General features: G+C 32.0%; 3 protein-coding genes across 3 annotated transcripts; 1 reads left to right on the top strand and 2 right to left on the bottom strand.

Moving 5' to 3' along the window:
- Positions 1-3,560: 3,560 nt before the first annotated feature.
- Positions 3,561-17,487, bottom strand: LOC139520668 (TM2 domain-containing protein 2-like). The gene is made up of 6 exons (XM_071313522.1): positions 17,250-17,487; positions 12,030-12,117; positions 11,595-11,710; positions 10,004-10,092; positions 5,900-7,231; positions 3,561-3,591 (listed from the first exon to the last, which is right to left on the bottom strand). Exons 1-5 carry the CDS (start codon positions 17,384-17,386, stop codon positions 7,107-7,109), a joined length of 555 nt encoding a protein of 184 aa, XP_071169623.1. The 5' UTR covers positions 17,387-17,487; the 3' UTR covers positions 3,561-3,591; positions 5,900-7,106.
- Positions 17,488-17,512: 25 nt separating this feature from the next.
- On the top strand, positions 17,513-34,223 carry LOC139520667 (syntaxin-18-like). The gene is made up of 11 exons (XM_071313521.1): positions 17,513-17,946; positions 19,102-19,169; positions 21,121-21,236; positions 22,178-22,255; positions 23,021-23,087; positions 23,453-23,544; positions 25,790-25,878; positions 26,177-26,235; positions 27,706-27,775; positions 33,341-33,421; positions 34,001-34,223. The coding sequence occupies exons 1-11, from the start codon at positions 17,797-17,799 to the stop codon at positions 34,094-34,096; spliced, it is 966 nt and encodes a 321-aa protein (XP_071169622.1). The 5' UTR covers positions 17,513-17,796; the 3' UTR covers positions 34,097-34,223.
- A 3,568-nt stretch (positions 34,224-37,791) lies between these two features.
- LOC139520665 (uncharacterized) lies at positions 37,792-41,636 on the bottom strand. The gene is made up of 2 exons (XM_071313520.1): positions 41,475-41,636; positions 37,792-40,803 (listed from the first exon to the last, which is right to left on the bottom strand). The coding sequence occupies exons 1-2, from the start codon at positions 41,560-41,562 to the stop codon at positions 40,019-40,021; spliced, it is 873 nt and encodes a 290-aa protein (XP_071169621.1). The 5' UTR covers positions 41,563-41,636; the 3' UTR covers positions 37,792-40,018.
- Between the last annotated feature and the right edge of the window lie 21,886 nt (positions 41,637-63,522).

The following is a 63,522-nucleotide window of genomic DNA, read 5'->3' as shown; positions in this document are numbered from 1 at the left end:
ACTATGGTTCACTGATTACATTATGTTCCAAATTGTACTAGGGATATATTCTTTTACTACATAAATTTCAATATGAAAAAAACTCTTCTTTATAGGAGTAATAACTCTTATAATTTCAATGGTTTTTTTTAAAGATGAAGCTCACTTTTTATTAATTTATTGAATTAAAAACCATTTTAATGTTTAGATGTCCATGCAATTGCCACTATTAAACATTTAACATAAAATATCCTCCTGACCTCAAGTTTTAAGGTTGAATTTTGAAAAACGACAGCAGAAATCATGGATATTAGATGCTAGTTGAATATTGATGCACAAAGCAAATCCTGTTTGTATTTTTACTGTAATTTTAAGCCTTATCTGTGTGTAATTAAGTGGTTAATACATTTGTAAGTGTTGTTCCTCAAACAAAATACATATGGGAGGCACTTTTTAAGAACCAACCCACCCATAATATTAAAAATTTCCACTTTACTTACAATTCATTTCAAAATTTGAAGTATAATTAGGGCTATTCCAGAAAAAAATGTATGGGGGGGTTGGAAGGCACATTGTATTAATAATACATGGGTGATGGGTATCAGAGCAACTTTTCACACTAATATGCACTATAATTCTCAATTACAATTGTCTGGGTGGCGGATGCTGAGAAAAACTGCCTTCCAACCCCCCCCCCCCCCCCCCCCCCCCCCACCCCCCCCCCCCCCCCCTACATTTTTTTCTGGAATAGCCCTTACTAGTAATGAATTTGAAATTGACTCTATTCATTATTTTGTAACACGATCAAAATGCACACAGATCAACAAATCAACAGTGATCCTAGCTTAAAACAATATTTTCTCCTTGATAAATAAAAAAACCTAAAAGGCACATAAGCAAAGTAATGGTGATACTTGCTTAAAACACTTTCTTAATCTGCTCACCAAATGAAGTTAAGAAGAGACTATAGTGTTTTATGGGGTCATTTTTTTTACCATTAAAGTTAAGTTCTGAATTAAATGTCAAGATTTAAAAATACAAGTCACCATTATATGACCTTCAAATGGCAAAAATAGTAAAATTTATACCTTTCAAAAAAATTTCAACTTTTTTGATAAATGAACATGATATTATAATCTGGACACTAGTTCAGCTAGGTGTCATGTAGAATTTTACATATTTGATCTAAATGGTCAATGTATGCAGAGTTTTGGGTTTTTACATATGTGAGCAACAGCTTTATCAAAATACATATTTACACACATTAACATTTTTGTAAAATACATTTGTAGCAAATTATCTTTTGGGGTAAAGATGTTGATCATATTTAATATAAAAAGGCTATACATGCAGTTTTCACTGTTTTGCATTAAATGTACAAAGTTTATTGATCTTATGCCAATGTAAGATTGAATTCAAAAATGAAAATACTGGTGTCTGAGAGCCTTATGCTATTGACATCTAAAGGATATCATTTGAAAGATTTATAATGCTTTTTGATTTACAATTTTCCCCCTGAAACTGATAATCCAAAATTTAAACTATTTCAAAATAATTCTATAACGGTGTGGAAAATTCTATTCCTCTATTTAGGTTTCATGAAATGTTGCCTTTTTTTTTGTATTGATAGTAACAAAAATTGTGCCTTAATCTCAATTTTTTGTTAATTTTATAAAATTGTGCTAAAATTTTGTTAAATATGTGTAGGAATGAAAGTTTAGATATTTTCATAAATGTACAAGAATAAACAGATGAAAATATAAAGATTTGTATTTGTAATTTATGCCTTTAAATATCTCTCAACAAATATATCATACAATACATAATCTTGGTTCAAATAGTCTGAAGTTCCATATGATATTTTGTAAATTATATTCATTATCATGATGTCTTTTAAGATTTCACATTTTATCTCCTCTATGAAACCATTGTTCAGGGATTCTTATTTCAACTTGAACCAATGTTTGGGGTAACTATCCATAATCGCATTAGAACAAGTAAACTTGTGATGAGTATCTAGGGATCACCCTGTGACTGTCTGAACCAAATACTTGAATATGACAGAAGTCAGAAAACATGACTATCTGCATATAGGGAAGTATACTCCTTTAATCTTTGAAATTTAACCTTATTCTGAATTCACTTTCTTATTTAATTATTGGTATTTGCTTGAAACTTGGTATTTTTATAGATCCTACCATTAATAGAAATGAGAAGATGTGGTATTAGTGACAATGAAACAACACTCCATCCAAGTCACAATGTGTAAAAAGTAAACCATTATAGGTCAAAATACAGCCTTCAATTCAACACAGAGCCTTGATTCACACGTAACATCAAGCTAAAAAGGGCCCAAATTGACTAGTGTAAAAAAGTTCAAACAGGAAAACCAACAGTCAACCACTGAACAACTGATTCCAGACTTTGGACAGTTGCATATGTATATGTTAATGCATGTGATAGGGATGTTATACTCGATAGTATATCTATGGGTTAGTCAACAATGGAATTATTATTGTCTATCTTTGTATTCATACAATTTCGCTATATTGATTCTTTAATTCCCTCAAAACTTGATGTAGGCTAAGTGTTGGAACTACATTTATTGCGTTTTCTTTAAATTTCCACAAAACAATACCGGTTGACATTAAACTAAAGTTTGAGCAATACTTTCAAGTGGAGTGTATGTATGTGGAAAATGTATAGCCAGTTCCTGAGTAAATGTTCCAGTTCATCCCAAAAGGACAAGTCAGGATAAAGATTTCTAATTTGTTACTTTTTAACCGGATTTTTGTGACAAAAATGTCGGTTATTGATTTGGGGATGTACGGCGGGCGGCCGGCTGGCAACCAAATGTTGTCTGTGCATTTACGCATGAACTGTTCAACCAAAGCTTCCCAAATTTTAATATGTTGTTACTGATGACAAAATGGAGGTCAAGTTCAATAATGATTATTTTGACTTTTACCGTTCAGGAGTTATGGTTCTTGAAAGATTGAAAAATGGCTTTTTCAGTCGTGTTCGTGCATTTACACATGAACTGTCCAACCAAAGCTTTTCAAATTTTAATATGTTGTTACTGATGACAAAATGGAGGTCAAGTTCAATAATCAACAAAAGCTTTTCAAATTTTAATATGTTGATACTGATGACAAAATGGAGGTCAAATTTGATATTGACGATTTTCACTTTCACCGTTCATCAGTTATGGTTCTTGTGATATTGGCAGGATACAAATAAATATTAATAAATCTGGTTTGCTGTCATTGTGACATATGTTTATTTAGTTTTTTGTTGGTGTTAAATGCCACTTTCAGCGACCTTGGCTATAATGATATTATGATGGGCATCTGTTTTTATTGTTGATGAATCTGTAGTTCCTAGCGATAACAATAATCTTGGTCAGGAAACCTGGCAGTCCTTGTCAATAGAGATCAGCATACATGTCTGGTCAATACCGGGGATGGAAATAACAAACTCATAGTTGACAGGCAAGTGAACCCTCTAGATAATCTCTTTAGGCCACTCTGACCTCTGTACTTTTTTGTTAAAACCTTCAGGCAATGAAAACAAACAAATTATCAAAACGACAATTTTATTAAAATCAAAGAGCTGAAAGCTCTGAAGAAAAATGACGCCACTGTCTCTAATATTGGGATAGTTTTTATGCAAGTCTTGATTTTCACATACCGTAATTAGTTTAACAATGCAACATGTATCGTAAGCATATAATTGATATTCGTATATGTGTGTGTGTGTGAAGTGAAGGTGACAACTGGCTGGTTTTTTAAGACAAATGAATAGGTCAAGACTAGCTGAATTGTACAAATAAATACCGTAGAAAGGCTTGTATATTTCTCACTGGTACATAGTCTGAATCTGAGTCCGTTCGCTTCCATTCACGTTTGCGCCCACTCATTTTCACCCCTTTCACTTTCACACCCTACATATTCGCACCCAATCTTAATTGGTTTTGTGTTTAACAACTATGTAAGCAAGTGTTTTCTTATAAGTATAATTGTTGTCATTGTCTCAAAATAAAGTGAGACAGCAATTTTTTTTTTTTGTGTTGAATAAATCTTAATTATGTTTTGGATAAGGTATTGCTAAAAATAATAATAATCCTTTCTAAATAAAGTGGTATTTTGTCAACGTTTTATTTTGTGTTGAATAACTCTTAATCATGTTTTGGTTAGTGTATTGCTATAACTTGTTTCATTGACTTGTTTCAAAATGAAGTGAGATTCTGACTATCATGACTATGTTTGTTTCTGCGTGTTGAATAAATTTTATCATGTTTTGGTTATATTAGTGGATTGCTATATTTTGGTTTCTATGTTTTATTGTTTCGTTGTTTCAGATCAATGGGACCAAGCTGTTAAAAACAATTATCTTTTGTGTTTTTTCCTTTAAAATCTTCAATGTTTTACTCATACCAAGCTATAAATACATTCAGTATTTACACCCAAGCAATTTAAAACAACAACCATAATTTTCCAATTATTCAACTTGAATTTGAATTAAAATTGGGCGTGAATGAGTAGAGTGTGAATGTGCGAACGTGTAGGGTGCGAAAATGTATTGGGCACAAACAGACCTGATGCCACACAGTCTGAACCCCCTTCTCCCACAAAATATTAAGTAAATAATCTTTTTGTTACTGCTATCAAAGGTCTAATGAAACTCAGATAGTTTCAAACATTTATCAAAGAATTCTAGTCAAACTGGCACCTAGTTAAATTGGCACCTGAACGTCGTAGGAAGGCGTCCCAGAAAAATAATAAAATAGCCTTGCCAGACGTCATAATTATTTGGACTAATACATGAGATATTGTGTATTTTTCTGCATTATTTTAACCAGTTGAGCATTTTACAGGATTGTTGGTTTAATGCTGTTTAAACTTTACTGAAAAACAAACACCTTAAATTTGCTAATTATTTGGCATGAAAGTTTGATTTATTGAAAGGGACTCATAGTTTTCCATTTTATTTTAATAATTGACTTGTTTTTACAATTACACAAATTGTCTAATTGTTAAAACAACAGCTTTGGTAAGGGCTTCGTTGTTTACCTTTATACACTACATATTCACTTTCGTTTCGTGGTTTACCAAAATACACAACAACATATTCACTATGTACTTGGTAACAGTAATTAATTAATTGAATAGAAAATATTATATCAAATATTATTGGATGCCGAATTGACGTCGAATAGGTGCCGATTTGACTAGATGCCAATTTAACCAGGTGCCGACTTGACTTGTACGTTTCAATTCCTCTGCGATCGTTTGCGGTATTTTCTTGAGAAAACCTATTTTCCATCATCAAAGAGAAGAAGAAACTGCTTTAAAATGATCCTGGAACGCTTCATGATTGTTAAAATAAGTTTAATTCACTCAAAAACAATTTTAAAACTTGCGATTAAACAGGAAGTTTCCAAAGCACGTGTAAAAGAAGAAATTAACCGGTGAGAGTGGAAATCCGTATATGACAGATATCCCTATAGTACGACTTTGAAAGTAAAACAGTTCAATCCTTTTGTAAAACAATCTTTAATATACCTATCACATTAATGTTTGAATGGTCTTAAGCTTATTCAAACCATATAAGTCGGTATGAAACACCAAAACGGAATGAACAATAACCGATTACGTTTTGTAGTTTACAAATTCTAAAACTGGTTCCCGTCAAACTACAACACTTTGTTCGAGTGTAGTGGAATACAAGCAAAAACCAGTGTAAACTGGGTCCTGGCTGGTTTAATACTACACAATGATGCATAATGATAACACAAGCAGATACCAGTTTGTTTGGAAAATAGAAAATACGAAACCAAGCGCGGTAGGCAGAGCAATGTAATGAAGTTCAGGTCGGCAGTTATGGAACAATGACTGCGTCATTTTCCAAAAATAAATACACAGTACAATTTGAAATACGTTACATATTCGACATAATTTTTATACTCTTTTTTACATTGAATAATGTATTAAAGTGTATAAAAAAATTTGTACTCACTATAAAAGATAGTTTTCAAGTAAAGAACTGTTAAGACCCAGGCATACCTTTGATCGTTTTTTAAATCCAAAACATGTCTTGGTTTTGATATTGCTTGCCGATGTTACTTTTTTAATAGAAAAAAAAAATCCATCCCACTTTTGATTGAAAATTTTGGCCTTCACGATATATAAGTTACAACTGACAATTAAGTAACATGGGTGCAGTCATTGAAATGAAGATAAATCGTTATATTCAAAATTAAGTGTTTGAATAATCCCAATTGGTAGTTATATGTACCCAATTATTTATTATTATATAACACCTTGTGGACTTATCCATATACCAAAGGCAGAAAAATATAATTTATTTTTCCTCAAATGGATTGAGAAGTCTTTCTGAACTCTGGAAAGACAAGTAAATTGTGTATTTTTAAGCGAGGATTGATAGGCAAGGGAAATAAGTAATATAAATGTAAGAAAGTAACAGAAACCTATACTTTTGAGTCTAAAAATACAGGCCAAATAATTTTTTCTTGAATTGAAACAAGAATTTGTTTAAGAATGTTCTTTGAAAATATAACAATTGTCGCCTACAGGGTAATAATTGTATTTTGCAATCTACAGTACTGTAGTAAATTCATGAATTATCTCCCTTAAATCATTGTATATATTTTATGAAAAGTTATCACACAGTCTAATGGTAAAACAAAAATTGTGGTTTTTACTACAAAGTTAATACTCCATTATCTGATACAAATGTTATACTAGATTAAAAAAACTGATTTGATGAGTATGATTATCATGGAACATGATGTGGAGTGAAGATTTGAAGTTGTATGTATGAATATAATGTGCTCTCTAAAACATATAATATAAAGCTTTCAAAGTATTGAATGATTGAATCCTTTCACATTATCACTTATTGCTGTAGCCAACATTTAAATGTTATAAATTTTTTATTTTCTTACATGTATTCAAATTACTCTCTGAAATTGTGTTAGATCAGTTATTGCAGTTATTGTTAATCTGTCTGACAACTTGACAAGCAAATATTCTGACAGAATAAAAAGAACATTCAATACATTATTTATGTATAAAGCTGTTTCATCCTAATTTTAACAACTGTTCTTAATAGTAAGGCACCCAGTTACTGCCATCATTAGGTAATAGAATTCCGTTAACTAATAATACAATGTCCACTATCCACCATACACCTAATCCTCCAAGTGTTAACAGTTTACCTACAGCTGTACCTGAAATCATGGAAATATTGCATTTTATTATTTTATTATCAAAAAATTTTACAGTGTATTTTTTAATGCATTTGATAATTTTGTGTGTTCAATTAAGCCAAAATGAAATAATATCTGTATCTAGGTAGTTACTGCATCTTAGTGCCAAAAAAAAGAATGACAATACTAGTACTACTAATGGAATCTATATAAGACATTCCCAAAGTTCACTTCAAAAGTATAATCAAAGATCAGATTGCTCTGAGGGATACGATTGCCATTGTTTTCATTGACACATGTATATGTTCTGGACCATATGAGTATTTGGACCATACACGTATGGTCATGACCATATGGGTATATACTCATATGGTCGGGGTAATTAACACTCTGTTACAGTTAACTTTTAATACTTCGAAACTCTTCATTTGATATGGCCGTTCATTCAAAACACGCCATCATATATATAAGTAATTTTATTATTATATTACAATAAAAAGATAAGTTATATCATAATAAAAAGATAAGCTTTATTAAAATAAGAAGTTTCAGATAGTTAATTTTACTTAATTGTCAAATTTATAGTAAACACATTTTATACCGATGATTATTACCAATGGTCATTACCGATTTGTTATTACGAGTGAATGGCAATATGTCGACTAAAAAAATTCCAAAAAATTCTTAATGAACGGTTACACATGAAGTCACTAGAAAGTAACATAGTTTATTTAAGTTGTCTGGTGAATATGGTGTATTGCAGTCATTTTGCGATATTTGAGATTTTCTTAAAAACATTGTCATTGTAGACATCAGAATGGCCAAAGACCTTGGTATCACTGTACGCAGCTGCAAAAAGGGCTAGCTTTCCACTCGCAAACAAAAGGGTTGCTAAAAAGGATCCTGCACAAATTTCTTGCAAATGCAAAAAAGCTATGATACCGTTTGGAAGTGAATGTCACACCAAGCCTACATGCAAGAATGTAACTAGCGTATGAAATCAATACTTAATTTTAACGTAGTTTTTGGAATATAAAATTGATAAATTGTCATTTATAACCATCACTGTTTTTTTAAGATAACATGTTTGTATTATTGAAACGTTAATAATGTACATGTAATTTGAAAAAAAAAAAAACCACCTATATGGTCCAAATACTCATATGGTCAGGACGGTTAATAACCAAACGAGTATTATACTCATATGGTCCGACCATATGCGGACGGTCATGACTATATGCGTATGGTCTAAATACTCATATGGTCGGGAACATATACATGTAGCTGGATAATATTATTTTCAAAACTAATTCAACTGCACATGTAAAATGTAATTTACGTAATCTGAATAGTTACAAAATAGCCAATCCCGAATACAAGTGTATGAATAATGTACTTATTGTGTTTTATTTTTGTACTATCAATTCCAAGTTTACTTTCCACAGCAGTCACTGAGACTCAGAGTGAGAGAAGGTATTTCACTTCGTATCTTATCACCTATTTTCCTACGTTAATTCTAGGAGGAACCCCATTCCTAACTCTTTAAATATATAATTTCCTTTGGGTCAGTGGTCATGACTCCTTTCCGTCCACATTCCTCGGTTTAAATTGCGATTGTTTTTAATATAAAACGGCGTTTATCGACAAAACTAGTTAATTTTTCTCGAAGTGTTGTATTGTATTTTGATTCAGAATTGATGGAAGTCACTTCCGGAAAGAAGACAACTTGAATCGATAATATGGAAGACTCCATTTCGCCTGAAGGGGTGTTGTAGTTATGCATGGGCATAATTACCTAAACAAACCCTGGAGCAAGAACATATATTAAATGTTATTTAAACGACCTAGATGGTTCTCTATTTCTTTATGGAAGTACAATATCAAATATCAGTTTCATAATGGTGACATATAAGAAAAACTCCACTTCAGTTCTTATATGACAGAAATAGATAAATCGGAATTCAGAGAACTCTCGCATTTTTATCAAAACTGGGGAATTCCCTCCGACGTGTTTCTTAACTTATAAAAACACTAAATATAAATACTGCTTAATTCTGATTTTCTGTGTTGTTAAAAACATGCATATAAGTCAAGGGAAATATCAAACATGAAGATTATGAAAAGATCATTATAGGAAAGTTGTTTAAATTCAATCCCTTTGTTTGTTTTTACCTTTTAAAGCAAGACAATCATAAGAATCTGAGATGTTCCTTAATGTTTAGAATAAAACGGTTGACGTGAGGGCATGGCCCTGAGCCAATGGTATAAGTCTACAGTTTGCATTAAAGCAATCGTATCCCAAAACCCTTATTCTGTTGATATCAGTTTCTTTTGTATTAGAAATAATAATGTGTTAGGGGCAATAACCACTATGAAAAGCAACTTCAACAATGTTGTCAAGTAAACTTCTGTGTCATTTGGTCTCTTGTTGTCTTATTAGCAATCATTCCCCATCTTCTTATTTTTATATTATTACTAGTTTTTCTCTGAAGTCAGTACCTCATGCATGTATTTCATATCAAAATTATATCATGTACTTTTTTCTAGACAATAGTAATGTTATCCCACCTGAAAAAGCCTAACAAAAATCATAAGAAGTTTTGCACATTTTGCAGCTTAAAACCTACACTTTTTATCATAATTTTAGAAAAATGTGGTAATACCTTAGTCATAAAGTATATATTGTAAAGAATAAAGAAACAATCCTTACATACTTGTGTCTAATCAATCATTATATACGGGTACTGTAATCTTTTGTATAGTTTTATATGTCATGATTTAATTCTTATGTACCTGTTTGTCCTAAACAAAATCTGTCCATTCCCAAAAAACCAAGAAGTACAGAATATATTAAAGTTGTTAGGAAATAATGACCTGTGTATCTGTAAAAAAAGAAAAACAATAAACTAATATTATAATAAAAATTAAGCTGAAAAAAGTAGAAAATATTCATGCTCTGAGTATTGCATGTATTGTCAATACTTTCAATAGTGAAATCTCAAATACCTTTTTAAGTGACTAAAAAAACAAATTAGAAAGTTTTGCAGACATTAATAATTCGTTTGCATCAACTGCAAGTATATATACAAATATAACCATGGAATTGAGATGCACTTTATCTATAATAAACTAGGTAAAACTAGAAGTTTAAAGTAAACTTGTTTTCTAATGGAAAAACATACAGATAATAATATCTAGTGTCATAAGTATCCCAGGCCATGGGTAGCAAATGATTAATCAAAAAACAAATGTTTGTTCATTTTGTAAATGTATAACTTTCTCAAAACAATTGAAGTATTTTACATCTGATGTAAAGCCCTGTAGTTTAAAATTCTGCTATTGCATTCTACTACTTTAATTAAGAAATAATTCATGGAAGCCATAGATTGTTGGAAATTTACACATGGCCTGGGCCGTGATATTCGAATTTTATCCTGAGCGTTAGCGAGGGATAAAATTAACGAATATCACGGCCCAGGCCATGTGTAAATTTCCAACAATCTATGGCTTCCATGAATTATTTCGATTCTAATAGGACAAATACGGTCATTAAAGAACTGAAGCGATGGTAGGTATGCTGTGTGTGTGGCTGTTCTTTTTTTACTCCCGGTTCGAGCTCAAATATTCATAAAATCTGTAGCTTGCATGGATCGTTTAGTGAATAACCGCTAGAAAAAAAAAATCTGTTTAATTCTTTAAATTCACAAACCCAACATTTGCCATTTTTAATTTACATGTTTTTCTCGTAAGCTACCGTCAAATCCAAAGTTGACATTTTGTAACTAAGGAGCCGCCATGTTGACTTGCTGAAATCAGTAAATATGCGAAAAATGCAATAGAATAGAAAATAAAACAAAACCTACCTTACAAATCAATTTTAATACAATATTATACGAATTTCGATGGTTCACTTTTCAGAAAACGTTCAACTGTAGCGTTTTCATTTGTATGACGTCATGTTTTGAAATGCGTCAAAAACATTAAAAGACTTTCGCGGAATTTTATTTAAATTTTATTTTGTTGATTTCCCCGAGATCTTCAGACTTGTGCATTACTTCTTTTTATCATGCATCCGAATTAAAATAAGTTATTTTGTCTTTTTTAACTGCAATTTAAAAAAAAATAAAATCGGCAAATGGTTTACAAATAGGTTCCAATACATGTGGATTTACGTGGGAAGTATATTGTAACAGCCATTATTATGTATATCTCTGAGTCTGCGCTAAGTATAGATATATGGAGAATTTTATCACGGTGTTGTTTACAAAGCGAAAGAAGCACGTCATATTAGAATTCATATATAAAACATTCCCTTAATTCAAAGAACACCATTTAAAGACAAGCTAAAATTGTCAGATACAATTAACAAGGTTAAAAATCTTACTTGATACATGGAAAACCATCTTTGAGGAAATATCTGTCACCAAAACATTCTATCCCTGGTAAAACAGAACAGTTCACTTTGGTCTTCTGGACATCTTCATATCTTCTCCCACCATACTATAATTTAAAATGGACTTTGGCCATATAAACTGAATTTTTTTTAATTCATCTCTATACTATTCTTTCTGTACATCATTTACATGTATTTTTGATTAAAAATTCTTTAACAAGAATTGTCAAATTAAATATAAACTTTAAGTAAAGTAAAGCGAGAAGAATCAGAATTTTCAGACCAACAATTCTTATGAATTGTACAAGCAGGCAAAAAAATCAATAAAAGTCAAAAGTTCCTGTCAGTACTAAATATAACATGAGAAAATGAGAAAGATACAATGTGACATCTTTTCAGACCTAGCAATTTTGTAATCATACTGACCTTTGTACAACCATATCCTAATTCTTGACGTCTTGTTGCATTACCATTTAAATCTAATGGATCACTACAGTTCAGAAACTCTAATGGTCTGTAAAAAATATAAGTCATGAAAATAACCATTGTTAAATAGTAGGAAAAAAACCCAATAAGAATAGTAAACAAGAGGGAACATGGTGAAATGTGTCACCTTATTTGCTAATCATTGATATATTATGTTCATAGTCTCAAATTGACCTAATTGCTTATAGTATTAGAAAAAAGACCAAAACTCAAAAACTTAACTTAAACCACTAAAACCATGAAAATGAGGTCAAGGTGAGATGACACCTGGCAGTTGGACATGTACACCTTACAGTCCTTCCATACACAGAATATACTAGACCAGTCACCTATTGCATTTAGTATCTGAGATATGCACTCAACCACCAAAACTTAACATTGTTCACTTATCCATGAAATGAGGTTGAGGTCAACTGAAAACTATCTGACAGGCATGAGGACCTTGCAAGGTACGCACATACACGTACCAAATATAGTTATTCTATTACTCATAATACATGTAAGAGAACTTAACATTACAAAAAATCTTAACTTTTTTTTTCAAGTATTCACTGAACCATGAAAATGAGGTCAAGGACAATGGACATGTGACAGAAGGAAACTTCTTACCATGAGGCATCTATATACAAAGTACGAAGCATCTACAATGTAGGACTTCCACCTTCTAAAATATAAAGCTTTTAAGAATTTGGCTAAGGGTGCCGTTGACGGGTCACAATCCCAATGTGGAGCTTCATGCGACAAAATTCGCAGGCTCAACAAAAAAAAGATATGTATATATTTTAAAGTTAGTGCAGCATTTGAAAACAAAAGGATGCCAAAAGAAAAATTTCCATCAAAATACTATAAGGACACAAATAATTTAGTTTATTTTCTGACAATACAATTATATACAAAACATGCTTATACATGTTATACAACATTGTAAAAGTAAACAAGTAGAGGGTTAAGTTTATAAGTAATAAAATTGAGAATGGAATTCTTAATATAGTTTGTCCTTATCCAATTTTCTGTCATGAATCCATTCAAGGTCTAGGTACACATGTATATTGTTTAGATATGGATACATGTACCTCTTCTTGCTTACATTTTTTTTCTTAGACATTTGAGATGACAGATTTGCAAGTATATATAACATGTATAATAATGCAAAGCAATCACAAACAATAATCAAGAACATGCAAGGAAATCATTGATTGATTGCCTTTATTGTACACTTGTTGGCTTTCAATCCTGGTGGAAGTTCATGCTATTCATTAAAAATATCCATATATAAATATAGTTGAGTTTCTGAAAGACATTATCAAATGTCTTTTGTCTGAATGATGTCCACACTAATGAAAAGTAACCTTCAAGACATTAAAGCTACTGAGCACACTTGGCCTTACATTGACAGAACTGGCAGATTTGATACTTTAGTCCCAATGTTAACCAGCGCATACCCTTTTAAAGCACAGAGAAGAAAAAACATTGAGCAAAACACACGGTTGAGAAAACCTGCACATTGAGATAATTTTTTCCAACAGGCCTTAAGATTGAGGATTGACCTCCCAAGTATGTTGTACGTCAACCACAATACACATGTTGGACCAATCATTTGGATCATATTTCAGGAAAAGAATATCTCAAAATCTCTAGGGATAATATACACCTTATATATGCATGTTATGGCTATTACTGGCTGACCTGAGGATCGGTGCCACTTGAACTATAGACGTCATACATGTACAACAATCACTTTTCAATTGTGGTGTAACGGTAGTCACTTTGTTTTCTTGTTTATTCTATTTATTTGGGGAAATTGGTTAATATTAGTATTACTTATAGTTCCGTAACTCTTTCTCCCGAGACTGGCAATGTAATTATTCTTGTCAGGACTTCCTGCTTCTTGCACGTGCCTGACATTGGGCCCTGCCGGGCTTGTTGTCCCTAGGAACTATAAGTATGAAGTCACTCACCAGGTTTGTGGCAGTCTACACTTAGGATTTGAAATGAGCAGAAGCTCATACTGTTTTGGCTTTCAAATATGGAACTTTAAACATGTTAACATGGTTAAAAGGACAAGTAGACTAGCCACAACCGTATATTTTAGTATTTCTTGTATGTAACTTATAATTCAATCATATGTATGTCTTTAAATAAACATCTTGTTTATGTTAACATGTTTTACATACTTTGTCCAATATCCCAGCAGAACTTGGGTAGACAACAGGAAGACAGCGAAGCCTTCTTCTTCTTCTTCTTCTTCCATATACAGTTCATACCACCATCTGGTGTATTATCGAACTGATGCGTGGTGCAGACAAACCAATATTTACAGTGCAGTTAAAAAATAGTATGTACAGTTAAAAAATTCGCACAGTCCTTAATACATCTTGGTCTTCTGCAACTCACACTTGAATGTGTCAATTGAGTTGCAGGCTACAGTAGTTGGTGGTAGACTGTTCCATAATCTGATGGCGTCTGGGAAGAACGAGTACTGGTAAAGCTGCGTTCTTGCGAATGGAACAAGGAATCGTTGGTTGTGTCCTCTTAATGTTGCTGCTGTTGGGATTAAGCAGGATGTTGGTATTGCAACCAAGTGGTTAACTATGCGGTACATCATTATAACTTTATTCGTTGCTCTACGCTCTTGTAGGGTTGGCCATTGCAGCTGGTGTAATAGGTTTGTTACACTAGTGGTTCGGTGGTAGTCACCAGTAACAAATCTTGCTGCCCTACGTTGTACCATTTCCAGGTTGTGGATGTTGTTTGCTGTGTGTGGATCCCAAATGATGCTTGCATACTCCATCTGTGGTCTCACAAGGGTCTTGTAGCAGAGTTCCTTGGTCTTTCGTGGGCATTGTGATATATTTCTCTGTAGAAAAGCCCTGGTGTTGTTGGCTTTTCTTACTACTTGGTCTATGTGAGTAGTCCAGTTTAGTTTGTGGTGGATGTTGGCCCCCAGATATTTTGCACATTCTACTTCCTCTAAGACGTGACCATGGATGATATATGGCTGTCTGATTGGTTTCCTCTTGTTGGTAATCAGGGGCTAAAAAATTTTGTTACAGCTAGCTAGCCCAGGACTTATTGGCAGCAGGATTTTACTAGCCCTGTTGGAAGAACTGCTAGTCCATAAAAACTGACCTGCTAGCCCTAGTATGCCTTAAAAATTAAGAGTTTGCTGCACAATACAAAGTAGGTGCCCTTTGTTTTGAAGGAGACATTATACACTGTATTTAATATTTTTTGTTGATCTGTTATTATTCTTTTGGTGCTTAACCTAACTAAGTTGTTCCCACATTCAAAGCAGACTTTTTATTGGCTAGCTTGGGGCAACTAACGGCAATATTCACAGAGCATTGTCTGTTTTTTTCATCAGCAACAGCCAAGGTAATCATTGTGTCCCAGTTCTGCCAACTTTTCGGGAAGTGAATGCGTTTTTTGTTGGCCAAATTGTTAAGATCAAAGAGAAAAAACAACAGATCAAAGGAAAATGCCGCCAAATAAGCATGAACATGTGTGAGTCTCGCGCTAAAGACTTGACAGCCCTGCTGTCCTGGACGCTATTATTGTTTTTCCGCGGTTTAGCATTTTGGGGGGGATGAATTTTCAGCCTCGTTACTCCATTCATCTACCGTTTTTCGTTTAGAAACTGACAAAGTTCCTAGGGTTCCCGTACTAATATATTAAGAAATATTTTGTTGCATAGTTTCGTGCTCAAGAGCTGTGCAACAAGACATGTCAATACCAATCAATACATCATACCCTCAAATAACGTTAATCGAAAATCTCGGCACGATAAGCAATGTACAATACCTCAATCAATGGTATGAGAAATCGATATTTAAAGTACGAGAATCAACACATGATACCAGGCCACCCAGACATGCCAGAGTTATTTGTTCTATGTTTAAAATATGTACAACAGGACCTGTACAAACCAGTTCAAATTCTTGGATCCCGGATGACTTAATTGAATCGAAATGGCTAACATAGAATAGTGATGAAGGGATTTTTCACTTTCTATTTTGGAAACGTCAAGAATTTTTTGTTACTAGTCCGTCGGGCATATCGGATTACACATTTTAATTGCCCGAGGCGTAAATGATCTAGTCCCGGGCGTCGGGCTAGTGGATTTTTTAACCCCTGGTAATGTGAATGACTTGGCACTTTTTGGGATGAAATTCCATGAGCCAATCATTCTCCCATTCTTGTAGGGTTTCCAGATCTTGTTGAAGTAGTTCTGCATCTTTGGTGTTTTTTATTTCCCTGTACAAAAAAAAGCCAGTGGAAACTCCACCCCCGTTTCAGTGGCGTCAGATAATTTGTATTATGACGTCGAAATTTTACGGGAACCTGTGTGATTTCCAGTAATAGTAGTAGCAATAAGGTATATTTAATTAAGGGATGTATGTATGTTCCGTATCTCCCTCCTTTAGTAGGAGCACCACCATGGGTTATGGTGTAAAAAGGAAGACATTTAACACACTGTATCGATACAGATTTAATGTGAGCATTTGCCTATCCAGTTTCCCAGCCTGGCCGTGACGGGTCTTACTACCAGAAAGTTAACCTTCCCCAAAACAATAAGTACAATGTAATAAAGCATACGAACACACCCACTCACCTGACTCACTCATCCTCAAAAATATAAAAAATGCATATTATAAAAAAACATTATATACAAAATAAAGGATAAGGTCACCCCGGATGCCGCACAAATGCCTAGACAACGAACGGGAAACCGGAGAGGACATACTTGGAATCCAAACCGATACCGCTAAATGCCCAGCTGTATTCCTGGTAGAGGAAAGCCGAAAATCCTATGATAAAGGATCTCGGAAAGAAACTACCGATCCATTAGGGGAACAGCTAAAACCCTCAGACATCAAATAGATTGGTCTGATAGTTTCCCACATGGAAACTACTAATGGATCCCATCTGACTACATGTCTCAAACAAACCTGAAAATATCTGCAGAAATCTTTCTCAACAAAAAAAATATAATCCAAATCATAAAATATACGATGTAAGGATAATAATATTTATCCATGAAATCAATTTGACAAAACAATTTCAATGATGTTGAAGGATTGTCTCTGCAAAAATTTTCACGTCCGCTCTCATCGGCATGCTCGACAGGATGTTCCGATTATTAATTTTAAAACCACTTACAAATTTGTACAAAAAACAAGTGGTGCATGAGGGACGTAAAGCTCGTCACATTTGTCTTCATAACATTCTTCTATGTCAATACTTGAAACAGCACAGAGTAAAACTATAAAATGAAGGCAAATGTCCGTCTTAATCATTTTGGTTGCTAAACTTCTACATTTTCATTTTTTGTTTTTCTTCATTATTATTTCAAAGTCATTTATGTTCTTTTTAATCAAATAAAAATCGGTACTTATTTCAAACGCAAAATCGACATAGATGCACAAAATCTGAAGACCAAAATGTTGCTATAAGTTGCCAACATATTTTTATTTTATTTTCAATCATTGTAATAAGTATCTTGCATAAATAAGATAGTTAATGATATATTTTTTGCTGTAAGTGGCCACACAATTCACGTCATACTACCCAGTAATAATCAAGTAAAAATAAAAATAAGTTCGTCGTTGTTGACATATGAATCTGTGAACCGAAAAGTGCCAAGTTGGAAGCATATATATATGTAACCTGTCACACATATTGTTTACCTTTTTCTCATTTCAACACAATGTCAGATGTTACTAATTTATTTAAAGCGACAGTCAAAACTATAAAAAGTAGAAATAAGATTTCAAAGGAAAATGGAAAGAAAGAATTTACTAATATTTTCCCTGCCACAAAACAGAGGAGTGATTTTGAAAACACAGCAAAAGGATTGGTAAGTATAAGGGGTTTCACTTCTTATTGGTGACAAGAAGGCTAATTAAGTGTAGAAATGACAAAACAGATTTAATGTAAAACAAATAAAATTTTAATTATTTCAAATAAATAAATATAAACAGACAGTGCATTATAATTACAGCTCTCCAACATCTTCAATAGGCGCTCTATCTCTCGTCAAGTTAAAGCGAGAATTGGTAACTTTGTCGTAACCATACAGATATCACTGCAAGATGTTTAAAAAGACAATATACTGCTGATTTTTTAACGTTATTTATAAAAGCTTGTTCTGTTAAGGTTCATTGATCATTAAACAAATGGACAAATTTGACTGTTTTTTCACATCAAAAACTACTCTGTGTACAGACTTACCTGTGCTGTTTGGAAAGTTTTAAGGCCTAGCATCCACATGTATATAAAAGTTAAATGCATTTAGTGTTTAACCCTTTCCTCCATAATAACGCCTTTTGACGCCACCCCCTTTACTCCATAATCTTTTAATGACGCCTGTGTAGTACCTCAGTTGAAACGCTATGTCTCCAAAATGTCTGCATCAGACTTCAAAAAAATTTATCCAATATGAAAAGGAGATTCATGAGAATATCTGACTTGAATTTCATTGATCACTGAAATATTAGTTTTCACAATGCATTAACACTTTAAACCTGATGATTTTTTTTACTGAAAAAAGTCCTATGCGAAATCAAGTATTTAAAAAAAAATATCCATGGAGTAAAGGGTTAAGAGAGATAAAATCTTTCTTGGTTTTTGATGGGCATTTTTTTTCCTTTCTGTGAAAAAATTAAATTTTTCAATATCTTGATTTTTTATGTCAATTTTCACTGAACTAGTACACCAGTTGAGAACCACCTCTGGTTGCAGAATTTTCTTGTTGCGTTGAAGACCCATTGGTGGCTTGTCTGCTCTTTGGTCAAGTTGTTGTCTCTTTGACATATTCCTCATCATGCCCATTTCCATTCTCAATTTTATTTTGACTCTTATTGTTTAAAAAAAAGCAAATCTTTATCAATTTGTACTTTTAACATTTTAATGGTATTTCAAGATTGTGTAAAATAATTCTGATATTACCTGAAATGTTTTGATTTATAACCCACATTGAACAGTTATTTTATAGTTTCAATATTCTTCTTAGGTATCAACCATTACACAGTTGAAAGATTTTCTACTAAAGCACAGAAAGGATTATGTAAATGCAGGCAGGTAATTAGATATGACAAAATTATTTACCGCTACACATATACATTTGTAGAATTATGGAGATGTGGTCGAATTGCCAATGAGACGACTTTGCACCAAAGGTAAAAAAAAATGGATGTGAGCAATTATAGGCAACCATACTTATTTTAACAATGATGTCAAAAGGGATTGAAAAGTTTGCCAAGAGTGATCTATGAATTATCTTAAAAACATAGGCACACATACATAGAGATACACCATGTACACATACAATAGTTAAAATAAACAGAATACAATAATTTTTAGAATTAAGTAACACCAGTCTAAATTTGAACATAAATCTTTCCCATGGCTTTGAGAAATCATTGCACATTTGTTCCAGTAAACAATTTGTCTTAACTGGACCAGACTCTTTTTTTTTATAAGTCTTTTACACACATGAATCAAAACTACGGTAAACATTGGAAATTGTGTTGTTGTATGAACATTTCTTCAAATGAAATAGACAAAATGCCGACTGACCAATTACAATGTATATATATTTGAATTAATTAATGTGGATGATCATTAATGACCCATTCGATAAACAGATCTGTAACAACAGATTATGACACCTGTTGTAACTGTTGATTAACATGGGGTTGTAAACAAAGTCATAAACTTGTCGCCAGGTAAAATTTTGTAGAATTTTTTTTTTTTTTTTTTTTAACTTTTACCAATTAAAATGAAGATCAATATTGTCAAAAGAAATGAAAATTTTCACATGTTTTAAATGTTGGGGCCAGAAATATCGCCAGCAGCTGTTTTTGTCGCCCGATGAAATAAAACATCACAAATTGCGACATTGACGACGCACAGCGCAGTCCCTGCATGATTAGGTCAAAACTTAAATTTTACTTGCTATTTGGTTCAGTAATGCATATCTCTTTACTGGATCAGACTCATTTTTACTAAACTCTGCAATCTTGGGAATGACTGCTGTGTGTTAGTTAGATTGTGGTTCATATTCATATCACATTTACATGTTATGATCTTGAATGTAATCAACAGATTACTAACAGAACATTAAACATCAGTCAATTCAAAAATAAGCATCTTGCTATATTTAAACATTAAATACAGTTTGACATTCATAATCTCAATGTTGAGCAGACTGATAAAATATTTTGAGATAACCGTGAAAACATAATGTAAATCTGGCAAGTGTGTAAGACATTTTCCTTGAAATAACAGAAAGGAGTATGTTCAGTAAGACCCCTTTTTGGCCCCAAAATATAGCAGTTTTAGAAAATTGTGAAAATGTAATCCATAAGCTTTATTTTGGAAAGTAAAATGATTCTGCTACATAAATATGAGCTGTTTTTGACAATACAATGCACAAATATTGCGTACTGGTATCATAAAGTCATGCTAAATTACTGGAATCTTCCAAATTTTAGAATTTTGGTTAATTTTTAGACGGTTTCCGTCTAAAATGAAAGTGGCCGCATTCGTGTTCATTCATAATATTGAAATGTAAGTTGTATTTGATGATAATACAAATCATATATAAAGGTTGAGGATGAACACGGATGCAGCCACTTTCATTTTTGACAAAAAACATCTGAAAAGTGACGTTTTTTTTGGCATATTTGATAGATTTTTCATATATATAAGCTTGAATCAGAGCGTTTTTAATGATTAAATCAGTTAAAATCTTTCACACAAACTAATTGAATCAATTGAAATAGACACTTACCTGTTTAAAAAGTGTCCAAAAGCTTTCGTTAGTTGAACCTGAAATTTAAGTCAAAATCGGCCCTTACCGGACCTACTCCTTTTGAGTTGAGGGAAATTAACTTTAACTGTGTAAAAAACATAGTCATGGTTGTATACCCAAATATATATCCATTTATTTGCATTCTCTCAAATATGATGAATGTAACAAAACTTTTTGCTTTTAAATATATGAAACAAATAATTGTTTACTTTTCAGTTTCTTGTCGTCAGATGTATCATCACTTACAGACACAGAAAGAGATCAGATTGATACAGAAGCTCAAACTGTCATCAAGAAATGTCAACAGACCATTGTTATGTTTAAAAAAGATGGTAATAGAAGGAAATTATTGTCATAAATAATACATTTGTAATTGAAATGTACATGTACAACGTTATAAAGATATAACTGAAACATACTTTTTTTAGCAAATTTGAAAAGGTCAAAATAGATTCAATTCCATTTTTTTTAAATTTCTGAATAACTCTTTCTTCTGTTACCTATTCCAACATAGGACTCTGTCACTCTGACTTCCTTTTAACTGAGTTTTACTGTGCTTATTGATGTGTGTTTGTCTACATTGGTTAGAGGTATTGGGTAGTGTTGAGATCTCACAAAACATGTTCAACCCTTATTTCTGTTCTTTGGTCAGGTTAATGTCTCTTTGACACATTCCCCGTTTCCATTCTCAATTTTATTAATTGTTATTATTCCCCTACTGACAAAATCAAAGGGGACTCTAGGTTTGGCATCCATCCATCTGTCTGTCTGTTCATCTGTCAGTCTGGCAAATAATTTTTTTTTCATGCTTGAAGATATTAATTTAATATATTGTTTGATCATAACAAGTTCTAGATCGAATTTTAATTTTGTTCCAGTCTGATAATTTTTTGCAGAGTTGTGGTCTTTTGACTTAGAAAATTCACTCAAATAATCAGTTTTCGGAACTTTTTTTGTTATTCTTGAAGATATTGATTTGATAATTTGTATATAGTTTTATCATGAAAAGTTACAGATCAAGGTCAAATTTTGTTCCAGTCTAATGATTTTGTGCAGAGTCATGGTCCTTGGACTTCAAACATTCACTTAAATGATCAATTTCAACACTTGTTTGCGTCATGATTGAAGATATTGATTTGACATTTGTAAAGTTTACACAAGTTATATATCAAGTTAGAATTTTGTTCCAATACAATGAATTTTTAACAAGTAGGGGACTATGTATTGCCATGCAATATTCACAGAATGCTTGTTAATTTACATGTCCAAACAGCCCATCATCAGATTGTTCATCCTCAAGTGAAGGAACACAGAGATCACGTCATTAGAATTATAGAAGATTATCTTAAAGGTAAGCATTATTTATTTAATAAAAAAATGAGTGTTTAAATTGTTATTCCACTACTTCTATCAGCATATAGAGAGTGTCTTGCCTTATACATGTTTTAAGAATAAGGATATGTGGTATCGATGCTAATGAGAAAACTATCTACAAGAGGCAGATATCAAGTAATGTGGATGTAAACAACAAGAAGTCACTGTATAATTGCATTTTTTTTTTTATTTATGCCCACTTAGGGGCATTATATTTTTTGGTCTGTGTATTTGTTTGTTTGTCCGTTCATTCATTTGTTTGTTTGTCTGTCCATTTGTTTTTTTCATCTGTCCCTCCCACTTCAGGTTAGAGCTTTTGGTCAAGGTAGTTTTTGATGAAATTGAAGTACAATCAACTTGAAACTTAGTACACATAGAGTTTTTACATGTGGGGCATCCATGTTCTATGGACACATTCTTGTTTATTTCTATTTAAACATAGTAAATTAAAAGGTTGTAGTAGAATATCACAGTAAACATTACAACATCACTTTGTTTGCATCAGATTTATTGCTAAACCAGTAAAGAACATGACATTTGAATTCATTATGCTAACAAAAACCAGGGTGAAAGAATAATTTCTTTGCTTAATACTGGTTTCTGATAACTCAAAAGATATGGTCAATTAAAAAAATTGGAAAGCACCAAGAAAATGCATTATATTTTAATACGGATAATAAAAATAATAGATTTCATGTACATGTACCTTTTCAATGTATGACATAATAGTACACTTTTTCAGTTGTATGCAAGGTATACAGTGAGCAAAGAGCTGTGAGAGTTAAAAGAGTTGTTGATAAAAAACGAATGTAAGTATATTTTTTTCAACACTAATTTTTTAAGTCATACCTGTCCATTTGAAATAGTGAAAAAAATCAGGTAATGATGACTTACCAAAATTATTTAAATTTTTTTTTACAAATAAAGGTAATGTATCTTAGATTTAATTTGTTATAAAAATGTTTATACAGCTACTTCAGCATGAACATAAAACAAAATCAAATTAAGTACATTGTCTAAAAACAGTAACATCCATAGAACCAATTATTTAAAGGTTTGAAAAACGGATGTTACTAGTATCAGAAAGAGTGATATATTATTTTATTCATCTTGTAATTTTCACTTCTTACAAATTTAACAGATGTTGTTTATTTTATTTTATTCATTTTTGCAGATCTAAATTAGCACCAGAAAGAAAAGCAAAACAAAGAAAAATTAATACAAAAGCTGATTTAGAAGAGGGTGACAAATCTAACTCTTCTATAGGTAAATACATTTTTGTCTTTTTATCAAAAAATGAATTAAAGCTGTCAAATTCAACAAATTTATAATTTAATAAAAAGCTAGTTAAAAAGGACATTAAACTCAAGGTTATGAATATTAGCAATGATTGCAATATGTTTACTAGTTTTGATAAAGATTTTGTCTGTATTATTTCAAGTTTAAACTAAGAAAACTTTACAAAGATGCTGACAAGATATATCAATGATAGTTTAGTTTGTATAGATAAACTTGTTGCCCAAGTGGCTTTTTGTTTGTTTTTTATGCAGTTAAGCTGCATTATGCGAGCACCCTAGATTTGTGTTCTACCCAATAAATGCTGAAATACTTGCCATTGTTATTATCTAGCTCGCTACTATGTTATATATAACTAATTGAACACTTTTTTAATACTTTTTATTCTGGATTACAAAAAATATGACCAGAAAAACCTTAAATGATCGTCGATTTATCCAAAAGTTTTAAAGTTACACATAGGAAGTAGTGCTTATTAAGAATCCTTGCGTAGTTCATTATGACTTGTGCTTTTAGCTAAGATGTCAAAGAACAATTGTATGAAATATTTAATCGCAGAAAATCTCTTAAGACAAGTAGTTTAGATTTCCCAAATGACAAAAGTCGTAGGAATATTGTTTGTCATCCATACGTAGTACAACTACGTCGGTAGTCTATTATATAATAAGTTCAACTGTTCATGCTGTTGGCGGCAATTTCAAATTAGAAAAAGAAATTTTCGTAGCTTTTCAATTTGGAGGCAGGTGTGCAAATTAGCGGTGGTCCGAGGTCCGCGACCTTCCACTTTTGCAAGCGGAATTTCGAATATGATAGTTGGTTTCTAGCTACGACGTAGTCACCTTCCACCATGTTCACCAAAGTCTCCAATTAAACGAGCTAAAAACTTATTTTTATCATTATTAGTCGTGACAGCGATATTCATTTTGTTCAACCGCTAGCTTTATACAGAATATCGCCGACAAATATTGTATAAATTCGAGTAAAATCGTATCTGATTGACAAAAACAACATTGTAAACACATAACAATGGCGGCCGTGAAGACAAAATTTTACAATATCGGATCCGATTCCGGAAGCGGATAAGGGTAATTCCGGGTTTGGCGATCATTTACAAAATAAATCCAAGCAGGTGAAAAAATACATCTATGCATGGTAAATGAATATAAACACTAGAATTGTAAACCAAAAGATATATGTAAAAGAAAGAAAAAGCAGAAAAATATTTTATTCAGAAACTCAAAATTACTTTTTGACAAATTTAAATTTAAAAATCCAATACAAAGTGACAGCTGGGAACAGTATATCTAACAATATACGTGTTCATGGTCACAGTCTAAATTTTCTTTATAAATGATAAATGATGATAATGCATGCGAGATGCTTTTAAAGTGTAAACATACTACTGCAATTTCGAAGGGTTATTTGTTTTTCTCAATTTTGAAGGGTCAATTAAAGTAGCTGAAAGTTTCTTTCTTTATTTTCACAAATAATGCAACTATATTATATATACTTTAATGTAAGTAAATCATATGATATATAGGTGACATTCTTTGGGCCACTCTACCCCCTCCTGTTTGATAACTTGGAAACGGTTGAGCTCCCCACCCCTAAACCATATGAGGGGCAGATCCAGGATTTAAGGTTAGGAGGGGCGCAAACTTAAATTTTGCTGAGCAGAGCGAGGCTAAAAAAATTTGAGGTAAAATTATCGGAATATTCTTTATTAAGCTGAGAACGACCCATGCTTTGCAAATTTAAGGGGTGTGCAAGCCAGCAACCCTCCCCCGTCTGAACCAACCCCTGCATATATTCAAGTATAGGACAATATAATAAATAAAAAATGAAATATAGGGGGAGTCCCTGGAGTTACCCCACCCCCTCCTGTTTGAGAACTTGGAAACGGTCGAGATCCACACCCCTTTACCATATATATTCATGTTTGTGACAATATGAAAAATCAAATGAAATATAGAATAATATAGTTGAGGCAACATTGTCACAGTTTTCATAATTACGGTTGCCTTGGTTTTTGGTTAACTGCCTTCAGCGCTTACAGCGCTTTGATTTTACTTCAAAAACTATATTAATACAAACAACCAATACTTTTAACACCAAATTAACTAGTTTAAAGCAGAAGATGATAATAGGCTTTTCTCAAAATTTGATTTTATACTGAAATGTGTATAAAATTGTAATTCAAATTTTTTTTTTACAGATGCTGTTCCTGCTCGACCATCAAATATTGATATAGATCACACACCACCAGTCAAAGATGACAGTTTTTCACCGGAGGAAGCTCAAATGGTAGAATTTATTATTTTGTTAATTATGCACAGCCTAGGTCATAGAAGGCATTATTTTTTTCTGGCGATGTGTGCCCTTTATCAATCTGAAGTTTCATTGACGATAGTTAATCATGAAGTTGTTGTATCATCAACCCCAAAGTACGCATATTTATTATAATGGACTTGCTGGATTTATTTGAAAATTATTATTATTATTAAAAAATACCTGTTGTTTTAAGATATATTCAGATAGATAGACAGCAAGAAACAAGTTTTTAATTGAGTATGTATGAAGTTCTGGTTTTCTTTTTTTTTAGTTTGAGCAAGAGAATGCAGAGTTATTCAATGAATTAAACAGCTTGGTTAGTGAAGTAAGGTGAGTTGAAGCCATGATAACTACAACTGTCTTGCACATACACAAAGAAAGCTTTGGTTTGTTTAACTGGTTCTAGTTATGTCATATATATACAATTATGATCCAATATGTGTATATCTTATGTTTCTGGTACATTCCTTAAAAAGGTAGATCTAGCTCAGGGACATAATTCTTAAAAATTCTTGATATAACTCAGATATATAATCTGTGTCAACAATATTTATAAAATTCTTCCAATCTAAATAAAGAAACACAGATCATTTTACAACTATACCATACAAAAGATATTTTTACCTCTGTACCATACAAATGCTTAAAACGCATTTAGAAATCTGACAACTCTGACATATTTCCATGCAGGGGATATTTTTTCTTATAACATAATCTCATAAATGCGTGAAAGTATCCCTTTGTGAAATAGTTGAAGTATTTAAAGCAATATTTTCACTGTTAAGGGCAACTTTATCATTGACAAGCAAAGTTAAATAGTGTGAAAACTTAAAGCATCAAAATGGTGAAAATAGCTCCTATAAAAGTCCAGATGTACAGTATTATAAACCCATTGCTTATTTGAAGAGTTATCTCACTTTTTTTTTTACTAAAGTCTACACTGAGTAAAACTTTTGGCAATTTGTTATGAAGTGACTTCAGTGTACAGTTTATTAAAGGTGAGCAGGTATCTGTCTGAAACTCATATATATTCTTTTAATGCTAAAATGTTTTTATTTACAATATTAAAAAAATAGCCTTTTATAAGTTATGATTATGAATAGAAAATGTGCCATATACTTTATTTAGACAGCAACCTAATGGAAAAAAAACCAGAAGAAATAATTCATGGCAGCTGTAGATTTGTTTTCATTTAACCATGGGTTGGGCATTTATATTCAATTATTTTACCCTGAGCATTAGCCTGGTATTTACATTTGATTTTTTGTTTACGGAAACATATTTGTGACGTCACCTTGTTTCGTTGCCATGCCAAGACAATAACATTATTTGGTGGAATTTTCGTTTTATGAATTTTTTCCATGATAAATAAATTGAATTGGACTGATTTGTTTATTTTGCTGTAGAATAGAGATAACTATATTGTATCTGAATCTTGGCCTTTGTAAACTGGGGATTTTAATGTCGAAAATTAAGAATATCTGGCAGTATAAATAAGTTGGACGTAACGTGGAACAGCCGTTTTTGTGTGTTACTGCGTTTGTGCTAAAGGTAGATGTATTGCAATTATACTGGTTGACGATAATAGGTCGTCATATTAGAATCAACAATAATGAACTGAAACAATAAAAGATCTGCCATTATAACCTAATTCTCCAAATAAAAAAAATATTACATACTTCAACTAATGACGAGGTTATTGATATGGGACAAACACAAAAGTAAGGTTCTTTTCAAGGATGATGTTCATACCATAAATCATTTCTTATATTTTGTATTATATGTGTCTATCTTTTTCAGCCAAATAGAAGGAAAAGTTTTAGAAATAGCTAAATTACAGGAAATATTTGCTGAAAAAGTATTAGAGCAGGTAAATTTATTGTAAGGCCGTTTTTATTAAATAAGTTGGTTTACGGATCCGCCGACCCGAATTTTCGCTAATTCAAATAAAAATAAACGCACATTTGTCCTTAAAAATTATTTCCGCCGACCTCATATTTCTCGATTTACTAAGAAAATTTTAAACGGAATTTTTGTGTTTACATTTCGTATTCTGGTTCCTATTACTGCATTAAAAAATCGTTAACCAGTGCAACGGAAACGTGACTGGTAAGCTTTCCCCGACACCCAAAAGCGAAAACAAGTCGCCCTCTTCTTGACGATACTCGCTTTCAGTCGCTTCCGTCATCGGACATTTTCAATTTTTACCAAGTTGATGAAACATCATTTTTTTTATTGATAATTAAAGAAATTAAGACATAAACGGTTCATTATCTTAAGAAAAGAGGCTGAAGCATTGTATTTGCAGTGTGTAGCAGTTTATTTGATAAAAAATACAACTTTTTATCACCTCGAACATTTTTGCAAGTTCCGGTGCTTGTTACTCGAAAACGTACATCAACCTAAATTTCGGCGGTAAAATAAGTTTGTTACTTCATTTAAACGTGATAAAAGTTGCCTCTAGTAAATGTTTAATCCATTTATTGCATTAAAAACGTCATGTTCCTTTCCAAATAACTTGTCAAACATCGTTTATTTTTGTAAATTTTCTTGCATTCGTCCGCCATTTACCGATTCCTAAACTACGGATCTGAACCGGACCAGCTAAACCGAAATCCGTACTTTTACAATAATTATTACGGACGCACGGATGGAACAGCTGACAGACGAATATTGACCACAAAGGAAAAAATTACGTATTTCACATGCATTAAGAGACTTTTAGTTACATCTAATTGATTGGTGTATATAATTCCCTATATTTTTTATGTATTGAATTTGTTTCAAACTTTATTAAAGTTGCTTAACTCTGAGACTATTACACTAGCTAATATCAATATATTATGGCCCAGCTTAAATTATATATTTTTTGATGAGAGACACTGAATTTCATACTTAAGATAGTTTTGAATTAAATTGTAATTGATATATTATAATTTCTTTACATTTTTCAAAATAAAAAAAATTTTTTTTTAGTGCTAGATATTAAATATTTAGTTGGAAGTTTCTCACAAGAACCTAAGTAAAACTTTTAATTTGAAATGTTACTTTAATTGTATACTCAGATATGAATTGAACAATATAAAAAGAACATTATTTAACATATGACCCTTTATACTATAGTAAAATCCAAACATTGTAGGGCACCAAGCGAATGAGCACTTCTCTTTCAAATCTCACCACTTCTCCCTATCAGTTTCAAAAAGAAAAGTCACTTCTCCCTATAATTCTGAAAAAGTGTGAGCCCTGCTGATATCCGTAAACCAAGTAAAAAAAACAAAACTGGAAAGATCTAGTTTAAATTTATTTTTTTTCCCTCCTCCTACCCTAAGTTTTTTGGGCTGATGTCCGTAAACCAACTTATTAAATAAAAACGGCCTAATGATATAAAGAATATCATAACATGATAACATAATATTCTTGGAAAATTAAAAAGTGGTTTAAAAACTCTTTGAAAATGAACAAGTGGTTTAAATATTATTTGAAAGTGAACATAAAGAGATGTTCAATAAATGTCATTGAACAACATTATAACACCACACACACAAAATAAAAAATCAATCTACAGTCTCAAACTAAATTTGTTTGAAAAATTAAATGGCATGTGGTAAATGTAAATAAGACAGTGTATCAGACTTAAACATGTAATATTTTATGTCATTATACATTCATACATGTATATAAATATCATCTGAAAGTAACACAATAGTTATTACACTTATGTTAAACTGTCTTAAGATATTCTGTCTTTGTTGAAGGCTATAGGATTAATCACTAAAACATGGTGTCTGTCCTCTGTCATTCTGTAATTCAGGACATAAGTTTTTTTCTTTTTTTTTTATAGAAGGGAATCTAGATCTTCAAATTGAAGTTGCATATTGTATTAATTTGTTTTGAATTCTTGAACATTCTTAAAGAGCCCTATTGACAAAGTCTATTACTATTTATTCATTTTGTTTTAATGCAGATATTCCTCAGGAAAATATATATCTAAAATTGTCACTCTTAATTTGTAAACACTGTACAGAAAGTAAGCAGGAGGCTTGTCTACAGATTGAGAAATATTTGAACCTTTTGATATTTATTGATTGTTCTTCTGAATTGACAAACAACTGGTTTGAAAACTGCAACAAAGCTTGTAACAATGTATATTCATATAATCATCAGGGTTTTTCAGGGTTTTATTATTTGTCAAGCAGAATCCTGTTTAAATTATAAGAAACCTCAAATTTAAAAAAATGATGCATATGTTTTTTTATAACTCAATGGATAGTTTTCATTATAAAACTTATGTACATATACTTTTTCTGAAGAAAATTCTTTAATTTGTTCATATTTAGAAGAAGTTTACTTTATTTTGATTGCTTCCTTCCAGGAAGCATCCCCCCGACATATTTTCCGAATGCAAAGTGACCCCAGTGTGACCCATCATGTAAAAATCCGGTGATCGCAATACGCATGGATGTCCTAAAAATAAACTATTATCTGATTGTACATGTTAAACACGTGCTCAATATCCATGCTTTTTTTTGTTGATTGTTGACAAACAGTGATAGTCGTTAAACTTCGGCTTCAAAACACAAACTTTAATTACCTGTCATATTTTCACAACACTGACCAATTAAAAAAAAAAAGATGATTATATGAAATTTAGGCGAAAAAAATGATAAAATCGTGCACAGAACACTAAGTTTATGATGTTGGTATGCATTGGTTCAAGAATTGGAATAACATTATTTTTCACCGGTCACTCGTTTCATATGACTTAAAGTATGTATTTTTGTCAGAAAGTTATATATGAATGTTTTTTTTACTGGATTTATTTACAAAACTATACTGATATTGGTGATTGTATTTATATGAACTTTATTGTAATAATTTTATACCTTGTGGAAGATATCCTAGTAAGGGAGATTGGTGTTTCCAGTCTGTTTGTTTGTCCTCTTGTCTGTCACTTATCAAGGGCTTCAGAAATATTTTACCATGAAGTAGTCACATCAACTTGAAAATTAATACAGTTGTACATTTTGAAGTGAAATATTTAAAATACAATGTAGATTCATTCTAATTTGCAAGATAACAATATTGGTATTTGTGAACCAGGTATTTAAATGTTCAGCAAAGTACACAATTTTTACAGGTTTTAATACTGTGGCAAAGGGACAACAATCAAATAATTTATGAAAATTTATATCTACAAAAGTAAACAAATCCACATTACACTAGAATAGGATTTTGATCAAAATTGTGCAGTTCACTGGAAATGGGAATGTGATAATGCTACTAGGGGTGCTATAAACAGTTTCGTACTAAAAACTAGGGGTATTTCCCCAGTGAGATTTACATACTGATGGAATTCCCTGCTATTTATATACCACTAAATGAAAAGGTTGATTGTTTTTTATGTTCAATGTGAAAAACATATATTGAAGTTCAATTAAAATGCCACTTTTGTCAAGATTTAAAAAAAAAAAAATGTTTTTGTGACTTCCTACTATATGGGAGGCAACTCCATAAACAGCTGATTTTCACCTGTTGCAAAAAGCACTTTGATTTGTCAGGTAAGATAGCTCCTTTCGGAGCAGGCGAACGTAGGCTTAAACTACATTTTTTTAAATCAGACGGATAAGCTCTTCGAAATGCATATTATAAGAAATCTCAAATATATGCACAGGTTACTGATCCGTGTGTCCAAAGGTGGTCTGTTTTTAAGGTTTTTTAGGGGGAAAATGCCTAATTTCCAGCTGATAACTTGTACCAATTTGCATGTTTAAACAAGAGATGTTGGATTTTTTTTTATTTATTCAGAAAGTTCATAGAATTATCTTTCCATTGATGTATAGATATCTATATAACTATGAATATCTGACTTCTGCATGATGGGTCCACTATTACATGCCCTGTTACAGAATGACGTCACGTAAAAAACTGTTGATTGCACCCTTAAGGGACAAATATAAAATATAGTGATGTTTTAGCATAGAAATGTGTTAGCCAATGGAGTAAAATAATTCTGAAAAATATTGTACGGCATGTATACATTAATTTAAAAGCATCAGTTTGGTATATTTAATGCAAATATTACAGATTTGTACATAGCAACCAGATATAAGAAAACCAGACTCTGTGCGAATATTGAAGTTTTTTAATTTTTTGCGACGTCATGATATTTTTATTCAATCTCTCATATATTTGGAACCAAAAAGTTGCATATGAAAAGTGGAGATTTTTTCTACTTTGACCTTTACTCCTGATCAGTGTCACATAAATTTTTCTTCATTATAATATATATTTGGTACTTTTTATAGTCAAAAAGGTACACATGCTATTCCTAAGAAAAACACTATTTCAATATTTTCTCAACTCAGCTATAACTTAGTTCATATAGTACTAGGGACAAAATCTATTTAAAGTAACTTTATTCATGCCTATTTCATAGTTTTTATTCTATTTATTCAAAAGAAACCCTATTTTATGATTTATTTTCTTTGTAAAACTGATGAAAATGTGATACAGGAAATGTTTGGAATTTGCCAGTTAAACTGTTTGCCACTGGCCAATATGCCAATACTGCGCGACATAAAAAAAGAGCTGTAGTTTCACTATTCGTGGTCACAATCCTTAAAGTAAGACATCATTTTAATCGGTATAGTGTACAGATTCAGAAAAGCTGAGAATTTTTTATATATCGCATACAAGGTTTTGCTTAAGGGTGCTATAAACAGTTTCGTACTAAAAACTAGGGGTATTTCCCCAGTGAGATTTACATACTGATGGAATTCCCTGCTATTTATATACCACTAAATGAAAAGGTTGATTGTTTTTTATGTTCAATGTGAAAAACATATATTGAAGTTCAATTAAAATGCCACTTTTGTCAAGATTTTAAAAAAAAAAAATGTTTTTGTGACTTCCTACTATATGGGAGGCAACTCCATAAACAGCTGATTTTCACCTGTTGCAAAAAGCACTTTGATTTGTCAGGTAAGATAGCTCCTTTCGGAGCAGACGAACGTAGGCTTAAACTACATTTTTTTAAATCAGACGGATAAGCTCTTCGAAATGCATATTATAAGAAATCTCAAATATATGCACAGGTTACTGATCCGTGTGTCCAAAGGTGGTCTGTTTTTAAGGTTTTTTAGGGGGAAAATGCCTAATTTCCAGCTGATAACTTGTACCAATTTGCATGTTTAAACAAGAGATGTTGGATTTTTTTTTATTTATTCAGAAAGTTCATAGAATTATCTTTCCATTGATGTATAGATATCTATATAACTATGAATATCTGACTTCTGCATGATGGGTCCACTATTACATGCCCTGTTACAGAATGACGTCACGTAAAAAACTGTTGATTGCACCCTAGGGCAGGGTTTTCTATTAAAGGGTGTTTTAATTTAAAAAGTACTGATGTGAATATGTGTTCTTACAGGAAACTGACATAGAAAGTATTGAACAGACCACAGTGGGTACAACAGAGAATATAACGAAAGGAAATGAAGAAATACGAGAGGTAAGATAAGATATATATAATATTATTATACATGACATTTTCTGATTTTCTGAATTTGAATAATCTTGTAAATAAAGGCAACAGTACTATACCGCTGTTCAAAATTCATAATTTGATTGAGAAAAAATAAATCCGGGTTACAAACTAGAACAGAGGGAAACACATCAAATATAAGAGGAGAACAACGACACAACAGAACAACTAAAATGCAACCCAGAGAGAAACAAACTATAAGATAACAATAGCCATTTTCCTGACTTCTAACACTGAAAACTAAATTATTGTTTAATAGAGTAAATTTTTGTAATCCAAACCTATCAATTGTGCAAAATGTTAACTCAAGTTTCACAACAAATCTCAGCATGGCAACTAAAATTGACATTTATTAAGAGACTATACTTGAAAACATTAAATTTGCAAATACATGTACAGGCAACATGCCTTGAATAATTATTTGAACTCTCAGTACAATACAATGCTATAAAATTGTGTTTGCATTTAATTTATTTGATTGATTTGATTTCAGGTATAACATCTTGTTTCCTTCGGTTCTAAATTAAATTATATACATTTTTTCAGGCAATAAAAAACAGTGCTGGCTTTAGAGTGTGGATTTTATTTTTCCTGATAACATGCACTTTGTCATTACTATTTTTAGACTGGTATAATACATGAGTTACATATAGAGTACTTAAGTTTACATTGTTTTTTGTGCAATATTATTAATATTGGCTTTTAGTATGAATGATATAAAAGTTATTTGTTTGTTGAATGAAAGATATATTAAATCTTATGCTTATTGTTTTTTCCTTCTTAATATATCTGCCAATACAGTGATTGTGGATGAAGCAAGTGATATATTTATATGTAATTTTTCTGCCTTGTGGTCATTGCTGATCCCTACCCTGGTAACACTAAATGTGCGAGTCCTATCCCCACAAAGGCAGATGCATTCAACTCCAATCTTAATTGACTAGCAGTTTTCCAGCAAAAGGTTGTGGTGATCTCCAATACACCAAGTTTTTCACCAATAAAATATGGTTGCCATGATATTACCAATTAGTGGTGAAACAATCACACACTCAACTGCTTATTAAAAGTATTATATATACATTATAGTAACAACCAAATATAAGAAGTACCAATTACATTTGATATTTTCAGTGAGTATTCATTTGTACAGATATTTGCAGATAAATCAATTCTTAAATACATAAAATTAATCTTGCATTTGATTATAATCTAAAATTAATTCATTTATTGTAACCTTGTCAGAAAGTTATAAAGAATGTATTTGTTATAGAAAATCAACAGGAACTGTCATTAGTCTTTGGCTAAATCATTTTTCAAAACATCTGATAAACAACCTACTTTTATTTTACTGTGTAATCTTATTGTTACGAAACAAAACATGTACTTTTTCACAATATTTTGTAAAGTAGGACCAAAAGTTATCGAAGGTACTAGAATTATAATTTAATACGCTAGACGTGGGTTATGTCTACATAAGACTCATCAGTGACGCTCAGATCAAAACAGTTATAAAGCAAAACAAGTATAAAGTTGAAAAGCATTGAGGACCTGAAATTCAAAAAAAATGTGCCAAATACGGCTAAGGTAATGATAACTAATCGATTCCTGGGATAAGAAAATTCTGAGTTTTTCGAAAAAATTAAAAGTTTTGTCAACAGGAAATTTATTAAAACATCCACATAATTGATATTTATGTCAACACAGAAGTGCTGACTACTGGACTGGGGATACCCTCTGGGACGAAACGTCCACCAGTAGTGGCATCGACCCAGTGGTGAAAATAGTTATCAAAGGTACCAGGATTATAATTTACCACGCCAGACGCGCATTTCGTCTACATAATACTCATCAGTGACACCCAGATCAAAATAGTTATAAAGCCAAACAAGTACAAAGTTCAAGAGCAATAGGGACCTGAAATTCCAAAAGGTTGTGCAAATACGGCTAAAGTAATCTATTCCTGGGATAAGAAAATCCTTAGTTTTTCGAAAAATTAAAAGTTTTGTCAACAGGAAATTTATTAAAACGACCATATAATTGATATTCATGTCAACACTGAAGGGCTGACCATTATTTGACTCTGAAACTACAAAAAGGACACAAAAAATTCTCAACATCAGATCAATACAGTGTTCAGTCTATTACTTTGTAGAGTAGATTTTTTAAATGCAATAAAGCCATACATAGTATTTGAGGATATTGAAGAAATATCTAGTATTATATAACAGTTTAAGTTTCAAGTCAGGAATATGACCGTTGTTATCCATTTGTTTGATGTGTTTTAGCTTATGATTTTGCCATTTGATTAGGGGCGTTCCTGTTTTCTTTTTCCTCAGAGTTCGGTATTATTGTGATATAGTCCTAGGTATTATATTCAATACATAAAATATTACAATAACAAGTATGCATGTACATATGTTGTTTAAACTTCAGTTCTGTTTTTGTTTTGTAATCCATTGTCTACAAAGATGTAAGGAATCTTTTTTGTTCACATTAAATTTTATCAAAAAGTGTTTGTGAACCTGATATTTTTGAGTCAAATACATCACATATGAAATGTTTACTTCAATCAAAATCGGCATTTGCAAGTTTAAGCTCATTTTGCTCTTTGTTGAACTTAAAAGTCTCTTAAGGAATCCTCGTGGCAAAATCTCCAAAAGTCCAAAATTGAATACAAACGTTGAAGAGCTGAAGTAACTCATAAGAACCGAAAGTTAAACCACGTCCAGACAATAATCAGGACAGAGCACGAGGGAGATAATCATCATAGATACCAGGACTAAATTTTGTATATACGCCAGATGCGTGTTTAGTCTACAAAAGACTCATCAGTGACGCTCGAATCCAAAAAAGTTAAAAAGGCCAAATAAAGTACGAAGTTGAAGAACATTGATGAAACATTCTTTCATACCAGTACCAAAGTATACCCTTGGAAAATTACATCATGCTTTGACACAAAAAGGTGACAGCTGAGTTATAAAAGCATATAAGAGATGAAAGGTTGGTCTGACACAAGAATTTCAATTTCTTAATAAAATCTTTTATAGAGCAATTTTAATAATCGCCATCATTTTGCATAAGTTTTTTTTTATTAGCTTTTTATTAGGGCCAAGTGAGCTTTTCTCATCGTCGTCGTCGTCGCCCGTCGTTAGCTTTTACAAAAATCTTCTCCTCTGAAACTACTGGGCCAAATTTTACCAAACTTGTCCACAATCATCATTTGGGTATCTAGTTTAAAAAATGTGTCCGATGACCTGGCCAACCAACCAAGATGGCCGCCATGGCTAAAAATAGAACATAGGGGTAAAATGCAGTTTTTGGCTTATAACTCAAAAACCAAAGCAATTGTAGCAAATCTAACAGGGTTAAATCGTTCATCAGGTCAAGGTCTATCTGCCCTGAAATTTTCAGATGAATTGGACAATGCGTTGTTGGATTGCTGCCCCTGAATTGGTAATTTTATGGAAATTTTACTGTTCTTGGTTATTATCTTGAATATTATTATAGATAGAGATAAAATGTAAACAGCAATAATGTTCAGCTAAGTAAGATTTACAAATAAGTTGACCCCTTTAGGAGTTATTGCCCTTTATAGTCAATTTTGAACCATTTTTCGTAAATCTTAGTAATCTTTTACAAAAACCTTCTCCTCTGAAACTAATGGGCAAAATTAATCCAAACTTATCCAAAATCATCATTGGAGTATCTAGTTTAAAAAATGTGTCCGATGACCTGGCAAACCAACCAAGATGGCCGCCGTGGCTAAAAATAGAACATAGGGGTAAAATGCAGTTTTTGCCTTATAACTCAAAAACCAAAGCATTTGTAGCAAATCTAACATGGGTTAAATCGTTCATCAGGTCAAGGTCTATCTGCCCTGAAATTTTCAGATGAATCGGACAACGCGTTGTTGGGTTGCTGTCTCTGAATTGGTAATTTTATGGAAATTTTACTGTTCTTGGTTATTATCTTGAATATTATTATAGATAGAGATAAACTGTAAACAGCAATAATGTTCAGCAAAGTAAGATTTACAAATAAGTCAACATGACCGAAATAGTCAGTTGATCCCTTTAGGAGTTATTGCCCTTTATAGTCAATTTTAACCATTTTTCTTAAATCTTAGTAATCTTTTACAAAAATCTTCTCTGAAACTACTGGGCCAAATTAATCCAAACTTGTCCACAATCATCATTGGGGTATCTAGTTTGAAAAATGTGTCCGATGACCCGGCCATTTAACCAAGATGGCTGCCACAGCTAAAAATAGAACATAGGGGTAAAATGCAGTTTTTGGCTTATACCTCAAAAACCAAAGCATTTAGAGCAAAACTGACAAGGGGTAAAATTGTTTATCAGGTGAAGATCTATCTGGCTTTAAATTTTCAGATGAATCGGACAACCCGTTGTTGGGTTGCTGCCCCTAAATAGTAATTTTAAGGAAATTTTGCTGTTTTTGGTTATTATCTTGAATACTATTATAGATAGAGATAACCTGTAGAAAGCAATTATGTTCAGCAAAGTAAGATTTACAAATAAGTCAACATGACTGAAATGGTCAATTGACCCCATAAGGAGTTAATGTCCTTTATAGTAAATTTTTAACAATTTTCATTGGGCCAAGTTCATTATAGATAGAGATAATTGTAAGCAGCAAGAATATTCCGTAAAGTAAGATGTACAAACACATCACCATCACCAAAACACAATTTTGTCATGAATCCATCTGTTTCTTTTGTTTAATATTCACATATACCAAGGTGAGCGACACAGGCTCTTTAGAGCCTCTAGTTAAGTTTTCTTTATAGTTGTGCACTCGACGCATGTTTTTTCTTGTCCGTTCATGCATATGTCCTTAGGTTATAGTTTCTGTTCTATAACATTACTTGGCCACAACCAAATGTCCGGAAACACAATGCTTAAAACCACAAAACACAGATCAAGTTCAAATCATGGTGGCGTATCTTTCCCTTTTTTAGATTTCTGTCCATTCATGGAAAGAAAAATTATTAAGCTAACAGTTTCGTGTTTCCGCTCAAATCCCTAACTTTGTCTCTACCAATTGTTATGAAAAAAACATGCACAATGCGTAGTATCACCAAACACAGAATATGTTGGTTGTCGCAACTTTAACCGTTTTTGCACCACTCCATTACAGTTTATGAACGAACAAAGAGAGCACTCAAACCCCAGAACAATCCCTAAATGTAACATACAGAAACTAATGAACGTTGACTTATGCCCTTCAACTTCGTACTTTATTTGGCCTTTGACATTTTTTTATTCGAATGTCACCGATGAGTCTTTTGTAGACGAAACGCGCGTCTGGCGCAAATAATAAAATTGCAATTCTGGTATCTATGATGAGTTTATTTGCATAGTCACACACGCGGGCACCTATGTCTCAAGAGCACATTCTTTATTTATTTGTTCTACAATATTATATCTAATTCTGACCAATTCATTCGGAGTGCGAAGAAATTTAAGATTTTAAAAATGGTTACAGAATTTCATTAACTTTATGGAAAAGTCAGTTATAGGTGACTTTATAGGAACATTGCGCTGTGTGATCACTTAAGTTCATTGTGAAAAGAGAAGAATTTAGAAAATATAAAATCCGCCCCTCTCTTTTTTGAAAATTTCGACATTCTACAGTTCACTTGCAATAACATTATAAATATGGCTGTTTCTAGTGTAAACAAACTTTGTTTTTCGTCGTAAGTTGACTACACATAAATGATAAGTTTTGTTCATAGCATACAGCCCACTCAAATGGTTGTGATCATAACACAAACATACTTTTACTGCGGGATTTTGAGAGCTACTATACTAAAACCTCCATGAGTTGGCCGTATGATACGACGTGTCGGTATCTCAATTAATCAAATACATTTTTTTCGTATCATGAATCTGTAGATCGCAGGATAACCGTCTGATATGTTTATGTTATCAACTGGGTGCATTCGCTATTATGTCATTTTGACAGAGTTACAATGGCTGTGTCCAGTGTTTCCAAATTTCATGAAGCAGAAACCGCAAATATACGTTGAAATTCCAACAGATGTATGAGGAAAATACTAAAGAAACTCCTTCCAAACATCAATATTGAAAAAAAAAATAATGACCAGCGCATTGATTCGTGATAATTTGTATGATGAGCGAGATTATGATTTCAGTTTGACTACCTCATGGCAAGATACTAATCATGTTACATTACATAAATGATATTAGTTATCCTAAATATGTAACGTTTGTTCGAGATTTTTATTATGTAGCATCCTTTTAAACTTGTTATATATGTATATATAAGAGACATACATGATACATTTTTTTTACAAAATATAAACAGTGCAGATGTCATTTTCCCTGTCATTCCGAAGTCATCTGTTTCCATAACAGTACACCCTACTTTCGTTTAATGTGTTGATCAATGGCTTTCCACTTAAAATAGATCTTTTTAACACTCTTGCTGTAGGATAATCTCTTTGGTGCCTTCATATACTAGATTCTGCTATACAAGGATAGCACATAGACTTCACTTAGTCATATTTTTTAATGACTCTACCTATGTGTCATATTTTCTTATCGACATGCTATTTACATCAGCACGTTGATAGACGAGATTTAATCCTATGACACTGACCCAGATAGCATCGCTTTTCTGCAAGTTAAGATTTACACTAGCTGTCACGGACCTCTGCATGTGTGATGAAAGAACTTCAGGGATACAACGGTTTCCAGTGTCTCTGCTATTCAAAATACACACAGATACAGTGACTTGATCTTTATTTCGTCTGTTATCAAAATTCAATGTTACATCAATTGAATAGGATCCAGGTTGACGCACGTAAATCTTTGTGCCGTTCCCTTCTAATACAACGAATGTTACGTCGATGGGTCTCCATGGAATTTTTCCAGATGTAGTTTCAACACTATATAAATCAAAGTTGACATTCAGATTGACAAACGTCGATTCCCGTTTTGACATATGACTTGCACCATTTTGATTGCATATCAAGTAACATACTAGTCCAATTATGACTAGTTGTAAAATATGAGGATACACCTGTTTAAATTGTTTCAATATTTTCTGTTTCATCGTAGATTCTACATTTTTGTCTGTCTCCTTTTCAGGCTTGTCGATCAAACTTCTCTCTTCTGGCTGTATAGCAGATGCATTTTGGGATGTATCAACACTTATATGTACCTCTGCACAAGTTGAATTGGTGTGAGTCCTTGTGTTTTTAAAACGTTTTGCATTCGTTCCACTTGGTACAATTTCATCACACGATATGTGGGGTTCTTCTGATAATTGTTTGGAGTTTGTGAACAAGGTGTTGCGTTCACAGTCTGAAAAATATAATATTTAATTTTAGTTATGTCTTAAATTAACAATGATTAATTGAAACAAATACAACAATAATCTGTTTTGAGACGACCTTACAGGTGATCTACCAATCTTGCCATCAGGATCTAATTACAGGATTTAAAATAAGCTATTGATTATCTATGGATTAGAATCGAAAATGAAGAAAATGATACTTTTATATTTGGCCGAAAATCATTGTACAAGTTCATTCAACAAAAAATAAAAAAAATAAACATTATAAAAAATGCGGCCCTACAAAAATAATCAAAATAATAAATTAAGTTATATAAAATTATGTAAAAAAAATAATATTAATAATAATAAGTAGCTTGTACAATGATTAAACTATGGATGGGCGGGAATGTATATGAAGTACAATTTGATCTTGAATTTGCACTGAAATGCTTAAAATGCCAGATAAGAATTTTTTTCTTTCTAAGTGATGTTCTAGCTTGAGTCTTGGACATAACGTACAAGCGCAATATATCCATTGCCGATTCCAAATAGCGGCGACGAAAAACTTGTAAAGAATAACATGTTTTACACAAGATTTACGTAAATTATTCATATCAATTTCCTTAAAATACTTCTTACATATATTCCTCAGTCAACACTTTTTATATTGTGATTCAGCAAAAATACATAATCTTACCAGATTTGGTTTGTTTCTTACAGATTTGAGTAGTAAATGATGTAGTATGTCCATCTTTTATATTAGGAGAAAAGTCCATTTCAGCCATAATTTGAAACAATGTTCGTCGGCCTTTTTGCAATATTTAATATTATTTTTTAACAAAATCATGCAATATTTATACGCCTTAAGAGAAGGAAAACTTAGTGTGCTATTTATACATGTTATATATATAGAATGACCTATAAACTTAGATTTGAGGAAAATGAAAGAATTCTATATCATTTTTGGTGTGTTTATTTATATTTCCATTTTTATCTATTTTAGTACATGTGATGCAATTCAGTCTGTTGTTAAACTCTTCCTAATAAATTGTGACTAAATCTGTTAAGGTGTTTTGAAATCCAAACAATGAAATTAGGTTAACGTTAACAGTAACAATTAATATTTCATGAAGTATAAAGATTGTATTTCTTGTTTCATAAAGCGCAAATTGTCAACAGGAGTGTTAAAATTTTAAACTCAATACAATATGCATATAAGATTGACTGATAGAGGTACATAAACTTTGTTATTAAGAAATATACGTATTTACTACAGTTTAAAAGACTGTATATTTTACTTACTCACATATATCAGTGGTAGTTATGGAACAATGCATTATATGCATCAAAGATTAAATCGTCCGTCAAATTACGAGAAAAAGGAGTAAACAAAGCTAGTAGAGAAAGAAAGGATAAGATACTTTCTTCCGCATATTAACAGAATGTCCACCAGGAATGTAGAGAAATATATACAAACCAAACATAAATTACAAAAAGCAAGAGTCAGCAGAATATATTGAAGGAATCTATTACTGATGCTCCAATTCTACGCTCATAATCACATTTCAGTTATAAAGGTCATTGTTTATTTGCGAGAAAGAGTCACATAAAAGCAATTTAAAACGAAACGACTTTTTTCTGTCGGAACCGATGATATACAGAAGAGGATAGAACAAGTTTGTAATGACATCTGGAGTAATGACGAGTGGGCAGAGGAAGTGCGAGGAAGACTGATATGCATTAGTGAACTTCATGCTGCAGATATACCACCAAACCTGTAGTGGTATCTTTTAAACACGTAAGAAAGTCCCAAAGACATTTTTACTAGACACTCAAGAAAAGGAAAACAACACAAGCAAGACCAGCAGCTTATGGTGAAAAATTATTTATAATTGTAGATTATCTCAAATAACATGAGAGTGAACAGATACCAATTGCGCAGCTGGTAAATAAAATGAACGAGTTGTGGGGAGCACAAGCATACAATTCAGTTCATACCAAGAAAAACTCACAGAAATCATTTTTGATAAAAATATTTTTATAACAGATACTTGTTGGAAAATTAAAGTTGTTGCTTGGAGAGATGCAGTATTCTGTGATATTTTGTTTGGCCACAGACCAATATATGAAAATCCAGATGATGAAAAAAAGGTGCTGCAAAACTTACTAAAGGGACATACGAGCTTAAAAATGGACAAGGACAATTATATATTGGCATCAGATGTATCAGCACTACAATCAACTTTTGAATACTGACCTGAGATCTTTATCTATCAACGTTTTTTAGTACAGAGCAAGCAAATGATGAAGTATGAAAACAGTTTTCACAATCTTATCGCTATTTGTTCCTATCCGGAAAGGTGAACAAAATTACCCAACTCTTCAAATCAGTTGAAGCTGTCTGGGACCCTGTTTAAAAAGTGTATTGTGCATAAAAAATGTTAGAGAGTTCTGTTTGACAAAAAGTAAAATCACATAAATACTGAACTCCGAGAAAAATTCAAAACGGAAAGTCTCTAATCAAACGGCAAAATCAAATGATAAAACAAATCTAACGAATGGACAACTACCATATTCTTGACTTGGTTCAGGCATTTTCAAATGTAGAACATGGTGGATTGAACCTGGTTTTAAAGCGCTAAACATTTCATTTGTATGACAATCGCATCAAGTTCCATTATATTTACAACGATGCATGAACAAAACAGACATAATAGGTATCATTGTCACAACATGGATACAGCAGTCATCACTGTGTCATATTCTCAAAACAAACAAATATAACCACTGTCAACACTTCAAACCAATAACTTTTCTTACTTTGCTTTGTGATAACAGATTTTGATCATCAACTATACAAAATGTTCACTTAGTACATTTTTTTTCTGCTCTCTGCTCATTTTTGATAACCTTTGTTCTTGAGTTACTTGATCCAAACCGGAAGTTCTCTTATAACTTTCTGTTTTGAAATGGGCTAAAAATAGGTAAACGTAGTATACCGCTGTTCAAAAGTCACATATCGCTTGAGAGAAAACAAAATCTGGATTACGTCTACGTACCCAATTCCAGTACAGGTTTCAACCTTCTAGTAGAGAAAGATGCAGTTATCAGGGATATAACCGCTTGTTTCGTACTGTTATAAAATATATTTTAAATATTTTTCCTCATTACATGCACTTTGTCATTACCATTTCTAGACTTGTATAATACCCGAGATTGATATAGTATTTATGTTAAAATTGGTCTTTTTTGGTGCTATATTATAGATATTGGTTTTAGTATACTTAACATAAATGTTATTTGTTTGCTTGTTGAATGAGAAATTTATTAAATGTTATGCTTATTGTTTAAGCCGTATTAAGATATGTCAATTATGGAGATGCTTTCAGTAGTGTTTCTTCTCTTATTATATATTGTTTCCTTGATGGCTATGCTCTATATTGTTTCGTAGCATATGCAAACTAAAATGGCCTCATTCCTTGACAACTATCTTCATTTTACTGTACCCTTGATTCATTATTAGAGGTAATTCAAAATATTTTTTTTGTTCTTGAGTATACCCCTTTATGAATAGAAACATTGCTAAATCAGTTGTTTCCGTTCTCTTACTTTAATTTACCTTTTGAACTTTTGTGAGAGTGACAGATGAGTTTTTGTATACAAAAAAGCATCTGTACAGTTGAAATCCTGGTACGTATGATAATTTTGTTTACTGTTTTTAACAACCGCTACGCAGACGACAATATCGTTAAGTTGTTGAAATATTTGACCGCTATCACTCTTCAAAATTCCAATTTGAATGTACCAGACCCTCATTCATAGGGGTGTGATAAAAATACTGCAAGAATCTGGTTTGATGGCTAGCCAAACCTTCCGCTTTATGATAATGATGAAAATATCACTTAAATGACAACACTACGTGACAGAAATACTGCACAAATACTCGCATGAACTTTCACCACAGAGAAACGCACAAACAAATAACATAATAGTCGACACAGCATGCAAAACTACAACGAATATATTCCTACAACCTCGAACTTTAATAATACACGATGGTCTTGAAGTATAGATTTTGCGTACTGACGTTGTTTATCATCTTAATTACGTGTTATATTATTCCCCTTTTTTTTTTTTTTTTTTTTTTTTTTTTTTTTTCTTTATTAATATTACTTTTACTGTTGTCTGTTTTTTTGAGATATCCTTTTGACGTAACTCTGTGCTTATGCATCCCATCATACTTTGAACGACAAAATTATTTTATGATGTGACTCTGTACCTATGTATCTTGTCATCCTTTGAATGACAAAATTATTTTATGATGTGAATCTGTACCTATGTATCTTGTCATACTTTGAATGACAAAATTATTTTATGATGTGAATCTGTACCTATGTATCTTGTCATACTTTGAATGACAAAATTATTTTATTCATTAATATTACTTTTACTGTTAACCAACTTTTTGTGATATACATTTTACGTGACTCTGTACTTATGTATCACGTCATACTTTGAACCACACTATTATTTTATATTTATTATTATTGCTTTAACTGCTAAGTCAGTGTTTGTTATATCTATTTTGCGTGACTGTATTTATGCATCCCGTCATACTTTGAACGACAAAATTATTTCATGTCTACCTGTGCGAATTACCAACGCGCAATTTTACACCAGTACCCATACCCTCCTTCCTTGATGGGTGCATTTTACATAGACAAATATAATCGTATAATATAATCAAAATGAGGATGTTAATTTGATGTATGCCTTTTTGTGCTTCTTCGTTACATTTGTTGTTTTTATAGTGATTAAGATGATAACACAATGTTGACTGCTGTACCCCTATTTTTGACATTTTTACCTATTATGTCTGTTTGTTTTGTTCACGCATCGGTGACTATATAATGGAATTTGATGCGACTGTCATACAAGTGAGAGGTTTAGCTAGCTATAAAACCAGGTTCAATCCACCATTTTCTACATTTGAAAATGCCTGTACCAAGTCAGGAATATGACAGTTCTTGTCCATTCGTTTTTGATGCGTTTTGTTATTTGATTTTGCCATGTGATTATGGACTTTCCGAATTGATTTTCCTCTGAGTTCAGTATTTTTGTGATTTTACTCTTTATTCAACTATTTTCATAATACTTTTACAAACAATTTTCATGACAGTGTGAAAGTGCAACTATTGCTGTGTCCAGTATTTTCCAATTTCGTGAGTCAAAAACCGCAATTTACGTTGACATTCCTATAGTTGCACGAGGAAGATAATCAATTATTTAGTTGATTAAGTATTTCAAAAGTGTCACTAAAGATTAGTCCTATGTTTTGAAAAGGAAGAAAGTAAAGAATGTAGGCATTGCGCCTACAATCTTGGCCATTGCTTATTTACATTTTCTACAATTTGCGTGGATAAGATCTCACTGGTTCTCCTTTCTTCCCATTTTTGTCATATTCTCTTAACATTAATGTTACGATACATGTGGATTTACGAGGTATGTATACTGTAATAGCCATTATAAGGTACATCTCTTGAGTCTGCACTAGGTATTTGATTTATCGAGAATTTTATGAAGCTGTTATTTACAAAGCGATAGAACCATGTCTTATTAAAATTAAATCATATTCCCACCGATTTAATCTGTTTTCATAACAGTACATCATCTACTTTTTTACATTTACATTTTGTATGTGTTGATCAATGGTAATAGCTGAAACAACTTAATAGTCTTGCTGTGGAATAATCTCTTGATTGTACCTATTATCGACGGCATTCAAATACAAGTATAGCTAATGGACTTCCACTCTACTCCAATTTTATAAGTCTCTTTATGCATCATATGCTATCGACATGCTGTTTACATCAGAACGTTGATAGACGAGATTTAATCCTTTAAATCTGACCCACAATGTGTCGCCTTTCTGCAAGTTAAGATTAGCACTAACCGTGACGGACCTCCACATGTGTGCTGATAGGACTTCAGAGATACACCGGTCTCCAGTCCTGTCTCTACTATTCAAAATACACACATATACAGTGACTTGATCTTTATGGTGTCTGGTGACCAAATTCAACATTACATTGATTGAAAAGGATCCAGGTTGGAGTACACAAATCATTGTGACATTCTCTTCTAAGGCAACAGTTTTTGAGTCGATGGGTCGCCATGGAATTTTTCCAGATGTGACTTTAACACTATTTAAATCAAAGTTAACCTTCAGATTGACAAACTGTCTTTTATCATGATAGTTTCTCTTGGATATGACGTAACATACTGGGCCAAAAATTACTAAAACAACTAGAAAATTACATATATAGGGTAACAATTGTTTAAATTGTTTTGCCATTTTCTCACTTTTCGACGGTTTCACTTTCTTGTCTGTTTCATTTACGTTATTGTCGAACTGAATGTTGTCTTCTGTGCACATCTACACTGTTTTCGTTAGTTAAAATAATTATACAATTTCGACCTTGAATATCATTGGTATCAATGCATATAAACACATTTGTAGTCGTCACTGCCTTTGTTATGGCGCTCTGGAGCAGGGAGGCGTGTTCGCTGCAACATTCTAAAAAATGAATTAGTATAATTATTTATTATGACAACCAGTAATGAAACAAAGTAAAGTTAACCTTTAAAACTCAGACACTGTCCTTGCACCATATTTTTTAAATCGAAAATTGCATATTTAAGCAATAAAATGGGCTGAAATTAAGAAAATGTCATTGAAATATCATATAATTCATATCATTCTTATAATTTTTATACCCTTAAATAAAGGCAACAGTAGTATACCGCTGTTCGAAATTAATAAATCTATTGAGAAAAATACAAATCCGGGTTACAAACTAAAACTGAGAGAAACATCAAATATAAGAGGAGACGACGACACAACAACAGAAACACTAAAATTCAACACACAGAGAAACGAACTACGTAAAATATAACAATGGCCATTTTCCAGACTTGGTGCAAGACATTTTTAAGAAAAAATGGTTGGTTGAACCTGGTTTTGTGGCTAGCCATACCTCGCACTTTTATGGCAATGTTAAATATAACAATAAAATGACACAATGGTATAACAGGAATACAGTACAAAAAAAAATGTAAGAAGTTTCAGGAGAACTAATTACGCAAATTAACAATACAATATAGTACAACAAACAACAGAAACACTGAAGTGAAGAAAAAAACAAGCTGCAATGCGACACACATAGAAACAAACTATACGATAACAATCGCCATTTTGCTGACTTGGTACAGGATTTTTTTTAAACATTTAAATAGCATTCTAGTAATATATAGGTCACCGTAACAGCCTTTTACCACAAGGAAAACCGATACAGCATGGAAAGCTTTAAAAACCCTATACATTGTATTTGGTGTTTGAAATGATTGTAAGTAGTATATGTCTGAAATTTCTTAGTTAAGTTTGTTTTTCATAACTATATGTAACAGGTGCAATACGTTTGAAGCATTTAATGATTATAAATCATGTAATAAATGATTATAAAGCATGTAATGATTGCTTAGTCTTTAGTTTTCTTTTTATGTCTTGTGTACTATTATTTAGATATAGGAAGATGTGGTGTGAGTGCCAATGAGACAACTCTCCATACAAATAACAATTTAAAAAGTAAACCATTATAGGTTAAAGTACGGCCTTCAACACGGAGCCTTAGCTCACACCGAACAACAAGCTATAAAGGGCCCCAAAATTACTAGTGTAAAACCATTCAAACGGGAAAACCAACGGTCTAATCTATATAAACAAAATTGTCCGTTTGTCTTTTTCTTTTTTAGTCTTGACGTTGTCAGTTTATTTTCGATCTATGAGTTTTAACTATCTGGTATCTTTCACCCATTTTTTATAAGGTGTACATGTTTTTCTGGCAGGGTTAATCTGACCTTGAATTCTTTTTTATGGTTCATTGATCAATGTTTACTTTTCCTGGTTAATTTTGTTTCTTAGATACTTTTTGCAATAGGTCATCTACTAGTATTTTTAAAGCATATTTGGTGTACGGAATGATTATAAGGTGTACATTTATTTTCCAGTTTTGTTTATCTGACTTTGACCTCATTTTCTGAGATTATGTTAAGTTTATTTGTTAGTAAAGCTTTAAATTAAGTTAAGAAACCAGTTGTATACCGCTGTTCGAAAGTCATAAATAAATTGAGAGAAAACAAATCCGGTTTACAAACCAAAACCTAGGGAATCACATTAACTAACTAAGTAGAAAACAACGAACAACGAAGCAACAGAAACACTGAAGTGCAACAATAAACAAATGACAATGCAACACTCACAGAAACTAACTGTAAGATACTAGTAACAACTGCCATTTTCTTGACTTGGTACAGGACATGTTAAGAAAAACAATGGTGGGTTGAACCTGGTTTTGTGGCAAGCCATACCTGTCGTTTTTATGGCAATGTTAGATATAACACTAAAATGACAACATAACATAACAGGACGGACTCTATTATTGCTTAAATCCTCTTCATTTGAACCTTTGGAGGACAGTCTAATTGGCAACCATACCACATCTCCTTATTTTTTTTATAATATTATGTCAACTACCTTTGCAAAGCTAGAAACTTTTTTTTTATCTTGGAGACTTCGTAATCCAGTTGCAGATTGCAAAAAAAGTGTTCATTGTTTGGAGTTTCCTTATTCAACCACGGACCCAATGGACTTTATAATGTACTATTATTAAGTGCATGTGTGTATGATTTTATTTAGCATTATTTATTACTCGGCTGTTGAAGTGGGTTATTGTGTGTTTCGGTTGTTATGAACTGTATTATGTTTTAACATTTTAATGTCGATTGTATTGTATGACTATCTGAATACACATTAGAAAAAAAATATTTTCACATTTTCTGTCTGATTAATCTAATTTAGCTTCAATTGAATACCTATATTAATATCTATATATTAAAACAGTTCTGGATCTTTATTGATTTACAGTTGACATGTATCGAAGGGCCCGGTATACAAAATGTGAAAAAGTTCAAAATAGAAAACCAACGCAAGCTTTTTCTGCAACAATTTTTTGCTGTTTCCATAGCCTAATTGAATGTTCTGTCAGCTTTCTCTGCCGCCTCTCTGTTAGAAGATGAAGAACACAACTCGGATAGAATGTGTTTTACTAAAAAAAAATCAAGAATGTCTTAAATGCTCTTGATTGTCCGACACATTTTTAGTTAGAATTCCATGTGAAGAGAATGAACAGTGTAACGAGTTAAATGTCTTTTCTAATGTTGTACTTGACATTTGGATACGGCCAATCCAGTTTGAGTTTGCGTATACTACTTTTAAAAGCAGTTATTTCACTGGCAGTATATAAATTCGGCCACCACAGATGCATTCTGTCTAACTCTTTCATGCTATCCGGAAATTTCGTCTGATCCTAATTCTTAATTGTCTCAATCTGGTTTCTACCGTTTCGCTTTAAATTTAGTGTTTCTATATTTTTTGTTGACTTTCTGTTGATTTTTGCTTTTCGGAAACGGTTTCTGTATTTTCTACAAATATGCACAATTCTATGCAGTTGCATCATCTTAATTTTTCATAGAAACATTTCTGCAGCGGAATGGTGAAATAGATGCTTGTTTCTAAATTAATTGCTCCCTTTTTCTGCAGCTTCTATACCAACATCAATTTCGAAAGCTTTCTTAACAATTCAAGTTCACTTTCAAATAATGATTTCCTTTGGATGGTTTTTGAATGCAGTTCACAAACAAGCCTGTCTCCTATCGAATCCTCTAGAAAGGCATTAAACTCCTGCTTGCGTTGATGACATTTGAATCGTTCTGCAAAAATCAACGGTTGAGGTCTAAATTATCCGTTAAAATTTCATTCAGGTTGTTATACATCTTTGTTTATTACCTAGCTGACGCTCTTTAAAAGTTCCGTTACAAAATGTAAATATTTACGCCACAGACTGTGAGAAAATGTGACCTCTTCTTGTCATCATCATCGATTTCATTTGCAAGGAAATTCTAGTCTTTCTGTATGTTCCTCTGAATTGTTAAAACTTAAACTCCTCGATCTAATCATACATGTATAGGCATCTTCAATATTTCAGGTTTGTTATAATATTAGCATATTCATAATTGTTAAAAAAAACTTGTATCAAAAAGCAAAATAACAAAAGTACCAAACTCCAATAGAAAATTTAAAACGGGAAGTCCGTACTCAAATGTCAAAATCAAATGCCCAAATAAATCAAACGAATTGATAACAACTGTCATATTGCTGACTTGGTACAGGCATTTTCATATGTAGAATATGTTGGATCAAACCAGGTTTTACAAACAAAGATGTAAAAAAGAAACACAAAAAAGCATAGAGACAAAGCACATTACCACACACAAAGCAGTATGTTCAATATCCTCGTCGCCGATGTTAAGTATTTAGCGTGGGTTGCCTTTACAGTATCAATGTTTATCAAAGTGCAAGATACACACACAATATATACAATTTGCAATACATCAGTATACGTTATATAAAACAAAAAGTAATTTAATTTCATGAGAAAATTACACCCATTAAACCTCACAGGATACTCTTAACTATAAACTTTGAACGTTGATAAGATACAATAACTGTTGACAGACACATCAGCCTATCTGTCGATTATTAATGCATACCTGTTAGTATTAATAGTTATAGTTATAATGTGTTATGTAAATATAAAATACTTTTCTTTTAATCAAGATGACATAGGCGGATCCAGGGGGACCCGGGCCGCCCCTTTCGTGGGAAAAATTTGGTTGATTATATAGGGAATCACTGAAGCATGACTGGAGCGGACCCCCCTTAGGTCAACCAGAGGGCCCCCCCTTATGAAAAGTTCTGGATCCGCCACTGGATGATGACTGTTCATCTCTGAAGTACCGTACACCCAACTGGCTGCTGCGTCAAAAAAGGTCAATATAGAACATATGGGTAAAATGCAAGTTAATTATCGTCAAATATTTTGAAAAGAATATCTATCAGGTATGGCAAATGCCAAGAAAGACAAGAACTACCTGTCACTTTATTAGGCTTAATGTAAGATGCTTTCCTATAGTGATTATTTGCACGTGCTTGCCTGTCTTGTCTTGAAAACACGCAGATAATACACCTCAAATTTTAGCCATGAGATAATTCAATGTTAAAATGAGAATACACATGATGCATACAGTTAAGAGGAACAGCATCAGCATTAGCAAAGGAAACCGACCATTCAGAAAAGGTACATGTGAAAATTTGGGTGGCAAACATTGATTTTTCGATGTTTATTTGACATTTTTGATCGCTGTTGTGTGACAATTTTGATAGTTTTACACGGAGCTCCACCATTCTAAGGAAAACGTCTGGATGCATATAATCTTTCTTATTATTTTACTGGTTCATATTTACATAAAGAATGTTTAGCTACCAAAACTTTAAGCAGAAGCGTTATATAGTAACATAAGAGTTCATCAAAGTTTCCATCAAGCAACTTGTTATTTTGCAAATGTCGTAGCCCTGCTTGACAGTCACCCGAATGACCAAGTTACTAGAAAACCGTACAGTTCCGTTCCCACACTGTGATAATAGAAAATAATAATGTTTTTGGGTTGGAATAGATACTATAATACTTTTTTCCAATCGAAATAAATATTACATAATAGTTTTTTCCAATCGGAATAAATATTACATAATAGTTTTTTCCAATCGGAATAAATATTACATAATAGTTTTTTCCAATCGGAATAAATATTACATAATAGTTTTCCAATCGGAATAAATATTACATAATAGTTTTCCAATCGGAATAAATATTACATAATAGTTTTTCCAATCGGAATAAATAATACATAATACTTTTTTCAATCGGAATAAATACTACATAATACTTTTTACATTCGGAATATATGTTACATAAAACTTTTTATGTTTAGTAACTTATATTACATAATATTTTTTCTATTCGGAATATATATTACATAATACTTTTTCCAATAGGAAAATATATATTTTAGTTTTTTTTTTCATACGCAATAGATAATAAAATTTACTTTTACGATGGCATACTAATACGTTGTAAAGGGTTTAACCTAGGGCTATTATACTAACTATACGGTTTCCAGTCTTGTTAGTATAATAGTTACAGGTTTAAATTCAAAAACAAATCAGAAAAATAGAATATTTTCGGGTTGGAATAGCTTTACATAAAACATTTTATAATGATATTACATGATAAATTACGTTTTCATTTGGAATAGATATTATATAATACTTTAACCATGACATGATAAAATTTTGAAAAGGGTTTAAATTGCAAAAAAACAAATATTTACTGGCTGGAAATGAAATCACATAATACTTTTTTTACAATCGGAATAGATATTACATAATAATTTTTCCATGCCATAATAACACTGGAAAAAGGATTTTATATTGCAAAAATAAATGATGACAATAACATGATTAAAGAGAATACATTTGATTAAGGCATTGAAGATTAATTGTTTATGCCATCACCCTTACCCACAAAGGAAAAGGATACCGATGATGAACACATTAAAACTGACGAAGTGAATGAATACGGCCGTGTATGCAGACCAAAGAGAAAACTAAAGGATAGGAGAAATAGTATTTACGAATATTTTCCTGTTCTCAGTAAAACATCTAAATAAATAATCGGCATCAATTTCAGACTGAATTATATTTATATTAGTAAAGCAATTTCCCGTAATTTCTGATAACTTTCATTTTAATGAATGATACAATGTATATGTAAAATTTTCAAACTGTTACAAGTCAAAATGTTATACCAGTCATAAGATAAAATTTCTACCATAATATTTATTCCAAAAATCATTTATTATGTAATAAAACTTCCTATTGGAATTTATTTTATGTGATATTAAATCCGAGGCATCGGTCTTTTTATTATGCTTATGGAATAAATATGGAATTTTTGTTAAATAATAAATTATCTTTGGAATAAATAGTATGGCGGAACTTGTATTCTGTGACAACCTATGGGGAGGACGGAACCTGTTTTTTCAGGATTAATCGTGAATTAGGGAAAACTTGGATGTTAGTAGATATTGTAAAGTGCATGTATATACTATATGATTTATCATGTTATTTTTAATTTTTTGTTTTTATAGTACTGTAGATTTATCTTTTTTTCATTTATTTTCGTGGGTACCTATTTTCGTGAATTAGAGAAAACTTGGATGTTCGTGGATATTTAATTTCGAGGTTTTGCCAGAGACTGCATACACGTCTATAGTAAACACATTTGTTTGTATGAACAGTTCCCACGAAATTCACGAAAATTGATATTCAGCATATAATAATGAATTCAAAATAAAGGTAATAACACAATGTTGACTGCTGTTTCCCTTTTTTGTTGTTGACATTTTTACCTATTATGTCTGTTTGTTTTGTTTATACATTGTTGTCAATATAATTGAAGTTTATGCGATTAGCATACAAGTGAAAGAATAAAAAAAGGGTTTAATTTACCATTTTTAACATACGAAAATGCCAGTATCAAGTCAGAATCATCACAATCGTTTAGTGTGTATGAAATTTTGATTTTGACATTTAACAAGGGAGTTTCCGTATTTAATCTTTCAATTTCAAAACTTGTTTGAACATATCACAATATTTACAACCTTATGTGCAAAAATGCTATAATTTTTCGTCAATTCTCAAATACTTCCTTAATCATTAGCCTGACTGATATGCTTTAGTGTTGCCAATATTTCAGTTGTATGCAAGTAGCCTATAAATGTTCTTTACCGACGAAGTCTTGCAAATCCATTTACAACATTCGCATTTGCACATCTTAAACAGTTTCTGTTTGGTTTCCCAAAACTGACTGATCCTTAGAGAATATGTCTATTGCTGAGGGATTTAGTCTTATTAATTAAGAAATAATTCATGGGGGCTTGAATATATCGTGATTTTACAACGGGTTGACCCTTGATGCAAAATTTTACCACGGGTTGGCCCTTTATGCAAAATATTTTACCCCTGAGCGATAGCGAGGGGTAAAATATCGGCATAAAGGGACAACCCGTGGTAAATCACGATATATTCAAGCCCCCATGAATTATTTCGATTCTATTAGGACAAATACGGCAATTCTTTTGGATCGAAGCGCTTTAGGTGAAGGCATTATTTGCCGTTCCCATAAATAAACGCACTATTGAATTGACGTAAAAGAACGGAGCAAACTGAATAAGTGACATGCTTAAACTATTTACAATAACGTATTTAGATAGGTTTGGATGATTGTAAATGATAACCTTACTTATTTGTTTTATATGTTTACAAACAATGGCTTATATTTGTTTACCTTTCCTTTTTGTGATGATTTTTGGTTTCTTAAGCGTGTATTTCCCTGTAAAATGCTTATTTTCTGACGTCATCGTTTTATGACGTTGGTAAGCATATGACGTGGGAGTACGATCGGAACAGCCCAAGCAATATATTCATATTTTATCTCGGGTGTGTACTCAAAGCGTTTGACGGACGTCATGTTAGAATGATAAATTCACAACTACAATTATATTGTTCTACATTTTTCTGTTTTAAAATATATTAATATAACTATTCTCTCCACCAGTGTTATTTTTTAATAGTCATAAGAACGTTAATAGACAACATTTCCAACCCCATATACTGTCGCCTTTTTTAAATGTTCAGATCAACTCTACAATCACAGACCTTTATATGCCTTTGTATAACTACAAGGGTGCACCAATTGTAAGCTCGGGTTAAACTCTTTTACAAATATATATCCACATAAATACAGAAATTGGGTCTTATTTCGTCTGTTAACAAAATTCAACGATACATCGATTGAATAGTATCCAGAAGAGAGCACAATGATATATACTAGTCATCAAAAGAAATGATACAAAGCAATGTATGTTCCATATATATAATAAAATTGGTTACACTGTAGAAAGGTAAATAATTGCCAATTGGTCAATTTTACAGAGATCTGTTTTCTTATCGAAACCATTGTCTTAAGGGCATACGATACAGTTTTGATCCTGTATTTACAGTTTGATGAAAATTTCCATATAGGCTATTTTTAACCGGATTAAATCAAATATGTAATAAAAAATATACCTTCATGTGCTACTTTTTGAGTTAAATGAGGTCGAAATTATGTATATTTGCTCAACAATCGGATTTGTGCCCGTATTTTCCCTTTCGAAAGAAAGCCATAACTTTTTTGTTTTAAAAGATAAACACAAATTGTTTTTTGTTAAATAATTTGTAATTTCTGTATTTTATAAGAATCTTAAAAACTTATGCATTTTTTATTCAGAAATAACTCATATTTATCAGATGGTCATGAATTGAGAAAAAAACGTAATTTTTGGCTGTATATTTATCTACATTAAAAAAAATGCACTATTTACAGTTTTATAAAATTTGGTTCACATAATCTCCATGCAAAATGAAACAAAATGTCGTTTTAAAAAATAGGGGTCCATGTACTCGTTTTCAAATTAAATCAGTTTGAATGATAAAAATCAGTCAAAAAATGCATCTTTTCCCGGTATGTCACAGTTTGATGTCGCGAAAATAAAATTTTACGTTAGAAACGTCATTACCTCCCCTGTAACTGTATCGTATGCCCTTAAGGCATAAAGGCAATTTAGTTTTTTGGAATTTTTGTTTCACCCTAAAAAAATCAAAATCGATATTAGAACTTAAAATTTAAATCCTAAACATGGTCTGCTTAAAATTTTGAATGCATTTGCAGATATTTGAAAACCTAATTCTTATCTTCGAAATTAAACGCCGGTTTTTGTCATGATTTTCCGAAAAATATGTCTAATATGGGAAATAATGTGGGGAGAAATGACAATGAAATATTACTGGACGTTTTTTGAATGTTTTGAAAACTGTATGAATCGAAGTTGAAGCTATGTAAATGGCACAAACAATCTATCAACACAGGAACCTTGTAGATCTAAATCTTTCTTTTTCCCAACAAATAAATATTCTTTATTCTTCAAATTGCTTGTTACATGTTTACTTCATTGTCCAAGCTTCAATAAAGTATCCCTGTGAAATACTTTCTGAGTATCCAGGAAAATACACAGAATATAATAAAATATAATAAAACATTATTTTTTATTCCTATCAATTATATCAATCTTTTTAACTTTATGAAAAATACATTTTGAGATACTGTTTTGTTCTCATTCATGAACCTTCGTAAATCCTTTCTAAACATAGCATACACATCTAAAAATTTCAGTTTTTGCTCGGATACATAGTACGACTTGTAAATACAAAAACCTATAATTGTCAAGAAATAATTAAAACCGTTATACCCTTGATCTGATATTTTGTATCCAAATACTATATGTTTTGCTAATATCTTGTTTTGAAAATTCATTTTTGCTAGAAGATAATGTACTTTCTCCCAAAAATCTTTCAAAAATGAACATGTAATAAAGAAATGCAAATAATCTTCTTCTTTTGTTTTACAAAAATTGCATTTATCGTTCTCAGATATTTTCCACTTGAATAGTAGCTGCTTTGTAGAAATAGTATATTGAAGCAGTTTCCATCTGAAAATTTTTAACTTATTTTCCTTTAAAATTTTAAATATAAAATCGTATACAAATGACATCTCTGGTATGTATTCTAATTTTAAATATCTTATCCAAATGTTGATAACGATTGGCTTTATATATTTTTTATCTACTAAAGTTTTATAGAGTATTTTATTGTTGGTATCTTTTGTTTCAATTTGTTTATTTTGCCATCTTAATTTGACCTTACATATATTGATTATACTCTTAACGGAGTTTTCTTTTTTTTAAACTTGCATCCATTCTTTTGGGATGCAGGATTTTAACATCTTAAACTCTGCAATCCAGTTTGTTTTATTAATTAACTTTTTTAAAATAAAACTTTCGGATAAATTTCCTTCACGATCGAATATGTCATTAATATAAACCAATCCACTTTTTACCCAGCTCGGGAAAAACAAGCATTTGTTGCGACATTTAATATATTTATTTCCCCAAATAATCTGTTTTCTAATATTAGAAAAGTGATTAGAAAATGTTGATAAACCTCCTCCTGTTTCAACCCAACTTGAAATTACTTGTAAATAAAAATCGGGTATTTTTGCAAGTCCATCTATTGATTTAATATTATCTAAATTCATGTTAAAAACAAGAAAGTTTTTACCAAGATTGTTAAAATATTTAGTAGGAATAATCTTCCAGTTCGGCATATTGGTTGTTGTTAATTTAGAGACCCATGAGGCTTTCAGTGCTGTAAAATAACTGTCAAAATCGATCATTCTTAACCCCCCTTTTTGGTATTCGCCAATAAGTGTGTTTCTTTTTACTTTGTCATTTTTTCCTTCCCAAATATATTTGAAACAGCAGCTTTCAATTTCTTTCAAGTAAATATCTGGAACTTTCCACGAAGTAGCCAAAAATGTAAATTTTGGTAATATTAAAGATTTTATGATCAATATTTTCCCAACCATTGTTAGTTTTCTTTTTTCCCATGTTTTAATTAATGATTTCATGTTATCTATTTTAGGTTCCCAATTTAACTTTTCACATTGAAGTTTATCGTGACCAAAATAAATGCATGCATCAGTCTTCATCTCTCTCTTTCTTTTCACCCTTTGTCTTTTTTTTTACTAACGGTTACAATTGATAACAAGAGGTTGGGATTGGTTCATGTCTGTAACATTTTTTTTTTCGATAATTGTGTTGTTATAAGTAAGGCCGTTAGTTTTTATTCAATTGAATAGTTTCATATTTTTCAAGTCGGGGTCTTTTATATGGGTTTCTCTCATTTCATTATTTTATAATTTTGTAATTGGACATGAACGAAGCAGTGAAAAACATGACAATTAACGACATTAAAAAAACTAGAGGAATATATAGATAAATAATGTGACTCAATAGTTATCAAAGGTACCAGGATTATAATTTAGTACGCCAGACGCGCGTTTCGTCTACATAAGACTCATCAGTGACGCTCATATCAAAATATTTATAAAGCCAAACAAGTACGAAGTTGAAGAGCATTGAGGATCCAAAATTCCAAAAAGTTGTGCCAAATACGGCTAAGGTAATCTATTCCTGGGATAAGAAAATCCTTAGTATTTCGAAAATTCAAAGTTTTATATTCAGGAAATTTATAAAAATGACCACATAATTGATATTCATGTCAACACCGAAGTGCTGACTACTGGGCTGGTGATACCCTCGGGGACGAAACGTCCACCAGCAGTGGCATCGACCCAGTGGTGTAAATAGTTATCAAAGGTACCAGGATTATAATTTAGTACGCCAGACGCGCGTTTCGTCTACATAAGACTCATCAGTGACGCTCATATCAAAATATTTATAAAGCCAAACAAGTACGAAGTTGAAGAGCATTGAGGATCCAAAATTCCAAAAAGTTGTGCCAAATACGGCTAAGGTAATCTATTCCTGGGATAAGAAAATCCTTAGTATTTCGAAAATTCAAAGTTTTATATTCAGGAAATTTATAAAAATGACCACATAATTGATATTCATGTCAACACCGAAGTACTGACTACTGGGCTTGTGATACCCTCGGGGACGAAACGTCCACCATCAGTGGCATCGACCCAGTGGTGTAAATAGTTATCAAAGGTACCAGGATTATAATTTAGTACGCCAGACGCGCGTTTCGTCTACATAAGACTCATCAGTGACGCTCATATCAAAATATTTATAAAGCCAAACAAGTACGAAGTTGAAGAGCATTGAGGATCCAAAATTCCAAAAAGTTGTGCCAAATACGGCTAAGGTAATCTATTCCTGGGATAAGAAAATCCTTAGTATTTCGAAAATTCAAAGTTTTATATTCAGGAAATTTATAAAAATGACCACATAATTGATATTCATGTCAACACCGAAGTGCTGACTACTGGGCTGGTGATACCCTCGGGGACGAAACGTCCACCAGCAGTGGCATCGACCCAGTGGTGTAAATAGTTATCAAAGGTACCAGGATTATAATTTAGTACGCCAGACGCGCGTTTCGTCTACATAAGACTCATCAGTGACGCTTATATCAAAATATTTATAAAGCCAAACAAGTACGAAGTTGAAGAGCATTGAGGATCCAAAATTCCAAAAAGTTGTGCCAAATACGGCTAAGGTAATCTATTCCTGGGATAAGAAAATCCTTAGTATTTCGAAAATTCAAAGTTTTATATTCAGGAAATTTATAAAAATGACCACATAATTGATATTCATGTCAACACCGAAGTGCTGACTACTGGGCTGGTGATACCCTCGGGGACGAAACGTCTACCAGCAGTGGCATCGACCCAGTGGTGTAAATAGTTATCAAAGGTACCAGGATTATAATTTAGTACGCCAGACGCGCGTTTCGTCTACATAAGACTCATCAGTGACGCTCATATCAAAATATTTATAAAGCCAAACAAGTACGAAGTTGAAGAGCATTGAGGATCCAAAATTCCAAAAAGTTGTGCCAAATACGGCTAAGGTAATCTATTCCTGGGATAAGAAAATCCTTAGTATTTCGAAAATTCAAAGTTTTATATTCAGGAAATTTATAAAAATGACCACATAATTGATATTCATGTCAACACCGAAGTGCTGACTACTGGGCTGGTGATACCCTCGGGGACGAAACGTCCACCAGCAGTGGCATCGACCCAGTGGTGTAAATAGTTATCAAAGGTACCAGGATTATAATTTAGTACGCCAGACGCGCGTTTCGTCTACATAAGACTCATCAGTGACGCTTATATCAAAATATTTATAAAGCCAAACAAGTACGAAGTTGAAGAGCATTGAGGATGCAAAATTCCAAAAAGTTGTGCCAAACGTGCAAATCTTGACAATAAGGGTAAACAGTTCACCAGGACCAATTACATGAGATGGTTTTAAGACTTGGTTAATTGCAAGTCATGACGACAATTAATTCTCTAATGATGAATTGCACTGAAAAACTCTTTATACGCTCCATTATAAAAAATATTTGAAAAAGAAAAAGAAAAAGAGTATTGTGAGAAAGTATCAAACTTTTACATTAATCATTTCACATAAAATGAACTATATAATGAATTTGTTAGATTTCATTCTGAGGATACACTTTGTGACATTTGTAATGGAGGATGGTTCGTCAAATCTATTTCGAATGTATTTAGTGTCATTGCCCAGACCTTTCTAGGCAATGACACTCAATACAAAAAGTATGAGGAGACACCAATAATGACCAATCGAGAAAAACGGGAACCAGGCTACTTTCAACCAAGGTGTTAACTTAGAAAATTAAAGACTGATGTATCTAATGCAATCAAAGCATTTGCGGTTCAGTAGAGGATTTCGCAAAAGATGAAGAATAACCCACAGCATTGTGAACTGATAAAATGCAAACGAAAAAAAGTCAAAAAAAAATGCACCGATGTAATCTCAGTCTGAAAAAAGTAAGTCTATCGACTCGTTAGAATTGCATTCAAAAGGGGAAATAAAAGATTTCAATGTGATTTTGCTGTCAGTGTACATTTATGCCTGAAACTGTGTAATCTTACACCAAGAGAAAAGTTTGAAAACATTGCACTTGTAGAAGGACACCTTTCAGCACCAAGTGCAATGAATGTTTTAAAGAATTTGAATAATGCTTCAAGACAGGATGAACAATCTGATATACATAATGATGTACAGGAAATGTGTCTTAGGAAGAAGTGGCAATGAGATGAAAGAAGTGAACAGGAAATAGATGCTGGACCACCTGCAGCAGGCGTAAGTAGATTTGGCATAAGAACATCTATAAAGTGGAAACAAAGAAAATTTTCAAAATGTTTATAATAATATAATATAAACAAAACTCCCACATTTAATATGCAGAATTCGCAAATTTTGTATTTTTAATCTATTATGTTAATATAAACCAAAACGCCCACATTTAATATTCAGGATTAGCAAATTTTGTATGTTTAACCTATTATGAATAATTGTATGAAATTGTTTAATATTCAATATAATCAAAAATTTGGTTATGAACAAAGTGCGATACATTGCGTAAACAAGTCATATTTGGATTTATCATTATTTAAGAAATGCATTCAGTTAGAACTGTGCAGTTTATATTTGTTTTATAGATGTTAACATTGTAAAGAAGCTACAGCAACTATATAATGTAACGACTGTGGATTGCTTTACTATGACAACTGTATAACTTCATTTAATAGCAAGGTGAAAATTCTTAAAAGCAACTCCTTTTTGAATGTATAGGGTGTAATTTAGAATTACAATACTAGTACAACACGTCTTACTATTCAAAATGCTAAGGGTTTCCTTTTCTACAGCATATATAACCTGAGCCGAATTTGGAACAACTTTTGAGAATTTCGGGTCATCAATGCTCTTTAAATTTGTACTTGTATGGCCTTGTAGCTTTTCTAATCTGAGTGTCACGGATGAGTCTTGTGTAGACGAAACGCGGAGTCTGACGTATTAAATTATTACCCAGGGGCCGTATGCATAAAACATCTTAACTTAAGTATTCCTTAAACTTAGATTTCACTAAGAATTTCATTAGTAAAGTAAAATTCTAAGTAGTATGCATAAACTTACTTAAGTCTTCACTTAACTAAGGAATACTAAATCGGAACCCTTCTCTAGTTAACGTATGCTATATTCGCTCATCACATGTACTCATCCGTGTAAAGTTTCTTATAATTATTTAAATTTAATGATTAATGCATGCTTTTATTTTAAAGAGCTGGGGTTAAATTGATATTGGTATGTAAAACAATTCAATAGAACGTAACATAGTATAATGCTGAACAATTGGGGCATATAAGGCTAACAAAACGCTTTTTTAAGGTTGATGTTTTGACGGATGAACATTGGAAGAAAATATTTCGGTAATCCAAAATTTCCTCTACTTAATCTTGAATAATCTTTCATTGGTGTTATATTTTCTGGAGACAACACTATGTTTTAAACTCTAACAAAACATGATCAAGGTTTCAGTGGCATAACACAAGACTTAGTGTAGCATTGTAAGCATGTTCTAACAAATAATTTTACAAAACACTTTTTTCAATAAAATGTTTACTAATCGTTCAGCTTATTATGCGCTGCCATCTCCCTTTCCAGACCCCTTGCTTACATTTGCTTATGGTTTAAAAAAATCTTATCACTTCCCTTGTACAACAAAAAGGGGGAGAGTAGATTTTTCTTCTCTAGAAAACCGTTTACAAACTAGAGAAAAGTCCTGAAATCTATACGAAAACAAATTATTACAGTAAGTACATTCTCCACACCATAACGTACTTAGCAATAGTTTCGAAACCGCAATATATATCACTGAATTAAAGGAAATATGACAAAAATAATTTAATACGAGTAAGGTATCATAATACCTTATATAAACGTCGAATTCCATGGGGTGTAGCAGTGTGGACTTCTGACTGCATAACAGTGATTCCATAAACAATCAAACTAATTGCTTCAATAAAATAGAGGTCCATGCTCCCCACTCTTATTAAAGAAATCCACCTCTGGATATAAGTCTAAACACTTTTCGATTTTGTCCCTGTAAGTGAAACAAATTTAGTGTATGCCTTACATCTTTAAAATAAAACTAAATTGACCCCCTCCCCCCCAAAAAAAAAAAACCGAAAAAAAACCAAAACCCACACACATATAGAAGATATGGTTTTGCA

Source organism: Mytilus edulis, chromosome 4 (assembly GCF_963676685.1).
Source record: "Mytilus edulis chromosome 4, xbMytEdul2.2, whole genome shotgun sequence".
NCBI classification, from domain to species: Eukaryota; Metazoa; Mollusca; class Bivalvia; order Mytilida; family Mytilidae; genus Mytilus; species Mytilus edulis.
The sequence above is the reverse complement of the archived record's forward strand: the minus strand, read 5'-3'. Positions and strand labels throughout refer to the sequence as shown.

Excerpts from the sequence above, each read along its gene's own strand:
- LOC139520668 (XM_071313522.1), bottom strand. The coding sequence starts at position 17,386 with ATGATTAAGACGGACATTTGCCTTCATTTTATAGTTTTACTCTGTGCT. Across the intron at positions 11,711-12,029 it reads TAGGATATGGTTGTACAAAG|TATGGTGGGAGAAGATATGA; the intron begins GTCAGTATGATT and ends TTTAAATTATAG. Across the intron at positions 7,232-10,003 it reads ATTTTGTTTAGGACAAACAG|GTACAGCTGTAGGTAAACTG; the intron begins GTACATAAGAAT and ends CCATGATTTCAG.
- LOC139520667 (XM_071313521.1), top strand. The coding sequence starts at position 17,797 with ATGTCAGATGTTACTAATTTATTTAAAGCGACAGTCAAAACTATAAAA. Across the intron at positions 22,256-23,020 it reads TATAGAAGATTATCTTAAAG|TTGTATGCAAGGTATACAGT; the intron begins GTAAGCATTATT and ends ACACTTTTTCAG. Across the intron at positions 25,879-26,176 it reads CACCGGAGGAAGCTCAAATG|TTTGAGCAAGAGAATGCAGA; the intron begins GTAGAATTTATT and ends CTTTTTTTTTAG.
- LOC139520665 (XM_071313520.1), bottom strand. The coding sequence starts at position 41,562 with ATGGCTGAAATGGACTTTTCTCCTAATATAAAAGATGGACATACTACA. Across the intron at positions 40,804-41,474 it reads TAAGAAACAAACCAAATCTG|ACTGTGAACGCAACACCTTG; the intron begins GTAAGATTATGT and ends TATATTTTTCAG.